The sequence below is a fragment of the Peromyscus maniculatus genome, chromosome 3, assembly GCF_049852395.1.
Source record: "Peromyscus maniculatus bairdii isolate BWxNUB_F1_BW_parent chromosome 3, HU_Pman_BW_mat_3.1, whole genome shotgun sequence".
NCBI classification, from domain to species: domain Eukaryota; kingdom Metazoa; phylum Chordata; class Mammalia; order Rodentia; family Cricetidae; genus Peromyscus; species Peromyscus maniculatus.
The window spans coordinates 148,895,853-148,967,744 of record NC_134854.1 but is presented as its reverse complement, the minus strand read 5'-3'; the positions used below and the strand labels follow the sequence as shown (position 1 = coordinate 148,967,744).

Below are 71,892 nucleotides of genomic sequence, written 5' to 3'. Positions count from 1 at the left end.
AGATGCATACATATACATATATATGTGTATATGTACATATACAAATCAGTATAAAACAGTGAGAACAATAATAGCAACAACAAATGACATCTGAGGAACCATACCCAAGATTGTTCTCTGGCCTCCACACATATGTATACCTGCATCCATAAGTAAGTGTGAATCTATACCAACACACACACATACATCACATACAATACTTAATAAACACCATGTGGTTTTGGTGGCAGCCTCCTCAGACATCTTGTTTCATAATGGCACCCATTTTCTCCTGGGTTTTATCTCATCACCAAGGCCCTATGAGCAGAGGGCTACATCATGTGTGCAATATGGACACACACTACATCGTGTGCCAGGATATCTGTTTGTGGGAGTACTCACACAGCAACGTCAGGCAATGACACATTTCTCAGAATTCACCTTTAAATGCCCCATCCTCAAGTCCTGAGTACGTTTCCTTAGAACGCTGGGTGACTGTGCACAAGGATGGGAAGAATGGGCTGGGCTAGAAAAACAAGTGTAAGGTCTGGAAGTGGCACGGTGCTTTGAGAAGGCAGGTGTGGCTGGCTGAGTGAATTGAGTGGTGATGGAGGTGGCTGGGGGGGCGGGGCGTGGGAGAAATGAAGGCCATAAGGATGAAACTGATGTGGGTAGGTGAATTCAGATGCTTTGCCTGGGGGGATGGGAAGCCCTGGGAGTCTGAAGCCAGCAAACAACACACACACACACACACACACACACACACACACACACACACACACACACACACACACACACGCACTTAGATGTGCTAGCATCCCTCTGGTTGTGGGTGGAGAAATGTCCACAGGGGCTTGCTGTAAGTACTGTGTTGTTTTTAACAGCTCCCTGGCTTGGAGAGGCTCTGGGCTGTAATGTCTGCTCATTTCTGGAGCCTAGACGGTCCCACCCTGGCCAATTTCAAACTACCAAGAGTTTGACAACCAGCTCTAAAAACTTGTGGAAATTGAAACGCTCTGCTCTGGGGAGCCACTGTGAGTCAGCACCAACAAGGCAGCAGTGGAAGACAGATTTTGAGTTTCTAGGACTGTCATAAAGGACAGAAAACAGCATCAGACTGCAGGGCAATTATTTTTTCTTTTTCCTTTTTAAAATCTCTTCTCTCTCTCTCTCTCTCTCTCTCTCTCTCTCTCTCTCTCTCTTTCTCTCTCTGTGTGTGTGGTGTGTACATACATGTGCACATGTCTGCATGCACGAGTCTGGCCACATGCACTCCATGGAGTGTGTATGGGTGTCAGAGGACAACTTTAGATGTCATTCCTCATCTTCTGCCTTGCCTGAGATGGGATCTCTTGTTTTGCTGCTGCATATGCCAGGCTAGCTGGCCTTTGAGATTCGGAGTCTCCACTTTGCATCCCACAGGAGGAGCACTGGTACTGCAGATGTGCGCTGCTGCATTTGGCTCTATGTGGATTCTGGGATCTGAGCTCAGGTCCTTACATTTGTGCAGCCAGCACTCTATCTGTTGAGCCATCTCTCCAACTGGGGGGGGGGAATGTAAAGCTTCCTCCTATTAATTATGAACAAGGGAACGTGATGTTTCCACTACCTGTCACTTAATCCCCTACTCAGCCCAACGCCACTTAGAGCACTTTTGCACCAAGCGGGGAGAGGTGCCTTTCTGCTGGGAGTCAATAGCCAGTACAGCAGTGCTGGAGCAGTTGGTGATGGGTTTGTGATGACTCCCTCTTCACAGGTGTGGAACAGGAAGCCGCAGTGGTGAAGTGATTTGTCTGAAGTGGAAGAGGTGGGATTTGAAACAGAATTGCTCCATCTTAAAGTCTTGAGTAGTTTTCCTTAAAACCCCATAGTGTTTTAAATACCACCCTCTCAAATGTTTAGCAGTTAGTCAGGTGTAACAGACTGCCAAGGTCTGAGGAGAGATAGACATAAAACAGCGAAAGTGATGTTGGGTGGCAGTTCTTCGATATATAAACATTCCATCCAGGAGCAAAGCTTCTTCAGAGTCAGGAAGTTCTAAAGTGAAATTTGTCAACATTTAGGAAACAAACAATTCACAAGTCTCAGGAAGTCCCTGAATCTTACCAGATTTGCAAGGCCTCTCTATTTCTATCTTCAACAGTAAGGACGGCTGAGGAGAGAGACTCCCAGAGCTGTTGAACTGCCAGCAAGTTGCTCAGAGTGCTCTGGGGTTTCAGATGGTCTGGGTCATCATTACTCATGTTGGGGAGGGTTTTTAGCAATGCAGCTACTTTTGAGACAGCCACACTCCTGCAAGGAACCTTTTACACACACTACTCATTAGTTTACCAAGTTGTACTTCAGTGTAGGATTGTTACTTTGGTCGCTCCTTATCTGGAGTGAGTAGACATTTGTTCATGACTCCCAAGGAGTATTGTCACCCAACACATGAGTTATAGATTTCTATGGCAACATTTTATCCCTCATGCTGTTGAAGATCCAGGCAAAGAAAAAGGGCTAATAGCAGTCAATAATCTTAATAATAAACATCCAACAATTCAGTTGATGAACATCTATTTTGCTGAAAATAATCCAAATACCTTTGTATTAATTCCAGAAAAAAATAGTTTTTTTTTTAAATTAAAAATGAGAACACTGAGTCTCAGAGAGAATAAGAATCAAGTCCACAGTCACACAGCTGGCGAGCGAGGGGCATCCAGGGCATTTCAACACAATCCCACTGCAGTGTGAGCTCAACCGATGGGCAAAACCATCCTGCTTGTGTACCTGTTCTCCCTCCAGAGATCATGGGTGTGATTTGGGATCAGAGGAAGCAGGTCACTTCCTGAAATATGTTGGAACATGACGTCTAGCCAGTTATGTGGAGACCATTTTCTCATCCATTTCACAAACACTGAGTGTTCCTGTTCACCAGACATCCCAGCTAGACAGTGGAACTCTAGTCATGAGTAAGGTGTTACCAGTGGCTTTATAACTTACTCAGCATTTCTCTCTCTGTCTCCCTTTGCTGACACCCAGTCTCTCCAGAAAACCGTGATGCTTACATGGCTTTCCCTGAGTAGCCATGGGAAACAGGATCTGGATACATGGAGGGAACTGGGTTGCTACTTCCCTTTTTGTGCCCAAAATACGCACCCCCCCTATGGTTCCCAGGGCCAACAGAGTTAGGAGTGCCCGCAGCAGAATTCCTGGATGGATGAGTTGACTCTCCACTTACACCCCTCTTCTTCATTTACAAAATTTTCCTATTTTTGACTTGGAGTAAGAATCTGTGGGGCACTTCCCAAGAGCAGGGCCCTCTCCTGGCTTTGGGAAGGGTCAGGGGATTAGACTGGAAGGCTTTCTTATTTTTTTTCCCAAGGAAGTGGAATTCAAATTGGAACCATATGTCTAGTTTCTCTGAGCTACAGAGCAAGGGTAGAACATGGTCTCCAGCAGCTGGCTCTGCACATGGAGCTTTGCTGATTTTCCATTAGCTTGGCTTTACTTTTTTCCTGAATGAGAAGCTGGAGGTACATCCTTTCCTGTGCAAGAACTGGTGGTGGTGGGATGGCATAGCAAGATGTCTAGGAGTGTGTGTGTGTGTGTGTGTGTGTGTGTGTGTGTGTGTGTGTGTGTTAGAAAATATGTGTGCATATATGTGTATATATGTATGTGTGTATGTATGTATGTATGTATGCATGTATGTATGTATGTACACATTTGTAATTTAGGCCATCTTGGTAGGCCGAGGCCATGCTATGATTTTGATATAAAGTGAGCCCTCCCTCCCCCTGCACCCAAGGTTCATATGTTGCAAACTTGGTACCCAGCTGGTGTATGCAGACACTGAGAGGGCCTTGGGTCATGGGGCTCTACCTTCATCAATGGATTCACCCTGCGGTGGAGTCATAATCTGATGGCATCTGAGGGAAGTAGTGGGAAGTGAGTCCTGATGGGAGGAGGTAGTAATTGGGGTGTGCTTTTGAAGGGTGTCTTGGCCCTGGTCCCATCTTGTTTTACTCTTTGCTTCTGGGTTACTATGCGGGCAAGCAGTTTTCTTCTGTCCCACACTCTCAGCAGGATGTGTCTCCCAGGACAGGTCTAAAGGCACTGAATCCAGGAGACCATGACTGTATTCTCTCAGGTATTTGTCACAGTGTCACAAAGTCTAACTGACATGGGCATGACTCTCTTGTTCTCCATTTAAAATTGATTTTAATTAACTTCTTTTTAAAATTTCGGTACACAGATGTGTTATATATTGAGCCTCGTCTTGTGCCCTCTCCCTTCCCTTTTCTTACCTGCTGTGGTGGTTTGAATAGGAGTGGCCCCATAGACCCATGAGTTTAAATGCTTGACCCGCAGGGAGTGGCACTATGAGGAGGTGCGGCCTTGTTGGAGGAAGTGTGTCACTGTGGGGGCGGGCTTTGAGGTCTCAGATGCTCAAGCTATGCCCAGTGTGGCACACAGTCTCTTTCTGCTGCCTGTGGCTCAAGATATAGAACTCTCAGCTCCTTCCCCAACACCATGTCTGCCTGCACACTGCCATGCTTCTCACCTTGAGAATAATGGACTAAACCTCTGAAACTGTAAGTTGTCACCTCATTAAATGTTTCCTTTATAAGAGTTGCTGAGGTCATGGTGTCTCTTCACAGCAATAGAAAACCTGACTAAGACGTCACCATTTGTCCATATGTAGTTTCACTTGTATGTCATGTATACATCCACGACTGTGCAGCTACATAAAATCTAGGAATCACAAATGAAAAAACATATATTAATCTTTCAGAGATTGGCTTAATTTGCTTCATATGGTTGTCTCTATTTGTATCCATTTTTTTTCTGCAAATGATGTAACTTTGTTTTTCTTGTGACTGCAAAATTTCCATTGTGTATATATGACCCATTTTCTTTCTTAAGATTTATTTATTTTTATTTTATGCATATGAGTGTTTTGTTTGTATGTATATATGGGCATCATATGTATGCCTGGAGCCATTGGAGGTCAGAAGAAGGCATTAGGTCTTCTGGAACTGGAGTTACAGATGTTTGTGAGATGCCATGTAGGTGCTGGGTATCAAACATGGGTCCTCTAGAAGAGCAGTCATTGATCTTAACCACTGAACCATCTGTCCAGCCCCTACTCAGTTTTCTTTACCCATTCTGCTGTTGAACACCTAGGTTCATTCTATGATTTATCTATTGTGATTGGTACTGAAATGAGTGTAAATGTGGAACTGTCCTTGAGATATGGGAAGCAGCACAGTGCTTCATACATATTTGGCACATAGAGGAATTAAACTGCCAAGGCTCCTGTGTACCAGGCTAATCCAGGAGGTGATAGACAGGTTTCTTCTCACAAGCCTTTTATTCTCTCCACATCCCTAAATACAGCTCAAGTTGGCCTTGAAATGGGTAGAGAATTCTATGTTTTGCAGTTGCTAAAGCTCAGATTCTTGCCTTAACTCGCATGATACAATGGCCACATTCATTGACTGGTGTTTTCTTTTCTGATGAACACATTCTGGAAATAGACAGGAAACTCAAAGTACTTTGAGATTTTTTTAATGATGAGTGAATTAAAAATGTCATTTCCTGTAGTTCTAGTGTAAGACACCTCAGCTGTTTCTTTTCTCAGGACCTCCAAAGCTAACACAGGATAGTACAGGAATACTTTGGGACAGAAGGGGGAGAGGAGGAGAGGTACTGGGGTGACCAAAGTGTCTGTGTCCTCTCCCTGCCTCTGTGCTGGTCACAGTGCAGCTGGAGGCTAATGTCACTCTGGAACCCCCTCTGAGAATCAGGCTTTAGTCTCTGTGGGCAGCAGGGTATGACGTCTCTTCTTTTCCTGGTTGGTGTTGGGGGTGAAGTTGCTTCTGCTTCTGCTTGTGAGAGACGGGTGTCTCTTTCTACCAGTCACTGAGCCCAGGCCCAGGGCCTCTCTGAGATGGTGTCAGCCTCAAGCCAGGAGTAAGAACCCAGAGTACTCACTCATAGAACCAGGGTTTTCACTTGCTCCGTTCCTCATCCTCTAACCCAAGATCATTCCAGTGTAGAAGAAACAGAGGCCTAGGGGAGGTGGCCACATACCCACCTTAGGCTTTCACTCCACCATTAGCATCTCTGTCTCAGGATGGACTATTCTCACGAACTGTGATGCGCTTCCAAAGCAAGGTCAGAATCCATGTGTCTCCTTTTGTCACTCAGGTCCTGGTAAATGGAAAAGGAAAGAGTCAGGACCATTAGTCTTGCTACATCCAGTTCACAAACCTGTCCTTCATCTCCCCATATACTGGCCATTTTGCTGTTGCCTTGGAAACAACACACATATATCAGAGAAGAGGATGCAGAAAACAAGGTGGGCCTGTGTGATGTGGGTGCTCGTGGGGAGGCTTTTGCCTGTAAAGAGAAGTGAATAAGAGGTAAGCACTCCCAGAGAAGTGCCACCCAGACCCCCTGCATTCTTCCGAGCCGCTACCCTGTTTTAAGCCCCTGACGTCCTGAGACATGTTTAGAGGAGAGCAGAGGGCCCAGGGGCCTTTCCCTCAGCCTGTTCTGGCATCGAGGCCCTCCCTTTCCTTTGTCAGGAGCCTGCTGCCTCTGTAAATTGTGTCTGGGAGGAAATGAGATCCTCCTTCTACCAAGCCATTTGCTGGCTTCCTGAACCGCTGAGAGTGCTGGGGGAGGAGGGCATGAATATTTTATAAAAGACCATAAAACATAATTTGTTCCTCTGAGTGAATTAGAAACTGTAGTTAAAAAAAGAGAGAAGTTACCATCCACCGGCCAGGAGTTTTGCATTATTTAACCCCGGCTATTTCATTATATCCCCAGTGCAGGAGGACCGGAACACCAAAATCACACCCCGTGCCTCTGAGGAAGGAGAACAGCTGTAGAGAGCCCCCCAGACAGACACCCCGACTCACTGAGCAAGGGACCCAGGGCTCTCTTCCTGGAGTGGCTTACACAGTGACATGACCCGACAGCAGAGGAGTCAGACGCAAGCGGAGGGTCCTCTCTGCGCAAGTCTGTTTGCACCTAAGAGGAGAAGGAGAGAGAGGTCCTGGTAGGGTCTCTTCTGTTGGATGCCACCCAAACTCACACTTCCTCCTCTGTGGAAACAGCGCTTTCGACCCCCAAGACTGGGGTGGGGGGAATCAAGCCGAGAATAGAACAGTCTGAAAGTGGCCTTCAGGCATCACTGTCGAAGCCCGCATCCCCGCTGAGATACTGCCTTACAGGTAATGTGTCTGAGACTCTGCCCTTCCCACTCTGTTTTGAGGACCCTCTGTCTTCTTCAGCTGACTCTTCCTCCGATTTCCTCTCTTGTACAATGCACAGGCCTCCCCACGTTCCTGATGGGGAGAAAATAATCTTTCTTTGTTTTGATGCAAAGCAATTTAACTTCTGCCTTAGGCTGCCCATCACAGCATATCCTAGGCCTTTCTGTTCCTAACCATAGGCCCTTTAATTTGCTGTCAGAACTAAAAGGACTGTCTTCCTCATCTAGCAAATTAAACAGTAGACACAATAGACAGAAACTGTGATTTCACCGCGTCAAAGTTCAGCATCCATCTCTTCTGGATCATACTCAACAAACTTAGACTTCAAGACAACAGTTTAAAAGAAGCAGGTATTAAATACATTCTTGATCCTGATAAGCCTTCCCTCCATGTCTGCTAATTAGTACAATATTTACAATCACATGTTTATGTCTTGTCCAACTTGTTTTCTCCTTACCACCTGCCCTTCTCTCTCTACACACACATACACACACACACACACACAGACACACATGCACACAGGCACACACACAGAGACACGCACATAGACACACAGCCACACACAAACAGCCACACACACAGACACACAAATAGCCATATACACAGACACACACAGACACACAGACACACAAACAGCCATACACACATACACATACACACAAATAGCCATACACACAGACATAAACACACATGCACACATGCATACACACACACACACACACACACACACACACACACACACACACACACACACAGAATTTGCTCTTCTTTCCCTAGGGCTTCTGGCAGGTTTTGTATCACCAGCTTAGCATTCCCTGCCCCCACTGTAGAGGCCACCTGACTCCTCCATCTCTTGGATACTACATTCATTTTCTGTCTCTCACAGCTACTCACAAGCTACAGTTCATTGACCACCTGCTAAGTGAAGGGTGCTTCTCTCCTTGCCCCGGAAGCACTATTTGCAGCCTGCTGGGTTTTTAGTCCTGATACAGAGGGAGTAAAGAAATCTGGATTCCAGTCACTATACCCCCAAACTGTGGGAATTTGTGTCCTTACTTCAAATCCCTACCTTGACATCACCAAACAGTACAGTTGTATAAGGAAATGATCATGACCTCTTCTAGAGCTCGGTGTCTGCCATCTCATTCTTAAATATTGTTCTCTGGAACACACATCTCTCACAATGTAAGGTGGTAGCAAACAGGTTTCCATGGTTCAATCCACTGGGAAACTATTATCTTAAGTAATGTTCAGGTACAGCAGGGCATGATGGTTCCTGCCTGTAATCCTTAGCATTCAGGAGACCGAGGGCAGGAGGATCACTGTGAGTTTCAGGCCAGCCTGGGCTGCTGTTTCAAGAACAAACAAACCAAAACAAAACAAAACGTTGAGGAATAATAGGAACCTTTACAACTTTAATGTTTATTGTGACCTCTATTTGGCAAACAGGAGTTCTAAAATCATTTAGTTGTTGTTGTTGTTGTAGGTGGTGGTGGTGGTGGTGGTGGTGGTGGTGTGTGTGTGTGTGTAAACATGTATCAACATGATGTATACTAGAATGGTATATAATACAGTTTGAGAGGTGATGAACAGAACTTTCTGACATGGGCTTTACATTGCTAGTTGTATTTGATGATGCCCTGTGCCCTGAGAAATTATCTTCTCTGTACTTCTGTTTTCTCATTTTTAAAAGGAGGCCAGGAAAAATTGCTACCCTTCCCCCAGCTTTCAACCAAGTGCATAGAACACAGTAAGAAGTCTTTAAATGTCTGCAAGTAGTGATGGCCACCTCTACTACATGCTTGTTGAAAGGTTAATGGAGAAAAGGACCCGACAACATGCAGGCTTAGCTGGGCCCATGACCCCATTGGAGATATCAGATGGGACATCAGAATGAGATGCCAGCCTGCTGCTACCTCAGTGATACCGTTAGGCCAGAGAGTGGACAAAGGAAAGAAAGAACTGCAGACCAGCCCCGTAAAAGCACACACGGGCTCTCTGCAGGATGGTGTGGTAGGAGAGAAAAGAAGCAGCAATGAGAATAAACATCACCCCAGTTAAGCTTCTGAAATGAAGTCCATGATCTCATGAAAAGAATTGCAGTTCTCTTCTTTAGTGATAGAAGATAGAACATTTATCACCCCTGTTGCCGCAACTTAGAAAGAGGAACTTGGCTAAGCAGGTTGGTCAGCAAAGACAAGGCTGTGCTGCATGCAGTCATACACAGCTAGGAAGTCTTGGTGGGGTATGCTAAAGGAGTTTCTCAGACTCTGTATCCATCCCTGGCGTTCTTGTGGCTTGGATGGTGGATGGTGAGAGCTCTGGCCACTAAGTGATGCCAATCAGATCTGATACATGATATCACTTGGCCTTTCCAAGATCAGAAAGAGCACAACATACAGTGTGCTCATGAGACAGAGAGATAGAGATCCTTCAAAAACAGCGGAAATGACCACTAAAGTCATGAAGTGTCTGACTCACACACAGGAAGTATGCTAATTCCAAAATCCCTAAGCAGCCCCAGCATCAACTTATGGGGCAACAGCAATTTTCCTCTTAGAGAGTAACACGTTCTGAACTCCAAATCTGTCACGGGCATGGAAGCCTCCCGAGTTAAAGTCTCAGGACCCCAAAATGTCTGCTATCAGTTTACTCACAATAGGGTGTCTGCAGTCAATATTCTTACTTGGAGGGCAAAGAAGGAGAATGAGAAGCAGTTATTGGTTCATCATGAGACATTACGTAGATGCCTAGTGGAGTCCCCAGTCTACTGTTCTCTGGCCCTTGACTGCTCGACCCCCCCCCCCCCAAGGCTCTCCTTTTTGCTGGCTGGCCATAGCTGATAGGCAATGCAGGTGGCATCTTCCTTGGGGACTGAACACCTTACCCAGTCTGCTTATTTAGGGTACTGGAGGTTCTGAATATTCCCGAAAAGTCCAGGTCATGGGTCCTCTGCTGGAATGACTGTGTTATGGTTTGGATCATAAATTTCTCCTAACATCCTCGGTTGCCCCAGGAGGGATGGTGGGACCTTTAAGAGGTGGAGCCTGATGGGAGGAAGTTAGGTCATTGGGGGTGTGATGGATAATCATGATTTTCAGTTTGATGAGATTTGGGATCACCAGAGGAAGAAACCCCTGGGTGTGTCTGTGAGGGCCTTTCCAGAGAGGTGTGACTGAGGCGGGACCAGCCACCCTGAATAAGAGCAGCATAATTTCATGGGCTGGGCTTCCAGATTGAACAGGAAGGAGAAAGCAAGAAGAGTGCCGGAATTCTTCTCTCCCTGCTCCTGTCTGTGAACACGGTGTAGCCAGCGCCTCACTCGTGCCCAGGATGTCCTCACCATGATGGACGGCGACTTTAACTGTGACCCACAGCAAACCCTCCCTTCCCAAGCTGCCTTTGCAGCAAAAAATAACAGAAGAGGATGCTGGCTTCTGAGTTCATCTCCTCTTTCTTGCGTTCTTGGTGTTTGGGGTGAAAAGTCTCTACTACACGCTCCCACCATGATGTCCTGTGCCATTCCAGGCCCCCAGAAGTGGGACCCTGTGACCATGGACTAAACCCTCTGAAGATGGAACCCCGAATAAACATTTCTCCCTGATACACTGATTATCACAGCTATTTTGTCAAAATGATGGGAAGCTGAGTAATGCCGACTGCCTGAAAGCCTTGTTAGGCTTCTCTCCCTGTTACAGACACCCCAGTGGCAATAACTACATGTATGACATGTGTGTGTCTTCTCACTGTAAACATAGCAGTGCATAATGTGATACTATCCGTTTGCTGTGGGAGGGTCTCTCTCTTCTCTTTCTTTCTCGTTTTCTTCCCTCTCTCCTCCCTATGTCCCTGTATCCAATTCAGGTGACGCGTTTGTACGCCTTGACTTTGTAACTGCTTGCTCTAGCCCACCCTGTTTTATTCAGAGCACTTGTTCCAGGAAGCAAGTCTGAGCCCGAACCAGCCTTTCTCGTACACAGGCCTTTAAGTATTTGCTCACTGAATTGGGAGTAGAACAAGAGGCAGTTATCTTTGCCAGCCCTGACCTCCCCTTACACCTTCCTGGACTCTCTCTTGTCCACTTCATTTCTTCTTGCCAGCTGGCCAGCTCTTTGCAGAGCTCATCAATGTGGCCCATTACATTCTCCCTCAGAGCCAGCAGTAGCCACCGAGTGCTATTCACTGTTTTTGAACGTCTTCCTAGAGATGCACATTTTATCTGCCTTCTAAATTACTACAGTTTTTTTTTCTTCAAATTGAGATGCATTTCCAGCAACACCATTTAATTAGTTTTTTTTTTCTTCCACTGACCATCATTCTGCTGGTGAAACATTGTGGCTAATTGTTAATGTTTGGCTATAGCATGTTTCTACTCCCAGGCACCAACTTTTGAATCAATTTGGATAGACTCAATTATATAAAGGTAACAGAGCCACCCTGAACATGGGAGACTTGGAACAGCTGGGGCTCTCTCTCCTTCAGACTACTGTTGCTTTGCTTGGGGCTATGAGGCGTGGTCTAGCTTCATGTCCCCTCATTGTGGAATGCATCTGGCAGAGCAGCCAACCATGGTGCTTTGCAGTGCTGGCCACTGTAGTTGGAGGGGAAAAGCTCTGAGCAGAGCTTCCCACTAACGATTAAATGTTTTGGTTCAGAAGCCCCACCTACCCCTTCTGCTTATAACTCACAGTCCAGACCCTTTTCCCATGTACCGCCCAGTCACAAGTAAGCTGGAGAGTACAAGATCCTGCATTCCTAAATCTAGAGGGATGCAGAGCAGCATCCCTGCCTGTCCCCGCAAGAAAATGAGAAGAAGCTGGTTGCCAACTTATGATGCTAGCAAGCTCCTTTGGGATCTTCTCTGAAAGATAGGAGTTTCTTGTGGATGGATTTCTTGGCATGGAGAGCCCTTCCCAAAGGCTGTTGATTTGCAGGGCGCAGATGTCTAATGCATTCCTTTCCCAATATATGTCTTCACTCCAGTGAGAACTGTTGAATTCTCGCTGGCAGATTCACCAGCCCTAAGATCAACATCACCATCTGGCTATCAACACCCTCCTCCTCCTCATTTAAAAACCTCAACCCCACAGTTCATTAGAAATAGTATTCACCTAGGGGGTAGGTATGTGCACTTGCTCTTCCTCAGTGCATGGGAAAGCTGAGGAGAAAGGAAGTAGTCACATGACTCCCAGCCTCTTAACTGAGTGGGGAAGGGACATTAGGCTAAGATTTATACCATCAAGCAGTCTTCAGATAGCTTGTGGGACCAGTGGGTGCTACTGGCAGGAAATTCACTCTCAAGTTTAAGATACCTTTAATGTCACTATTAGATGAGCAGTGTGTGCGTGCGTGCATGTGTGTGTGTGTTTTATGTATAAAGCTATAAAGATGGAAGGTAAACAAAATGAAACAACAAAAGTTATCTGTAAAGTATAGAATCATCCAATTGTTCATTCTTCCCCTCAAGGCTTTCTAGGATCTGGAGCTTTCTCCCTCACCACTCCAGCAGAGAAAGGATGGGAACATTGCAAGAAAGTAGAAATGGCCCAAGTCTTGGGGGAAATAGTGAAAAGGGAGGCTGGGGCCTGTTAGTCCTGACTGTCTCGGGTCAGAACAACTTCCGCACAATTCATGGCGCACAGCCGAAAACGCAGCGATGAGCCTTGCGTGGAGATGCATCAGCAGGATGGGGATACAGTGCCTGACTTTGACTCACTACCCCTGCTTCTAGCCAGCTCCAACCGGTCTGCACTCACAGTGCAAGCTCGGGCATGGGAGATATTTCTGAGGGAGGATGTGTCTTCACGCACAGGTAAGGCTCAGCAAAAATGGCCCTGATCACTAGGAGAGGGCAGGAGGGCAGGAGGGCAGGAGGGCAGGAGGGCAGGGAAAAGCAGCCCCCCCCCCACTCCGACCCCCCAGACGTTCCCTATGGAGAACTCCAGGGATCTTATGGCCAGGATAAAGTCAAACACTCAAGTTTACACGCACACACAGAAAGGTAAAAATGAAGTAAAAAATAGATCAGAACTGTCATTTGTATACTCAGATCAACATGTTTTATGATGTGTGGTCAAGCTAAGAAAATTATTAAGTTGTGATTCTAGTGCAAGGCTGAGAGTTCAAGACCAGTATGGGCTACCTATATATTGAGTTCAGAGCCAGCTTGGGATACATAGTGGGGTCCTGTCTCAAAACAACGAAGACAGAAGAAAAAAGGCCAGGGGTGCTCCTCATACTCATAATTCTAGCTCTTGGGAAGTGAATGTGGGGGGACCAGGAATTCAATGTCATCCTTGGTTGCACAGTGAGTTCAAGACAAGCCTGTGTTATTTATATCAAACCCTCTCTCAGTAAACAATAACAAAACCATAATAGGCAGAAATGATCATCAATTATGTGCCATCCTGTTTGGCACATATCTTCTGGTGTCTATGTTCTGTCTTTTCTTCTAAAAGAATTTAGTGCCATAGATTTAGATATTTCTAAATTTAAAAATTCATAAATCCTATATTTCTCATCTATGTTACAGACCCAAATCAGCCACTACAACCATGATGACTTCATTTGCATGCCTGCTTTGCCTCTCTAATTTAATATCTCTACAAACAAGATCTTGATTTACTCAACTGGCTTAATCCCTCATCTTCCCTGTCCTAAATGATCACACTGATGATCCACCCTGTTACTCCAACTAAGCCCTGACATGTTCCTTGCTTATTTCTCATAGGTAACCAGTTCCCAATGCTCCATTGGCCAAAGTCACCCATTTCCAGAATCTCTGCCCACTCTACTTACCCTAATTACTTACCTTCGTCCAATTTACCATCATCTTTTCTTCAGAATACCATTCATTTCCTAGTCTTTTTATTTCTTCTTTTGTCCCTGTGGTGGTTTTGAATGACAATGCCCCCCTTAGGCTCATATGATTGAATGCTTGGTCCCCAGTTGGTGGAACTGTTTAGGAAGGATTAGGAAGGTGGCCTTGTTGGAAAAGCTATGTCACTGGGGATGGGCTTTGAGATGTCAAAAGCCCATGTCAGCCCCACCCCCTCTCTCTGCCTCCTTCCTGAGGATCAGATGTAAGCTTTCAGCTACTGCTCCAGTACCATGCCTGCCTACCTGTCTCCACACTCTCAACCCATCCTCTGAGACTGTAAACAAGCCCCTAATTAAATGTGTTCTTTTAGAAGTTGCCTTGGTCATGGTGTTTCATCACCATGTAATAGAACAGTAACTAAGGCAGTCCCTTGAGTTCTTTCTTATTTTATCCTTTGTGTAAACCACATCTCCTCCACATGGGAACTGCTATTAGATTCACAAAACCTAAATACCTCACTTTGCCAGATCTTACCCCGTGTTCCTTTTTCAATGTCCTTTACTCTTCTCCTTGCATGGTCTGTGTGAGCCTTCAATGCTCACAACCTGTCTGGTCTTTCGCATTCATTTGTCTGTCCAGAATGTTCTCTCCTGGCTGATTAACTTGGTGGATCCCCTCTCTACTTTGAATTCTTACTAGAAACATTCCTTCTGCCAGGGGCACTGGACTAATTACCTTTGTTATCACTGGGACAAAGTACCTGACCAAAAAGCAACGTAAGACAGGAAGGGTGCGTTTTTGTCTCCCAGGTGTGTCTCACATGATGGCTGGGAGGGCCAGGCGGAAGGAACAGAGGCTAATTACTCTGTGTCTGCCATCAAGAAATGAAAGAGAGAGATATGAATGCAAGCACTCAGCTTGTCTTGTCTTTTTTATTTTGTCTGGGACTCCAACCAGTTGGATGGTGCTGCCCACATTCCAGACAGATCTTCTCTCCTCAGTTAAATTCTGGGAATACCCTCTCATAGACATGGCCAGAAGTCGGTCTCATTGGTGAGTCTAAGTTCAGTTAAATTGACAATTAAAATTAACCATTACAGAACCATGCTCTTTAAAGTTCTATCTTCTACATCCATCCATGACATAGCATCCCTTTATTCTCTTTATTATGTATAGTGTGTAAATATCTTCTTCGTTGTGTGGCACAGATTCCTGGGTTAGAAAGGAATGTATTCACTGTTCACTGTTTAGCGTCTGACACTACAGTGGCCACCCAGTAGCTGCTAAATTAGTGACTAATTGAATAAATGACTAACCTCAATGGTCACTGCAGATGTTTAATTTTTAGATACAGTAAACAAATAGTCTGTGCTGAAATGAATCAGAGCCCAGTGAATGGCAGAGGAATGGTCAGATCACAAGTACCTGTGATTGGAAGCAGCAACACAGTGTCTATATAGAGAGGTGAGCGGCATATCCTCCTTCTTCAGGAAGCTGGCACCTCTGAAGGTGTGATTCTTTAAAATTCATCCTTAATATCTACTTAAGAGGAACTATCTAGGCACAGAGAATGAGTCTGTTTCACAAAAGAACTAAAAACAGAAGTCTGATTCATGAATTTGCTAATGGCTTCTGCCTCCCAAGGGAACCTCCCAGTGTACAATGAAGCCTTTCTAGGGGCTCAGCCCTCTGTCTGATGTGAAGGTAACCACAAACCCAAGTTCTGCCTGTAGGATGGGAGGCAGTGCCAGCCAGTTGACCAGGAGCATTCAAATGGCTATCTGATGCATCTTCTAGAAGAATCAACTTCTTCTCATACCCCTGTTTGGTTGTGACTGATCTCACGGACAACTGCTTGGCGGAAAGTGGCCATGGGGACAACAAGCATGCAAATGAATAATTCGTGATGAAATTAGAAAACAAAGCCCAAAGAATCCCAGGCAAGTGAATTCACAACACAGAAAGTAATTGCAGAATGCAGGACAAGAGAGTGTATTTCCTACATCGTATTTATTGTTGCTTTATTTAATTTTTTTCTTTGAATGGAGTAACTTTTGTGTGAAGTCTAAATTGCTTAATTACACAGCCTGTAAATGGGAAAACTATCGACTGGGTGAATGCACTGCACTTGCTCTCTCACCCTTCCCTGAACTGCACAAGGGAGGGAAGGAGGAGACCAAGCTGAGCAGAAGGGGAGAAGAGGCTATGGTCCGGTCCGGTAGACCGCGGAGGGACGGACACAGGAGAGCACAGTGGGTGTTGAAGCCAGCTTCCCTCTTACTTTCTCTCCCCTTGACTTCCTCCTTACAGGTCCAGGAGCTCTGGTTTTCTCCTCTGCCTCATCCCTCTGGGAGCAGCTGCTGTGATTTTAAAACAGTCTGTGTATAAGGGATGGCTAAGAACCCACACTTGCATTCCGGGGCTTGAGACAATCTTTATGTGCCATTCCCATCCTTAGCCCTTTTGAAGCTCTTTCTTATGAAGAAGCAGCCACACAGAGAGGCTGGCCATTGCCAGCCAATCCACTCTGGCCACGGGAAAGTCAAGGCCAAGCTGCCTGGATGTGGCAGTCTGAAAGAATAAGATGCACTCTCCAGCATCTTCATCCATGAGAGCTAGGGAGGAAACAGTCTAAAGCCTTTAGCAGAATGGATGGGAAACCTTGCTGGCATTCAAAGAGAGGCAGAGTAAGAGGCATGGGTTCCCTCACAACCCATTTTGCCCCATCCAAATCCTGCCAAATGAGACTCCATTGTAACATGGCCTAGGGGTAGAGGCCATTATTCTGGAGAAGCACCTAAAATGTGTCCATTAGACGCTCATTGAACATAGCTGTAATTTATTGACATTTTGATGTACCCCATTTCCAGTTATCCTTCCCCCTTTCTTGACACAAATAAATATAAATTACACAATCTTTTTTCTTTTCCCCTCCAGGGAGGCTTGGAACAAAGATTCTGGGTTGCAGTTCCCTGTATATTGTGTATCTTTAATACTATGATCTTCCGGTTCTTTTCATAGGAGCTAATGGCGGGTGTTCCCAGGACTCCATGAGAGGGTTTCCCACTCACTGGGCATGGGTAGACTTTCCCTCCCCTGTTACTATCACTAATGCCATGAAGAGAGCTGCAGCCCCACCCTTCCAGGTTGCAAATGTGAGTCTATGGGGGAATTAACATTGGGATACAGCCTAAACGCAAAGCTCTCAAGACATTTAAAAATACTTCATTTCCCCCACTCTCGGTAGAGGTTGAAATCGGCAAATGTGTCTTCATGGATAGAGAAAACATGGCATTCTTTCCCCCATTAAGTAGCTGTTGAGGGGAGTCAGATGCTGTGTACAGGGGAGGGGTGTGTTGGGCCAGGGTGTGATTTCTTTTTGGTGAAATACACTGCGCAGGTCAGCCCGGTGAACAGAAATGAGAAGAGATGTGAAGGATGGAGGGGGTGCGTTAATACTGCGGCGGCTGGGTTGGGGTGGGGGTGGGGGCGTGTGTGTGTGAATGTGAGAAAGCAAGAGGCGTGCCAGGCGAGCGCGGGAAAGATTACTGGGGAGGCAAGTGTACATATCTCTCCCCAGCATCTAGGCTTGCTGCAGCCCCTGGCTGGGTAAGGGGTGTGATGGGAGAGTGGGGTGGGAGGGGGCAGCAGGCGGGGCCTGCCACGTCACTTGGAGAGTGTTGGGGAGGAAGGGCAGAGCGGAGAGCAGTGCCTGCTGCTGCTGCTTCTGCTGCTGCTGCTGTTGCTGCTGTTGTTGCTGCTGCTGCTGCTGTCGCTGCTGCCGGCGTAGCCAAGGCTTGAAGCTGTGGGAGGTGGGTCCCTGCGCTCCGGCGCCTGGGCAGCCCCAGGGCGGTCCCAAGGCCTGTGGAACAGCTCCTGGGAAGAAGGTGGCGGTTGGAACCGCGACCTTGGCCAGACCTAGTTCGGTGGTGGACGCAGGGCGGAGGCGGAGGCCGAGCCCCGGCAAGAGTCTTTGGCGAGCCGGAGGGAGGCGCATCTGGCGCTTCTGTACCAGCGGCAACCCAGGGTCTTGTAAGGCTGGGAGAAGAACAGCAGGACCCGGAGAGAGCCAGCAGGTCTGGAAGGCGGACTCGTGGGTCCCCGAGCCCAGTTTTAGTCACCACCGGGAGCTAAGCCACGCGTCTTTTCGGGCAGCCAGTTTCACGCGCGCGACAGTTTGCGGGTTCCAGGCATCCCAGTAATCTTGAGCACTGAGGCGTGGCTGCTGGGAGCCAGAGCCACATCCCAGAACTAGCCTGGCCGAGGAACCAGCTGCAGGTTTCACCGACCTAACCGCCAGGTCAGATCGCCGGCCCCACCCTAAAAGAGGGCGCAGCCGGAGCTGGTAAGCGTGTGCCGCGCTCCCGAGTTCCTGTCGTGGGCGCCGTCCTAGTGGTGGGGAGCGCACCGCCAAGGGGACATGAGATCGGAGAAATCCTTGACGCTGGCGGCGCCGGGGGAGGTCCGTGGGCCGGAGGGGGAGCAACAGGATGCCGGAGAGTTCCAGGAGGCCGAGGGCGGCGGTGGCTGCTGTAGTAGTGAGAGGCTGGTGATCAACATCTCCGGGTTGCGCTTCGAGACGCAGTTGCGCACCCTATCGCTGTTCCCCGACACGCTTCTGGGAGACCCTGGCCGCAGAGTCCGCTTCTTTGACCCCCTGAGGAACGAGTACTTCTTTGACCGCAACCGACCCAGCTTCGATGCCATCCTCTACTACTATCAATCTGGGGGCCGCCTGCGTAGGCCGGTCAACGTGCCCCTGGACATCTTTATGGAAGAGATCCGCTTCTATCAGTTGGGGGACGAAGCCCTGGCGGCCTTCCGGGAGGATGAGGGTTGTCTGCCCGAAGGTGGCGAAGATGAGAAACCACTCCCCTCCCAGCCCTTCCAGCGCCAGGTCTGGCTCCTCTTTGAGTACCCGGAGAGCTCTGGACCCGCTCGAGGCATCGCCATCGTTTCAGTGTTGGTCATTCTCATCTCCATCGTCATCTTTTGCCTGGAGACCTTGCCCCAGTTCCGTGCAGATGGGCGTGGCGGAAGCAATGAGGGTAGTGGGACCCGCATGTCCCCGGCCTCCAGGGGGAGCCACGAGGAAGAAGAGGAGGATGAGGATTCCTATGCATTTCCCGGTGGCATTCCCCCTGCGGGGGTGGGGACCGGGGGAGCGTCCTCATTCAGTACTCTCGGGGGTTCCTTCTTCACGGACCCTTTTTTTCTGGTGGAAACTTTGTGTATCGTCTGGTTCACTTTTGAGCTCCTGGTGCGCTTCTCTGCTTGTCCCAGCAAGGCGGCCTTCTTTCGCAATATCATGAACATCATTGACTTGGTGGCCATCTTTCCCTACTTTATCACCCTGGGCACTGAGCTAGTGCAACGTCACGAGCAGTCCGTGAGTGGTGGCAGTGGCCAAAATGGGCAGCAGGCCATGTCCTTAGCCATCCTCAGGGTGATTCGCCTGGTCCGGGTGTTCCGCATCTTCAAGCTTTCCCGCCATTCCAAGGGGCTGCAGATCCTGGGTAAGACTTTGCAGGCATCCATGCGGGAGCTGGGGCTACTCATCTTCTTCCTCTTCATCGGAGTCATCCTCTTCTCCAGCGCCGTCTACTTCGCAGAGGCAGATGATGACGACTCGCTCTTCCCTAGCATCCCAGATGCCTTCTGGTGGGCTGTGGTTACAATGACCACGGTAGGTTATGGGGATATGTACCCCATGACTGTGGGGGGCAAGATTGTGGGTTCATTGTGTGCCATTGCTGGAGTTCTCACCATTGCTCTACCAGTACCGGTCATTGTCTCCAATTTCAACTACTTCTACCACCGAGAAACAGAACAGGAAGAGCAAGGCCAATATACCCACGTCACCTGTGGGCAGCCTACACCGGACCTGAAGGCAACAGACAATGGGCTTGGCAAAGCTGACTTTTCCGAGGCTTCACGAGAACGGCGGCCTAGCTACCTTCCAACTCCACATCGAGCTTATGCAGAGAAAAGGATGCTCACTGAGGTTTGATGGATGCAGGCAGGGCCTGCAGGAAAATGGGAGCTCTGAGCAAGCCATCTCTCAGGCTTCCTTCTCATGCTCACTACTCCCGCCCTAGCTCCAGAGGACCTCGAACCCCCTCCCCCGTACCCAGTACACGGCATCCTGGACCAAATACCTGGACTGTAGACTGTTGCTCAATCCTCACAGCATTCGAGGTTTCTCCATCTTAGTGACATTTTGGAAATTTCAACGGTGCCGCCCAGTCATACCCATCTATCAAGTGGATGAGATACACATTTCTGCCTGATCTTCCCTCAAGACTTCATGCCTGGGTCTTGTAATATCACTAGGAATGGTGACATCAATAGAATAGGAAGCAGCTCTACTCAGGTCTCTTCTTCAGCGTCCTTTGCTTTGGGTCATGCACCTTCCTTAGCTTCTGGCCACTTGGTCACTGACAGAATCTGGAGACTGGAAAAGAATTCAACTTGCTGTTTTAGCTCAGTGCCCCATCCACCTTCTGGCAGGGAGCGCTGTCAGCTGCACAGTTATTCATGCCTAAATTTGGATGGGATTAGAGCAAACACTACCCAACTGGATTATCTGAAGGACCTAAGGGTCAGTTCTAGACCAAAGGGGCTGGTCGATTCCTCTAGGTGTGATCTGGCACAGGAGACCCTGGCTGGGGTCCACATAAATCCTCTCTACTCGAATTCTCTGACTCCCTTGAGCTTCCAGGAAGACTCCTTCTCAGAGCCAAATATTCTTTGTGCGAGCATCTTTGTGAGCCGAGGAACTGGAAAATGGAACTACAGAGCCAGGAGAGAAGGCTGACCCAGAGCCAAGTGACTGGCTGGGCCACATATCTGACCCTAGGTGCCACTTAGCAGAGACTGTCACCTTGGACAGGCAGAGGGACTCTGCTGCAGACAGCAGCCAATTCTCCCTAGTTAGCCCAGACTTCTCTAAGGTATCCTCCACCCTTCTTCCTGGGACCTAGGATTGCAGATGATTTTTTTTTTTTTTTTTTTTTTTTTTTTTTTTTTTTTTTTTTTTTTTTTTAACAAAGCAACCTCAGCTTTATCCTGCAGACAGGTGAGTTCACACATTGAATGCCAGCATAGCTCTCCTCCCCTGCCACGGGCAACAGCACTTGGTTTGGAGCCAGAAACAGGCATACGGTCATTTTGTTGACAGCCTCACTCTTAGGGGATTTTGCTGAGTCAAGCAAGCGTTTGTCTGTTCTGCTCTTCCTCTGGAGCTGCATTTGGCCTGCTCTAACTGCAAAGGTAACTCGGTAGTTCCCACTTGGACCAAGCCATCTTCTCCCATTGTGAAACCACCACCACCCCTTCCAGCTACCTACTGCCCCCCTCCCCAAGTAACATCGCCCTTCAGTTTTGCCTTTGACAAACTGTGATGTACTGTTCTCAGTTCTCATGGGTGCAGTTCTGAACCCCAAAGGACTGTTCCGGTGTTTTTTTAATTTTATATGGACACTTTAAGACTCTTTAAAGGGAATGCTTTTTAAAAAGGTTTTTCTCGAAGAGCAACTTACAAAGGGACTGACCTGGGGGTTGGCTTGAGAGCCACTGTGGCTCCAGTGAGTGACAGATCACGATCTCAGTTTTGCCACAGCTTTACAGGGTAACTTTGGTGTCACAGTCCCTCTTTGTGCCTCAGTTTCCCCATCCATTAAGTGAGAACATTAATGTCTTCCCCTCCCTACCTCATGGGGAATATCAATAAACTCACCCCCGGAAGGTGGGGAAGATGTTATGCAAGTGTGTGAATTATAGTAATGGATTTGAGTTTTAGTTCATTATCCTGCCTTCCTGTCTCCCAAAGGCAAGGCCTTTCCCCAGAAGTTTCCACCTTGCATCCAGAGCCCAAGACTAGGCCATTGTAGACCATTAGCTCTCTCAGTCTCTCACTGGCCTTTTGGGCTGGGCCTCCATCCTCTCCCTTATCCTTCAGAATGGAGTGTATTCTTGAAGTAGACTTGGTGGCCAGAGGTCACTTTACCTAGGCGACTGACTTCTCCAAGCCTGGAATATAGTAAAAGACAGGGATATTTAAGGTTCAGAGACCTAATTCCAATGCCAGAAAGAAAGTGCTTTTCGTGTCCAACCACTTTAGTCACCCTGAGCCCACCCCGGTGGCCAAAGGGATGCCCCTAGCTGAGGGTGAGTGTGGGGACATGTGTGCATGGATCTCTGTGTGTGTATATATCGTTACCCTCATCACTGTCCTTGTCCTTCCGCAAACATTGCCTTTTCAAGTCAGAGCATGCCTGAAAGTGAAAGGTTTGTGGAGAGCCAGGCTCTCCAGGGACTCTGGTTGCCGTAGCAACCTTCCAGACTGTTCTCCCTACTGATCTGGGTATCAAGGGAGAATAGACTACACATCCCAGCTTCTTAAGTGGGAGCACCTCCCTTCTATTGGTTTAGGCATTGGTAGAACTAAAGACAAGGACTCAGGACCTTTGAAAATGTGGAGGAAGTAAATTCTCAACACTTCCTGCCTGAATCTCTTTTTCCTGGTTCCATATCTGGTCCCCGAAGCTGCCACATCTTACTCCCGAGTCTTCAGAAACTTGAATGCTTAAAAGCTGCCCAATGAAGCCAACAGCAACGTTAAGGTTTTCGAAAGGAGACCTCAGAGAGGGTACAAAATGTCCCTTCCACAGCAGCCAGGCCAGGCCTTGAGGACATGGATGACACCAGTCTGAGGTGTCATGGCATTCTTGTCTTAGATGCAGGCTTTTCCCAGATCTAAGAGAGACCAAGAAGAGTGAAATCTCTCCCTCCCAGGGAGCAACGTTTCTCCTGGCAAGAAGCTCAGAGGTGGCTCTTAGGATGTCATACAGAAGCTGAGAGGCAGTGACCCAATCTAGTTTTTGTGGAGAATTTTGTCCAGTGACCCCTCCCTGTTTCTGAGCCTCCATGTGGACATTGTAACCTTGGCACCAGGAGTTATATGCACCGTGTGCTGCCTCAACAGCTGGAATAGGATCACAGCTGCCCAAGAAGGTGGGTCCAAGCCATCCTAATAACAGACTTAAGCCAGTGTGGGCTCCCAGAAGACTTCTTGGGACTGCCAATTTCTGCATGGGATGAGGACACTCCTCCCGCCTAGCATCCCAGAGGAGCAAGGGACAGCTGGCCTTCCTTGAACCCGAGGTAGGTCCTCCAGTGGAGGTCTTTCAGCCCTAACAGAGTGGTGAGGGGAAGTGGGCTCAGCAGCCGGTGGAGCAGGGGTTTACTGTCTATCTTCCTTGCTGTGTGGTTCTGTCTTCATCTGTTTCTGTCCCCTCCCTTCTTCCCCCTGCTTTTCCCTACTTTTTCTCTGCAGTCTTCCTCTCCTTCCAAAGATATATATACATTTCTTCTTCCCCAACTCTCTTCTTTCTACCCCTCCTACTCCATTTAAACAGGTCTTCCTTCCACGTATATTTCTATCTCTCTTTCCCCTCCCCTCCCCCCTTTTGACTTTTGGGAGCCCCTTTGGCATTACTGTGAGGGCCATACTTTGGACTACAGGACAGTTGTGACCCAGGATTTTGCTAAGAAGATTTCCTGTTTCCCTGGCATGTCAGGGTACCGTATTTCCCTTGCACGCTCTCTGTTCTCAGAGGAGCTGCACTTACGCAATGAGATGAGATTCCATGGGGTTAGTAAAACGTCCTCTAGAAATTTCTTGAGCATGAAAATGCTAGGATAAAAGAGGAAAGGTGGCAGGGAGGAAGGAATGTGGGGAGAGACAGAAATAGAGATGATAATATCTAGATAATGAATTTGAGTCTCAGATACGCGGCCATTTAGCACTGGAGTATGTCCATCTCAGCATCCTCCAACCTTAGGAGCTTTGCAGAGAGGTTGGAGTCAAAGAAACAGTAAAAATGGTGAAACAGAGAAAATTGGACTAGTCTGGAGGAAGCCTTAACAAAGGGCAGATCTGATAACAACTCAGCACTTGGAAGGCTTGCTCAGCCTCTGGCTGGCTCCTTGCGTCCTCAAGGCAGAGCAAGAGGAAAAGGCACCATTCCCAGTGATGTAAAGCACAGGGCACACATCTTGATGTGGAAGACCAAGATTCACTAGCCAACCCATAGTAGGGTGAGTGTAATGTCCCTGCCCTGGACATTACAGCAGGACATCCTGGTGGCCGTCAGGACACACACGGCTCACTCAGGCTGTTAAACTAGCACCAGAGAACTTTTGTGGGTGACAGAGCTGTCCTAAAACAGGTGTGTTGAAAGTTGTATGACTTAGGTGAGAGAGACATGAGTCTGATGGCCCAGGTCTTCTCATGAGCTGGTACAAGTTCTGGTTTTATAAATTGAAAGGATGGACCATGCAGAGTACCTGCATTAGCATAACGGTTCATTTTCCTCTGCAGCTTTAGAGTTTTCCTGTAGCTCCTCCTTGTAGCTGCCACAAAATATAAAGAAGTGGGGCATGTGCGTGTGTGTGTGTGTGTGTGTGTGCGCGCGCGCGTGCGTGCACGCGCGTGTGTGCGCATGTGTGTATGTGTGTGTGTGTGTGTGTGTGTGAGAGAGAGAGAGAGAGAGAGAGAGAGAGAGAGAGAGAGAGGAGAGATCTCCCTTGGGTGTGTACATGGTGCATTTATGTGTGTGTTTATAGTGTTTGAGTGGTATATGTCATGTGTATATTGTGTGTGCATGTGTGGTCTGTGTTTGTGTGTGTGGTGTGTGTTGTATATGAGTGTGGTATGTGTATTGTGTGTGGTATATGAGTGTGGTATGTGTGTATGTGTGTGTGCATGGTGTCTGTGAAGGTGCTGTGGGGTATATGTGTGTCTCTGTGGTGTGGTGTGTGTGTGTGCGTGCATGTGGTGTGTGTGTGTTGGTGTGTGTATGTATGTGCTATGTATGTGGTGGTGTGTAGTATGTGTGTTATGTGGTGTGTGTGGTGCCTCTGGGATCTCTGTGGCGTGTATATGTAGTGTGTGTGTGCGTGTGTGTGTGGTATGTGTATGTTTATGGTGTGTATATGGTATGTGTAGGGTGCGTGGGAGTCTATGTTTTGTGTGTGTGTGTGTGTGTGTGGTGTGTATGTGTGTGGTATGTGTATGTTTATGGTGTGTATGTGGTATGTGTGTGGTGTGTGTATGTTTATGGTGTGTATGTGGCATGTGTGGGGTGTATGGGAATCTATGTTGTATGTGTTGGGGTGTTTTGTTTTGACTGTCAAGCTTCATGAGATTTATATGCTCAGCATTCCTCTGAAGACCCATCAGGCCGTTCTCTACATGAGCTGGCACTGCACACATCATAGCATACAAGAGCAGGGCAAGGGCTTGCTCAGGCGTTCATACTGCGTTCCAGAGCAAAGCAACCTCACAGAGCCCCTTCCCCCCAAAGCACCAAATCCTCACATCTGTAAGCATCAGGAACTAAGTTTAGTCATTTTTCACCCTCTTTCACTCTTTCCTGAGGTCATTGTTAACCCTTAATAGCCCTGTGTGATAGAGGCTGGCAGTCTTCTAGGCTTTGGTTTAAATCAAAGTGGTTGGAGTTTATCATACTTTTCATATGGCCTTCTGGTGTCCCTTTGTATTGCCTTGTGCCCACAGAGCCTTGTCCCTCTCCTCCTCTGGGGCTTTCCCTCCATGTGACACCTCCGACTCCTATTGCTTGTCTTCTGCACACTGCTTCTCCCTCCCCTGACCCAGGCTTGGCTTGCGGCACTCTTTCCTCTCACCTGCATCTCTGTGAATGCCAGGAAAGATTCCCAGGAGATGTCAGACTCCCTGGACCGTCTGCCGGGAACTACTGTCTAACTCGGATTGGCCTTGACTGTGAGCTATTGCCTGAGGAAGGGAAGCGTGTCCTCCTTCTGATGTGTCATGGTCACTTACGGGAGGAAGAGGAGTTCATGCGTTCAGCTGTAGGATTCACTGCCCACGCCCCCTTTCGACTCCTCTGCACAGACACCTCATAGCAGAGTGAGGCCTGGAGCACAGGGCTCTGGAGGGAGGACACAGATTGCCAGACGCAGGCCACTGGGACGCGGACAGATGGGAGCCTGCTTCTCATGCTGCCGCTTTCCTGCTCCGGGCTTGAAGGCCTCATGGGATGGAGCCTGTGATGTTTTCATGTTTCTTTGCTCTGAACCGGAGAGTGGTTCTTCTGCCCTCTCTGTCCCTTCTTTGTCCCCATGCCCTTGTTTACACAGTGTCCCTACAGAGGGTAGTGGAGCTGCCTGCTATTCACCAGATTTTTTGCTTGTTTGTTTGTTTTTTTGTTTTTTGAGACAGGGTTTCTCTGTGTAGCTTTGCGCCTTTCCTGGATCTCTGTAGACCAGGCTGACCTCGAACTCACAAAGATCCACCTGCCTCTGCCTCCCTAGTGCTGGGATTAAAGGCGTGAGCCACCACTGCCCATCTATCCACAAGTTTTCAAGTGTCATTCCTTCAGAATACAGACTCATTCACAGAATAAAAGGCAGGGGCGGAGGGAGAAGTCTGCTAGACAGAAACTCAGTGTTAATGCTGGTCTAAACTAGACCTCTTTGGTACCTAGCCCTGCTCAGGTTTATGACTCTTATTTTTTTAATACAACTGTAACCTCATCATGGATACTATGGAGGAGTCCACAGACCCACGCATTGAACTGTAAGATCTGCTGTCCACACCCCCTTTAGACTCCTCTGTGTAGACGCCTGCCCTTAGAAGACATCCCGGGACCCTAAGCAGTCTGCTGCTGGCTGCATAGAGTGCATTCAGTCCTGGGCCCTTTGGTGAAAGCAAAGCCAACATTTCAAAAGGAAATTGCAGCCACAAAGTCTGCTGGTGCTGCTATTTTTGACATGCCTGCTCTTCTCTGGGGATTTGACAACCCCTGTCTCCTGGAGACAGACAAACCTGCTCCTGGTAGCAGAGATGTGCTTGGAGAGAACTCACAACATAACTGTCCTGTGGCTGGCATGACAGAGGGTTGTACTCTCTTCTTCACTCTTAGAAAGCAAGCCCATGGCTAAGCATCCACAGAACCCAGGCTATGGCCTTACCCTTGCCAGGGAAGCTGATGTACTCTGCATGCAGAACTCTGGCTGTGGCCTTACCCTTGCCTGGGGAAACTCATGGTACTCTGCATGCAGAACTCTGGCTGTGGCCTTACCCTTGCCAGGGAAGCTGATGTACTCTGCATGCAGAACTCTGGCTGTGGCCTTGCCCTTGCCAGGGAAGCTGATGTACTCTGCATGCAGAACTCTGGCTGTGGCCTTACTCTTGCCTGGGGAAACTCATGGTACTCTGCATGCAGAACTCTGGCTGTGGCCTTACCCTTGCCTGGGGAAGCTGATGTACTCTGCAGCCTCCCAAGAGCAAGGAGCCCCAATAGTTCTTGTAATTTACAAGTCTTTGAAACCTAGTCAGGGCTCTTTGCAATTAGGCTTTAGAGCAAAGTAGTAAAGAGTCAGGGCACTGGTTCAAATCCTTCCCTGCTATGGAACACCAGGCAGGTATGAAGCTGTCCCATGACCCAGTTTACCTCTCTTTTACATGGGGGATGATAATAACATTGACCTGATAAGACTTCTCTAAGGATCAAATGAGTTAGCATATAGAAAATGTTTAAAAGAGTAATCTCTCTTTAAAGATTGACTATTTTGGGTCTGGAGAGATGGCTCAGTGGTTTAAGAGTACTGGTTGTTCTTCCAGAAGACCTGGTTCGAGTCTCAGAACCCACAGTGATTCACAATTGTACTTTCAGTTCCAGAGGATCCAACACCCTCCTCTGGTCTCTGCAGGCACACGATATGGACACAATACACATACATACATGCAAGCAAACCACCCATACCCATAAAGTAATGAAAATTAAAGATTGATTAATTTGACTCTTATATTTTTACATAGTGAACCTAGGTAGGTAGATAGGTAGGCAGGCAGGTAGTTATCCTCTTTGGTGAGTAGGAGAAGGAGAGGCAAGATGGGTTGTGACATGCTCAAGGGCTCATAGCTATGTATGGTTCATTGCCAATGTTACAGGACAGAATGCATGACAGGGTATTCTGGTACTGAGTGAGAAGAGCAAAGCTGTGTCTCCCGACTGTGTATAGGTTTTTATTTATCTGCCAGTTTATCTCTGATAGAAAAGCTGCAGGTATTTTGTGCTTTTATCTATGGGCTTGGAAAGTTCATGAGCTCAGCATCTGCATTTGCATCTGTGTCTGCACCTAAGTCTACATCTTTATGCAGCTGTGTCTCTGTCTGTATCTGTCTGCATCGATATCTACATCTGCATCTGTGTCTGTCTGCATCTGCTACTGCATCTCCATCTGTATCTGTCTACACTGGTATCTGCATCTGTGCCTGTCTGCATCTGCTATTGCATCTCCATCCACATCAGTCTGCATCAGTCTCTACATCTGCATCTGTGTCTGTCTGCATCTGCTATTGCATCTCCCTCTGTATCTGTCTGCACTGGTATCTGCACCTGCACCTGCATCTGTATCTATGTCCACATCTGTTTCTGTATCCAAGCATGCATTTGAATCTGAATCTGTGTCTTTATCTATATCTGTGTCTGCACCTGTTCTGTGTCTGCATTGTGTGTATATGCATCTGCACCTGCGCCTGCATTTACACCCACAGCTGCACCTGCATCTGTATCAGCATCTGCATTTACTTCATCCACACCTTCATCTCTCTATATTTCTACATCTCTCTGTGCATCCATCTTATATATGGAACTTTTTTCCTATTGAGCCCTTTGTTACTATGATCACTATTACCTCATCCCCACCAGTCATCTGTTCCCCAGCCACCCTCATGCTGCCCTGTGCATACTCAACTTTGCTGATGGACAGCCTTTAGTATCCATCTCTAAGACATGCTCCAGCATCTCTGCCCTCCTTTAAGATGGAGCATACAAGGAATTCTGCAGCTGGAATAAGCTGGCTTCCTTTTTCTTGTCTCTATTTAAGAACTTTAACTCTCCTTGCGGGGAGTGTGTTGATACACAGCCCAGAATGTCTGCCCATTCTCAACTCACTTCCATTCCTATGACTTCTCATGAGTGATCCAACCTAGAGCAAGGCAGTACAACTGCCTTTCTGCTTTTGGATTAAGACCTGCATTGTTTATTTGCCTTTGAAGTTGAGCTTGAGTCTGTACTTCATTTAACTGCACCAAGCTTTAGTTTTGACATCTGCAAAACAAGGAAGCACATACCACTCGCCTCTCAAGATAGGATGGTGAGGCCCAGATGAAGCTGCCATTTAAAGAGGGGCCCTCGGTGACACTGAGTGAGAGGCAGGCTTGGCGGCAGGCAGGCCACCTGCATCCTCAAAGGAAGGCAGTGTCCCTGCTGACTGCAACCATTTCAATGGCCTATTATAAAAAAATAGATTCTGGGTAGCTCTTGGTTGTACCAGAAGGCTGTTTGCCCAGAGGAGTCACAGCAGACTTTCCTTAAATAACTCCCCTTAGGATGTGATCTCATGTACAGAAATGTGCAGATGCATCTTGGAAGACTGGGGTGGATATAACAGGAATGTCTTTAAGAACGAAGTTTGTTTCTAACTAAACCCAGACTGAGCCCTTCCTGAGCTGCACAAGGAACAGTTCTGAAGGTTGCAGATGGATGGGGTGTGAAAGCTGCCGGGAGGGGGGGTGGGGGGGGCAATGAATGTCTCCCCTAAGAAAGGAAACTGAGGCAAAGAATCAAAATGATTAAATTTCAAGGTCGCAAGGACCTTGGGTAGAGCTGGTTCTGGGACCCGTTTGTTACCATCTTCCTACAGAAAATGGAACCCGAAGGAGTATATGAATTAAACAGAAGTGTTTAATTCATTTGTCGTTTCCTATCCAGCCATACTGTTTGGCAAAGTGGCCCAGAAGAATGTAATGAAGTGACTTTGAATTTTGTCTTTCCCTTTTCTCTTTCTAGCAGGCTTCACTGGGGAGCCCCCAATCTGACAGTCACCTTCTATGCTAAGAAAGGGTTAAATAGTATTGCCCTGGGGAGGACCAGTGGTATTTAACCCTCAGCAAAGAGGCTTGAGAGCGCTGGTCTCAGCAACCCAGTGCCAGGCTTCCACTGTTACCCCTTAAGAGTTTCTTTAACCTTTAAGGTTGGAGTTTTCTGCTAAATTAAGTGACTAGAGTAGGGAATTGGTCAGAGATTGGAAACGAGGAAAATAAGAGCTCACGAGAAACATCTGTGCTTGGGGGATGAAGGAGGGGATGCAGAGAGTTGGCATCTTATCCAGGAGTGCCATGGCCTGCTGAAGCCCTGGGAGCCAGAAACCAGCTAAGCAGCTTCAAGTCTCTTCCCTGGACTCTGTTGCTCTGGGGATGGGTAGAAGGAGGGGGGCGTTCTTGTTGAGTTACAGATCTCTTTTATAAATCACAGGACTGGGGGTCAGGAAAAACAAAGCTTCCAGAAGCTGTGGCGGCTGAACCATAAATCAGATAGGCTCTGAGCTTCTTTAAGGTAATTTAGCTTTGCTGAGAAGAAAAAAAAAGAAAGAAAGAAAGAAAGAAAGAAAGAAAGAAAGAAAGAAAGAAAGAAAGAAAGAAAAGAAAAGAAAAGGAAGGCCTGGGAAGAGGGAGGAGACTAGAGCTACGTACAGAAGGCTGCTGTCTGTGCTTCATGGCAGACAGCATGTTTACCATGGGCATACCTGTGTGTACCAGTAGGATCCCAGCACATTCCCCTGAATGTGGGTGTGTGTTAAATTTACCCACTCACTCATTCATTCCCTTTCCCCATGTGTACTTTCGGGTGCTTGGTGTCATGCATCTGCAGAAATTCCAAAGAGCCACGGCAGGGTGTCTACCCCACAGGCTACTCTTTATAAGTGGTCCTAAGTTCTCACTTTTGATTTGGGGGCTAAATGTGACATAATGTTAAGAAACAGTGCTCCACACATAGATCTGGAGCTCTGGTTTCTTTCTTTTGAAAGACAAGATGTCTGGCTTGGTAGGTCCCGTGGTCTGCTTTCTAACTACCTGGGAGGAGCTAAGAATCCTGATGACCTCTTAAAAGTTGTCACTACTTTTCAGTAGCACCAGAGTTGAGGCTATAGCACGCCGTCTTTGGAGAGCATTAAGATGCAGGCTAAAACAGCTGCATGTCATGGTAACATACCTTCAGTCCCAGCACCTGGAAAGTAGAGGCAGGAGGACCAGAGATACAAAGTTGTCCTCAGCTATGTTTGGATTTAAGCTCAGCAGCCTTCATGGCATAAGATCTTGCCTCAAAACCAAAGCAAAACAAGGCAGATGAACAAAGAAACAAAACCAGGGGCTGCCTGGGGAGATAACTCAGGAGGTGAAGTGCTTCTTCCTACTTACTTGTGAGAACCTGAATGCTGTCCCCAGCACTTACATTAGAACGGATCCAGTCCAGCAGTGGATCCTGGAATCGCAGCTCTGGGGGCAGAGAGAAGAGCGCCCTTGGGGCTTGCAGACTTGCTGTCCTGGGGGAATTGGCGGAGCTCCAGGGTTTGTATCAAAAAAAAAAAAATGAGGTGAATAGTGAGTGAGAAAAGCACCTGGCATTAACCTCTGGTACAAACACACACACACACACACACACACACACACACACACACACACACTCACACTCACACTCACACTCATAAACAACAACAAAGATACAAACGTCAAACTATAGTGCAGATGAAAACAAAACAAAACAAGAAGAACCAGTGCTTGTCCATTTCAGCTTGGAGGATTGCCTTCCACTTGCGGGAAGTCAGGGAATGAGACACCACTACTCCATTCCTGCTGGCCAGGATAGACAGGGATTAAGAACAGGGGTCCAGAAGTGAGAATGTGTGGATTTCCTTGGTACCCATCTGTCCTGGCCTCTGTGTGATGCCATGTTAATCCCTGGCTTCCCACTTGCCTCTCTGCCTAGGATGTTGGGCTTCCACCATGTTGTGGCTTGAATAGGAAATAGCCTATATGCTCTTGTATGGCATGCTTGGTCCTCAGCAGGTAGCATGAACTCGAGGAGGCGTGTCCCAGGCACAGAAAGTAGGTCACTCAGAGGATGTGTTTGACAGCATATCCGTCTATGATGGTAGAATGTTCAATGCTCTGTGTTACAAGGTATATCCCAACCCCAGTCCCGTTCTCTCAGGCTACTTCCTGTTTACCAAGAGGTAAAACAATTCCTGGGCTACACAATTCTTTCCGTACAAGTGCATGAGGTTGAGGAGCCATGGAGTGAGCCTTCTGAAACCATGAGTCAAACCATTCTTTCCTTCTTTGGACTCCTCTCAATGATGCAAATGCAACCAATCTGAGCTTTCATTAATCTCCCGATGGTAAGAAGTGAAATGGGTGCAGGGTTGTAACTGTCCCAGTGTCGGTGCCTCAGGAGGGAGGTAAGGTCTCACCTCACCTCCCAGCTTTACCTATCATTTCATTAAAACAGTTCAGGTCTGGAACTCAAAAGGACAGTGGAGGCTAGAGTCAGTCAGTGCTAAAGCCTTAGGGTTCTGAGACGAACAGACTTCTCATAAGTCATCTCTCCTCAGGGATGTCTTCCAGCCCTGAAAGCCAGAAGCTAAAGGCCTCTACTCTCCCTCTCTTCCAAATATTTGCCCCCTCCAGTAGTGCAGAAGATGTTAGATCAGGCTGGTACAAAAGAAAACCCACCACAGGCCTTCTTCACTCTGCATGTATGCCTAGTTTTCCCCAGGAGGTATGTGCTGGTTGATTTTTGTCAACTTGACAGAAGCTAAAGTCTGGGAAGGTGGAACCTCAATTGGGAAAATGTCTCCATCAGACTGGCTTGTAGGCAAGTCTTGATTGACAGTTGATGTGGGAGGGCCCAGCTTATTAGTAGCAGTACCATCCCTGGGCAAGTGGTCCTGGGTTGCATAAGAAAGCAGGCTGGGGGGCCGGGTGGGATGAGGAAAGAGGGGGGATCTGTGGTTGGTATGTAAAATGAATAGAAAATTTCTTAAAAAAAAAAAAAAAGAAAGAAAAGAAAGAAAGAAAGCAGGCTGAGTGAGCTCTGGGAGCAAGCCCGTAAGCAGCATGCCTTCACGCCTTGCGCTTCAGTTCCTCCCTTCAGCTCTACCTCAGGCTCCTGACCTGACTTCCCCTCACAATGGACTGTAAGGTGTAAGGTGAAATAAACCCTTTCCTCCCCAAGTTGATTTTGGTCATGGTGTTTATCACAGCAATAGGAAGCAGCTGTGTGTGGTGTGTGTGTGTGTGTGTGTGTGTGTGTGTGTGTGTGTGTGTGTGTGTGTGTGTGTGTGTGTAAAACTGTTAGTGTAGAATAGAATCATTTTCCTATTGGAACTAAGTTTTACTGAAAGTGAGTCCACAGAAAACTTAAAAATTTGCCCAGGGTAGGCAAACTTGCAAAACAGCATGCAGTCAATAGAACCGTGAGGCAGAGCTAGCCATTATATTTGCAATCTGAGCCCCGCCCCCACTGGAACCAAGGGAAATGCTGGCTACGGCCAAACAGATCCTAGGTTCTTTTCTCCCATTGGAGAAATAAGGGGGCATTTTTTTTTTTTGAAATTTATGTTTCAGAGTGGGAACTCTGAGAAAGAGTCCTAACTGCATTTAGTCTCCCAAGGTGACAATTTGTAGATATGCAGCATGACATTTCCCACCCGGGGCCATGCTGGGTGAGGATGTGTCCTGACACTAATGCCTTCTGACAATGCAGGAAGAGGATAAAGTCGGCATACTTTGGAGCAAGTTGTGGCACTGCCACCTACATCCTGTGAGCTGTGTGACTTTGGGAGAGTTAGGCACCTCTCTGAGTTTTTCTCTTCTGTGAAAATGAGTGATGAATAGAAGTCTCTTATAGAATTATGGGAGATATTGTTAACCCAGGTCCTGTCTGGCACACAGGAAGACAGTCATGCTGTAAGCACTCGGTAACATGTATTCTCTCTCTCTCTCTCTCTCTCTCTCTCTCTCTCTCACACACACACACACACACACACACACACACACACACACACATACACACACACACACAGTGAGAGAAAGGAGAGAGAGAGAGAGAGAAGTACTTTGTACATTTTCATGTTCTCATCTGACTGACCATGGGCTAGCTCTACAGTCATCAAACACTTGATTCTAACAAGGATGCCTTATGTAAAGAGGCTTTAACATCCCTTTAGAGAAAATGGCTTCTATGCTCAAAATGCCAAGGACTCAGATAAATTCCCAAAGGGAAGAGTGTGAATGACAGGACCTCAAGGTCAGAGAACACCTCCTCCGGAACTGGGAACTAGCTGAGTGTGGACAGCTCACATGAATCAGTGCGTCCCTTGTCTGACATCTGGGCTGCTCTTGTTGGGGAGAATGAATGGAAAAGGTTGTCTGAGGGTACAGGTAGAGGTACGGTGCTTCCTATAGTACCTTTGATGATGTGTGTGAGGTCAGCATTCTTCTTTGGGATTACAAGTCAGTGGAAACTATGACTTGGTTTGTAGATAAAGCATTTGCTCTTTGTACAGCCTTTCAGGACCATCTTCAATTTGCAAGTAAGTCAGCTGAACTCACTTAACAACCTAGAGAGACTAAGGCAAAAGGGCATGGAATTGTCAGGCAGGAAGAGACTACTAATCACACATGATGGCACAAGGCTACAATCACAGCTACTCAAGAGGCCAAGAGAGAAAGATTGAAAATTCAAGGCCTACCTGAGCTACAGAGTGAGTTTATGGCTAGCCTGGGCTCCTTAAATGTCCCTGCCTCAAAAGGTATCCAGAGGGCTGGGGTTGTGGCTCATTTGTACACCCCTCACCTCTCATGAAAGAGGCACCAGGTTCAATACAGGGGCTGTAGGAGGGCAAGAAGTAGGGGATGAAGGAGAAGAAAGAAGAGGACGAGGGAGAAAGGAAGGGATGGGAAGGGAGGGGGAAAGAAAGAAGACTAGGAATTTAAAAGTCTTGGGATCCACTGCTCTGCTCTATAAGTTTTCTAATGATGCCAGTTCATTTCTGAAAGCCCACAGAAAACATCACTTGAGTGTCAATTTCTTGTAGCAGTTTGTGTCTGAACTTCATGATCGATGCTGTTCACCTCATGTCTCTGTCCTGTGTCACTTCCTTGTTCCTTAAACTTCTTCCCTCCTGTTTGGCCCTTTCCTCAGATGGATGCTCAGCCAAACACCTGACCTAGAACAACCCGTCTTGGAGTAAGTCAACTGTGCAGAACATGCCATTTTACATGAAATTCCCTGTGAAAAGCACCTCCAGGCACTGGTTTCAGAAACACTACCTTGTAGGTACACGATACATATAAACACAGATGAAATGCTCTGAGAAGCCTTGTAGCAATTAAACCCATCTTAATTCTTTCATCTGGTGTTTTTCAAATTACTTTGTACTGCAGCATCTCCAACCTCTTATTATCTTTAAAGGTAATTTATTTGCAACTCACAAAAAAGCATAATCCAGGCAATCTATTGAAAAACTTCTGAGACTGGAAGCTCCTTCTAGTGTGTTTGAGTCCATGGGAACACTAGTCATTGGTTTTTCACATGGACCATTTTGTGGTTGTGTATCAACCCTCTTAAAGGTATCTGGTGTAGTTCCCCTTCCATATTGAAGCAAAAGGGGAGAGGAAGTAGCGGTTCTTGCCTGTTGGAGCTGTGGTAATTGCTCCTTTTCTGAACTCCCTGAACCTTAAGAAAATTTCTGATATTTACTTACTCTCATCCTTAAATCCAGAGACAGTCAGAGCAGATGGGAATCTAACGTCATCCTGGATTTTCTTGTGTGACCTTCAGGAAGTCCCTTGTTGTTTATCTAGAAAGTACGGGCCATGAACCTTACCCTCTGGCCCAGGTCTTGACCTGTGATGTGAAGCAGTTGGATTGGACAATTGAATTTCTGCTTGAAAATTCTGTGGCTGCTCAAGCACCTTCACTGAAGGCGCAGCTGCCTCCTTGTACACCAGGCAGGCGTGGTTGCTAAGCCGTTGTCACTGGATTGCTCTTAGAGGAAAAGAGATGAGCTTGCTGCAATTCCAGCTTCATAGAGTGTGATTGCCTTTCAGAGCTTATATGCATATTTCAGCTTCCTATTTTATACACAGAGAGCAGAGCACACCATGGGAAAATATACCGAGCAGGTTACATAGAACAGTTTGAAGAGAGCCGTAGTAATTTGATCTAGTATCTGGTTTGATAAACCTACTTTTCTACTTTTCTCCCTCCCCCCTCCTCCCTTCCCTCTCCTCTCCCCTCCACCCCCTCCCTTCTTCCCTCTTTTCTTTATTTCCTTTCTCTTTTTCTTAGATGAGGTCTGTCTTAGTTATTAAGTGTTTCCAGATCCTTCTTTCTATTTTGACATTGCAAAATAAACACTCGTTGCTTTTTGGCTGTGTCACACACCTTGGCATTGTGATTGGAAAAACGTTGGGCATGGAAAGGCTCTTCTATATTAAGGAGAAGCAGGGGATGCAAACCAGCCAGATGCTAAGCAGCATCTCAGGCTTTTGGAAAGGAGCCCACGGGTGGGGGGGGGGGGCGGGATGTAGGGGGTGGGTGTGAGTGGTCCATCACTCTGGTATCCTTAAACAAAGTCAGAGCTGGCTCTCTATTCCTACAAGAGCACCCCCCTCAGACGAGACAGGCATTGTGTTGTGTGCCATGCAGTGGCCCTAGGGTAGAAAGCAACTTTGCTCAGGAAGCTTCAGGTTGGACCCTGTTCTACTTTGTCATGCCACTCTTTGGTACTCACTCATCATCCTTGGTTCCTGTTGCCCATTCGGCTTACAGAGGTAGGACCCTATAGTGTAGAACACTTGGGTGGCTGTCCTCATTTCATTTCTGTTGCTATGATAAAATATCCCACCAAAAAACAACCTACGGGAGAAAAGTGTTATTTTAGCTCATGATTCCATGTTACAGTCCATTATTGGAGGGAAATCAAGGCAGCAGCTGCTTAAGACAACTGGTTACATCACATGCCCAGTCAAGAGCAGAGATAAAGGAATGCATGCATGCCTACTGCTCAGCTAGTCTTTTCCTCCCTCATGTGCTTCAGGATCCCTTGCCTAGGGAATAGAGCTGCCCACAATGGACTGAGTCTTTATACATCAATTAACAATCAAGACATTCTTTCCATAGACATGCCTACAGGCCAACCTGATCCAAATAATTCATCATTAAGACTCTCTTCCCAGGTGATTTTAGATTTTGTCAAGTTGACAGTTAAGACTAACTAGCACAGTGGGATTCTAAATCACTGTTTGACCTGGAATATATTGCCAGAAACAAACATTTTGAGTTTTGATTCTAAAAATAGCATCTCTACTCATGTAAATCAACAAAATTCAGAAGGTGTAAGGGAGGGCTGGAGAGATGGCTCATCCATTAAAGATTAGGCTCACACCCGGAAAAAGTGTGTCCTTTCCCCTTTGGGGTACCTAGTATCACATTTTGGCAGAGTTCTCCCTCTGTCCCTGGGGTGGGGGGTGGGCCCATAAGGAGTTTGTCAGGAAGGCTCTGGTCCTTGCCCAGTGGCTCCCTCAGACTCCTATCCATTCGAAGGATGGCCCTCTGGAGGCTTACCATGGTTGGGGGTGGGCCCCTTGGGAGCCTGTGGAAAAAGTATAAGGGAGAAAAAAATAGCTCCAGAGTCCTACAACCAACACAGTGAGGTGGAATTTCCTTGTGCTTTTCTTCTAGATCTGCTGGCCCTGCATCTGTTTTACTGCAGAAGTACTGCAGAATATAGCATATTATTTATAAGGCATCTTAATCCAGATATGGTGGGCACAACACCTATAATCACAGCACCTGGGAGGTAGAGGCAGGAAGATCAGGAGTTCAAGATCATCCTTGACTTCATAGTGAGTTCAGGACTAGCCTGGGCTAATTGAGACATATCATTAACAAATAGGCAAACAACAACAAAAAAAAGCAAGGGAAAAAATAAAATTAATCAATTTACTAAAAAAAAAATACAATAGAGGGGCTGGAGACATGGCTCAGCAGTTAAAAGCACTTGCTACTCTTCCAGAGGACTCAAGTCTGGTTTCTAGAACCACATCGGGCAGCTCACAAGCATTTGTAACTCCAGCTCCAGGGAGTCTTTAGTCTCTGCAGGCACCTGGGCTCATGTGCACATACCCACATGCAAAACCAGTACACTTGTGCATAATTTAAAAAATAGTTTTAAAAAGTCTTTAAAATACGGTTGGGGATTTAGCTCAGTGGTAGAGCACTTGGGTTCGGTCCTCAGCTCCGGGAAAAAAAAGTCTTTAAAATACAATATGAATAAAATAAAAATAAGTCATCCTACCCAAGCTCCCAGTGACAGTAGGAAAAAAATGCTGACCTGAACAACACAGTACAGGTATTTGCTCCCACATAAAACTCTTCCCATAGGCTCCCCAGGGTCAAGTAGTTAGAGTAGACATAGTCCTTTTCTAGGCTCCAGCTTTTCCCATCAGGAATAATGAGCAAATGCTGTATGTTGTGCACACCCCCACCTTATCTGCCCAGATGCCCACCGTTCACCTATTTCATGCTGGGAAGTAAGGGGGCGGCATTTTGACTTAGATAGTCAGCCACTGGGGTCCCTTCAATTGCTAAGCTCATATCACCCCATGAGATGGAAGAATTAAACTGAGCAGCCTCTGGGACACAATTGCCAATTGCCAATAGGAACTCATAGGCTTTTGTGTTCTCCATTTTCTCATTGCTGTGTTTAATGAGGTTGGTGTGTGTGTGCGTGTGTGTGTGTGTGTGTGTGTGTGTGTGTGTGTGTGTGTGTGTGTACTCCCATGAGTGGAGCAGAGCCCTCACAGAGAGTGTGATGTGAGCATCCCCAAACAAGCTGTTGATGGAATGCTGGGACTACTGGGGAAATGGAGGCAGACAGACACTGAATGAAGCTCATGGGTGCTGTTAGCTACCAAAATTCATTTGCATTCCCTGTCTTAAACTGCCCTCATTCTTTGCCTGGGCAGTTGTCAATCCGGTGGAGCAGAAAGAAAAGGATTGGCTGACCAGAGTAATCCCACCCCCAGAGCACAAAGCTGTAGGTGCCATTGAAGGTGTGAGTCTTCCCCCCAGCAGGAGGTTCTGCAGACCTTCCCTGACATGACATGTCCCTACAGCTTCTATTACTTGCTGAGTGCGTTCAGCTCTTGGAATCTAAGGGGGATTTGTTTTTAGTCCTTTACAAATATCAACAACATCCATGGCTACTCTGGTACTGTTTTTTGTAAATCATCTCTAGGTAATTTACAGTATGGCACCATGTCAACGTTCAGTTTTGTTTAGAGAACGATGATAAGAAAAAGTCTGTACAGAAGTATCTTACCCCCAGGTATTTGTGATGGGGATTTGGGTGACTCTGCAGATGGAAACTGTGAGGACACAGCAGCTCTGGAGAGATCCGAGATACTGCCGGCTCACAGGCAGTGCCAGCAGCAGCACCAAGACATCAGAGGAGTGGGAAGGCCCCAGAAAGTAGGTCTCCACCCTCACCGAGCATCAGGCTCCCATCCTGCCCTTTGGCTGTCTACCAACCTGGGTTTACATAACTGACCCAGACTGATGCCTGGGTACGGGATTTAAAAAACCATCTCAAGAGACTTGGATGAGAGTCTAAGCCTGAGAAATTTTGATGGTGACAGCGTCATTCCTTTACACTGAATGACACTTCTTGTATAATCCTTTTTTTTTAAACTATCAACTACCATAACAGCCTATGAGGACCATTAGAGCAGGCAGTATGATGATTGCCCTGGGCTAGGAGAGGTAGACCAAATGGCCCCAAATGACACAACACTTGTTCTTCATCTATGCTACAGTTGACCATGCCAACAATATTCATTCATCCATTTATCTGTGTATATATTTATTTGCAGTGATGAAGATTAAATCCAGGGCCCCATAGCATGCCGGGCAAGCACTCTATCATTGAGCTACAACCCCAGCCCTTATGAAAAGGGGGAGTTTCCTTCCCCTAAGACTAGTCCAGGGTGAAACAACCAGAGCTTCCACCCACTGCCTCTCCTGCCACGGCCGCCACCCCTGGTCCTCAGAGAGCCCCCCAGGGCTGTGCTGCCCCCATACCCTACCCCACATCACAGTTAAGGGTCTGCACTGGGGGGCTTCCCACAGCATGCCGCCCCCAGTGGTCTGACAACAGATCTTGGACTCAGGTTAAGCCCCTTCCCTTCTGATATTCTGTAGAAATCCTGGTACCTCAACAGTCCGGGGAGTCCTGTCTAAACTGTAGCAGCCTCACCACTGTGTCCTCTCTCCTCCACAGCCACCCATCACCAACTCATATCCACTGCAAGAGTGTTCCTCATTCCTGTGTCCACTATCCACCTCCTCAAAAGCCCCACAGTTCACCTGAGTCCTTCCTGTGAAGCTACTGCATCGGGTTGGAGACACAGTAACCGGGAGTCTCTTGGTTGATGGGAATTCCACCAGAGAGAGGAAAGCATACCCAGAAACCATGATTTCCCCCTACACTTCCACCCCCAGCTGGCCATCAGCCATGGGTTCAGCCTCTCTCCTTGACTCCAGCCAAGGACTATCTTCCTCTCCCTCTTCTCCTCCAAACCTTTTTCCCTCGCCCAGACTAGGCTGTGTCCTGGAGAAGCTCCCAGCTGCTGCAGGCTTCTGCATGGGGCTCCTGCAGCCTCTACGCTGGGATGCTCTGGAGGAGGCAGGAGATGGAGCTTCGCTGCTCTGGCAATGCAGATGGGCCTTGCAGTACCTCTGCTGGGCAGGGCAGAAGACCAAGACTACGTCTCCCCGTCCCCTGTACCTGTGATAGTGCAGCTTTGTCCCCAGGCAGAAGCCACTGTCAGCAGATTCCTGCACCCGGGCTTGCGCACTGTGGGTTGGCACAGAGGATGGTTTTGTCCTCAGTGACTTCTGATCCCCAGCTCCAGCTTTCAGGAAAGACTCACTCTCAGCTAGCGAAGCTGCCCTGACTCTGTCCCTCTCCTCTTACACAACAGTCCCTTGTGTAGCTGTGACTTCTGCTGGGTAGGAAGATTTGGAAGGATGGGAGAGGAGGAGGGAAAAGGCCAATGGAAGAAAGGGGTAGACAGACAGGCAGAGCTCGGCTCCTGTAGCTGAGTGAGGGCCTGAAAAGCTGGCTTGGTAAGTCTTTACCTGCCTGAGTGGCCTGGAGGCCCTCACAGTGAGCCCCTCCCTGCCCTTCACCCATAATGCTGAGCCTCTGGCAGTCAGGCTGGTACAGTCTGACCCATCCCCACAGTGGATTAGGTTGTCACTGAACCTGAGTCAATCTGTGCCTCTTTCTAAAAACATTAGTGGGTATGGAAGGTCTGTCTGTGGGAGAGAGAGAGAAATCTTCCAAGCCATAGATGATGGAAAGGATCTGATCCATTCCCTGGATGTACTTTAGTGTGTAAGTGAGAAAAAGGACTGAGGGGCAGGAAGACGGTTTGACTGGCCCAAGGCCTCATGGCGGTGATAGCTGGAACGTAACAGAGATGGAGTCCAAAGGGTTAATTCACACATTCTCTTGACCAAGAGGTCATGTACCAGCTTGGACTTTGAGGAGATGACCCTAGCCAGGTGCTGCATGAGGCACAGTAGAGACTGCATGAGTCCCAGCATCTGCTGACCTTGGTCTGTCTCTGGCTTCCCCTTGGTGACACTGGGACTGTGGGTCAGTTCCTACATCTTCAGTCTGTTTTGAACTAGAAAACGGGGTATTATAGGGCTGGGAAATGGCTCTGTGGTAGAGCGCGGCTCTGTGCTCCATTCCCAGCCCCACATCTAGAGAAATGAATAAAAAGAGAGACCTTATCTTGCCTTATCTCATATCATAGGCATTTCTGAGGTACACTAATGGAGACTAGGGGTCTTAGCATATAATCTGGGCTCAGCAGTTGAAAGGCTTCCCACTCAAGCCAACAGTAGTCTTCTCCTCCCCGTGGCTCTGTTTGGAAGCTGGTGTGGTTTTGAAAGCATTTAATGTGGCATGTTTGGAATTACCTGTGGTCACTCTGTCCTCTCCTTCATCCTCAGGACTGATATGTCAGGGAGCTGTTGACTGCTTATGACAATGTCTTTGTGTAGTCAGAAAGTTTCTCCAGTCCTGCCAAGCCCCCGCAGTCCTGTGGCCCGCTTATAAAATAATCACTCAGAAGCTTATATTAGTTATAACTGCTTGGTCATTAGCTCAGGCTTATTTCTGACTAGCTCTTACACTTAAATTAACCCATATTTCTTATCTATGTTTAGCCACATGGCTTGGTACCTTTTCTCAGTTCTGCCTTGTCATCTTGCTCCCTCTGTGTCTGCCTGGCAACTCCTGACTCAGTCCTTCCTCTTTCTAGAATTCTCCTCATCTGTTTACCCCACCTAAACTTTCTGCCTGGCTACTGGCCAATCAGCACTTTATTTATCAACCAATCAGAGCAACACATTCACAACATACAGAACGACATCCCACAGCATTTTTGTGTGTGTATTTGTGTGTGTTTGCATATCTGTCTCTCTCTCTCTCCTCTCTCTCTCTCTCTCTCTCTCTCTCTCTCTCTCTCTCTCTCTCTCTCCTCTCTCTCTCTCTCTCTCTCTGTGTGTGTGTGGAGGCCAGAAGACAATCCTGTGCCATTCCTTGGGAAAGTTGTTGATGTCAGTATTTGAGATAGGGTCCCTCACTGGTCTGGAATTTGCTCCATAGGCTAGACAACCAGGTCAGTGAGCCCAGGGATCTCCCATCTGACTCCTCAGTGCTGGGATTATGAGCACACACCACTATGCTTGGCCTTTAAAAAAAAATAAAAGTTCTGAGGATTGAATTCAGGTCTTTATGTTTGCAAGGCAATCACTTTACTGACAGAGCTCTCTCCTCAGCCTTGACAATGGCTTTTAAAAACAAACAAATAAATGAAGAAAAAAAACCCCTCATATATAATGATAATCCCAGACCAATAATGTGTCTGTTAGCTTATGCTGTGTAACTCACACTTCTAAGCAACTGTTGACTTTTAGCTTTGGTTCAGCAGGGCTTCCCTTTGGGAGCGGAGTCTCCAGCTGGAGTGAAGACAGGAATGAGAAAGACTTGCTGCCTGTGGAGGTGGTGGCTGTGTGTAGCCAGCATTACAGAGAGGTGATAGGGTGGTCCATAGGGCAGAGATGCATTTTACCACCGATGCTGGTGAAAATAAATAGGAATCTGACTTTGGGTTGGTTTTATAACTGTTCATGAATCCGCTTTGGGTGATGCGCTCCTGAGTTGGCTGAGCTGGAGCTCCCTTCCTCAGCACACTCCCCTGGGCACCAAATAGATGGTGACTGTTGCAGAAATTCAGGGGCTGTCACTCCATGCTGAGCACTTGTTAGGGCCTCATGGATGGATAAGCCTAGTATGGGCTCTGCAGCCTGGAATGGAAAAGAACCTTTGTATTTAGGGTACTGATATCCTGAGTTGGAGAGACTTTCTCTGAAAGCTCTCTAGAGTGGACAGCATCCATGATGCCCTAGAGAATAGGCACAGGAGATGTCGGGAATGGGATCTGCTCACCATCTGACAGATTCCATGGCTACATAGAGTCTTCATTTCATTTCCTTTGGTCAAGCTAATTCTTTTTGCTAGTCCCAAACACTCTCAGGTGGCTTGGAGTAGTGTATACCTGTGTGTGTGTGTGTGTGTGTGTGTGTGTGTGTGTGTGTGTGTGTGTGTAAAGCAATATCTCTTTCCTGGAACATCCTTCATAAAATATTCATGGTGGCCAGGAAGTCCTCAAGGGGAGAAGCTTGGCAAATAGGTTTATTCAGAAACAAAGGGAAAGGTTGGCCTGCCCATCTGTAACCCTCTTGGCTTGCCTCATGCCCTGGACACCTGGGAAATAGAACCCACATTGGAGGTCACCAGAGACTGCTCCTGAGGGGAGCAACGTTGACAGATAGGGCACAACAACAGAGAATCTTCCCTGAACTGCTCTTCAGGGGCAGCCTACATGAAACACACTGTCATGTGTCAGTATGTAAAATGTATACATACATGTGTACTATAAATTGTGCACATACACAATACATATAATTAATATTTGTAAGTAATTGTAGCTATTCTGGTAGGAATGTAGTGATGGCTCTTCTGGTCTTTCATTTGCATTTCTTTGACACAGTGAACACCCTCTTATGTTGACTGGCTATCTGTGTAATCTCTCTCAATTCTTAGTTAAATGTTTTTGTTTAAACCCCTGAGTTTTTATGGTCCTTCAGATATTCTAGAAATGAATATTTTATCAACTATGTGGTTTGCAAATATTTTCTTAGAGTCAGTGGCTTTTGTTTTCAACTCCTTGAGAGGATTAGTTGAATAATTTTAAATTTTGATGAAGTCAAATTTATCAACACATTTTAAGGATTGTGCTTCTTTTAAAAATCATTTCAAAAAGGATTCGTGCATGTATTTTATCTATTTATTTATTTTGAGGCAAGGTCTCACTACATAGCCCTGGTTGGACTGGAGCTCATTGTGTAGAGCAGGCTGGCCTCGAACATGCAGAGATCTGACTGCTTCTGCCTCCTGAGCACTGGGACTAAAGGCGTGTGCCACCATGCTCAGTCTTTACTTGATGTGATGTTCAGGAACTCTTCATGCAGCTATGGCTTCTCAAGCTGTTCTCTTGTAGAATTCGGTGGTTTTAAATGTGGTGATTGAAATCTATACTCTACTTGAACTCATCTTTATTTAAGATGAGAAGTTGAAATGGAAATTCATTTTTAATGTGGTGGTTACTCAGTTGGCCCACTCTGTTTCCCCCACCTGACATGTCCTCCCCCATTCATGTCTTTGAAACTCTTGAATATCAGTGTCCATACTTACATGGAGTTATTTTTCTCTGTGTCCTCCCCCCCACCAATTCTTACTGTGTACCCCTGTCTAGCTTAGAATTCACTATGTAGCCCAAGCTGATTGTCAACTCATAGTAATCCTCCTGTCTCAGCCTCTTGAGACCTGAGATGATAGGTGTGGGCCACCACTTCCAGCTTTATGGGGCTGTCTCTATGGACGCTGTTTGGTCCTGTTCACCTATGGGCTTACCCAGTGTGACAAAGCCTATATATACATAATATGATCCCCATAGTCTGTGTTCCACTGGGACAAAGGATTAGACTGAGGGAATGGCATGCTCAGGTGGCTGTATCCAGTTCATACACACACCTCAGAGGGAAGGTTACAGCTCATGTGGCCGAAGAACTCAGGCTGAGATAGAACATGGAGGTGACTTCTTTAGAGGAAATTCCTGCTCACTTATGGAAGGAAAGAACAAAGGGGCATTGGCTAACTGTAGTAATGATGCCCTTTCTTCAAACAGACAAATAAGCCAATCAGTATCTTCTGCAAACCAGCTTCCTCAAAGGCTGTTCTAGTGTGAGAAAGGTCATAGAAAGGTCATAGCCTAGATACAGCAATACCGACATAAGACGAGGAGCACATCCACAGTTGTAGGTAACTCACTGCAGGATCCTTCTGTGGACACCCCACCCTGATCTAGGTGAGAAGATTAAGATGGATCAGTGGGTAATTGTAGTCCTCAACAACCAAGCTTAGCGTTCAAGGACATTTTACAAACAGCTCCCATTCGGCCAGGAGACCTTCTGAATCCGGAGCACATTTGGTGAGAGTGATGGGAAATCCTCCATATACTTTTCCTTGTTTCTCTGTTCCTGCTTTAAGCTCTGAGCTATCTAAAATAAAAACTGCACAAAAGAGCCAGTAAGGACACCCTGGAACAGCATAGCCTGGAGTCCCCTGGTCTGTCACACATCAGAGTCTGATTCAGTTCCTTCACAGTGCTCACTGTTGGGTTGCAATAGGTAAAGGCACTTCCTGCCAAGCCTAAGGACCTGAGTTCAGTCCTCTCAACCCACATGGTGGGAGAAAAGAGCTGACTCCTGAAAGTTGTCCTCTGAATGCCACATGCATGCTCCCCTGCATAGATAACAAGAAAGATGCAAAAACAAAAAAAGAACTTTTAAAAAGAATCATCAAAGAATGTTTTTGCATGTGTGTGTAAGTGTTTGGCACACTTAGTAAAGAAAACTTGAAATTATTATTATTTTAAACTTGCTATAGTCTAGACATATTTTCATGTTAATAAATACAGGTGATTTTTATTTATCATTTTTATGATACAGTTTATAGAATTAAAATTAAAATAAATACAGATTGTAAGATTATAGTTTAAGGCTGCAAATATTTGGGCAGAAATACTATATTATTCAACCATTCTTCTCAAAATATGTTTTTTATAATTAGAATCAATATATTGACAAATATCACAATTTTTACATATTTATCTCTACGATTTCTTGTTAACTAATGTCTGAGGGTAGAATTGCTATACTAAAGATCTCTTATGCCTTAAAAACTTTGGTGTGTTTACTAAGTTGTCCCTAGAAGATTGCATTTATATTGAGTAGAAGACAGATAAAAGATTCGCAGCTTCTTTTCAATCTCACATGAATGATGAATATATCCTCAGCATAAGAATGCTTCAAATGGGAGGCTGGAGAGGTGGCTTAGTGGTGAAGAGCACTGGCTGTTCTTCCAGAGGTCCTGAGTTCAATTCCCAGCAATCACATGGTGGCTCCCAAGCATCTGTAATGGGATCAGATTCCTTTTTCTGGTGTACATGAAAACTGAGCGCTCATATACATAAAATACACTAATAAAAGGATGCTTTGAGCTTGGGAGATGCCTTAGGTCTCCAGTTCCCCACATCCACATAAAGATGGACACTGTATCATGTGCTTGGAATCCCTTATGGTGAGATGCAAGATGTAGTCTGGAGAATCCCTGGGAGCTCATGGACCAGGGCTCTTGGTATATGCAGTGGCAAGCAATATGGAAGGTGAGAACTGATACATGAGGTTGTCCATATACACCGTGGCACATGCATACCTGCAATACACACACACACACACACACACACACACACACACACACACACACACACACACACAAAACTATTGGTGAAATTATTAAGGCAACTCCACGTAGTTAAAGGGGAGGTTTATTTTGTGGGGTAACTTACAAGTGAAGGGATGGTTTACAGGGTCTGGGAAAGGTGTAGCATAGTCCGGCGGTGTTCTCTGGAGAACTTTGCTCAGTCTACCTCCAGTGTCTAGGGTCCAGGAACCAAGAGAGCCAGCGCATCAGGATCTCGGGTCTTCAGGGTCCTCTCTTGCCCCGCCTTGTAGACGTGACCGTTACCGAAGCCTCAATGGGGGTTGGAACTTCCAGGTCAAAACTGGAATGGCTACCCACTACACAAAACATCTTTTTAAGTTCCTAAATTTTGCAAAACTACCTGGAGATGAAGTGAAACTGGGAATCCTGTGTTTTATTTGATGTACCTGGTGACTCTGAGGCTGAATATCAGTCTTGGTTTGCCATTCCCAGTATTTCTGCATGTTCTGGGCTGCGAGCTCCAGGCCTCCTGGCTGGCAACATTGCATTCGGCAGCATGTCCATGTTGGGCCAGTTGGGTCTTTTCTCTTTTCCTTCCAGTGACCCGTGACCTTGGTATCTTTTTCTCAGATACGGGAAAGGCCTCACTTTTTCTCAAATCATGTGTTGCCAGGCTATATTGCCTATTCCCACAGATTGGTAGCTTCACCAACAGAGTTTTATGTTCTAACACTTGTAGAGTCTGGAAGTCTGGATTAACTCTGTCAGCATAACAAATACCTGAGATGACACAGTCATAGAGTGACAAGGTTCCTCTTGGTTCAGTTTCAGAAGTTCTGCCCCGAGGCGGCTTAGTGCCTGGGGTGAGCAGCACCTCATGGGGGCAGTGTATGGTGGAGCAAAACTGCTCACCTCATTGCCAGGAAGCAACAAAGAGGAAGGATGGTGGCAGTGTTCCCTTCAAGAGCAAGCCCCCAAAGACCTAAGGGCCTCCTGCTAGACCCCACTTCCCCAGATCCTACAGCCTCCCCCCGAGTCACCTTGTCATCAAATCCTTTAGGACATGGCCCTCATGGACATTCAGCTATAACAAAGTCCATGATTAAAATCATCAAACTGGTCCCGCTCCACTTCCTGTCTGTTCTCTGCTTCCTGGCTATGTATGAAATGTGCCCAGCTCCTGCCTACAGACTCCCAGGCCACATCAGTCTGCAACCTGCTGAACTGTAAACCAAAAGAAACTGTGGTCCCCTGAAATTGCTTCTTCTAGGTATTTGGTTCCAGTAGCAGGAAAAGTAGCTGATGCGTATTACTATGACATCTCATTATATAGTGGTGTTATGCTAAGTGCAAATGTCTATGAATAAGTAAATGCCAATCAGAGTGCTAGAGGGAGCGTCAGAGAAGAAGCAGTGTTACATAAGGAATTGGAGAGCTTATCTAGAAGACGATGTCTCAGCAAAGACCTGGTGGGTCCATGAGCCCTATGGATCTGTCGGGGAGGGTACTCCATGCAAAGGGCACACAGAGCAGTGCAAAAGCCCTTAGGCAGGAGGACATGGTGTAATTGAGAAGAGCTGCCAGGAGACTTCTCAGCAGAGCGAAGTGAATGAGGCGGGGGGACCTAAAGGGATAAAGTCAGGGTCATAAAGTGGGGTGAGAACACGGAGGGCCTTGTGGGCTAGCCTAGGGTCTTTGAGTCATAGGGCATCAGCTCTTGTCTTTGTGGATGCAGCCATGTGCCTGGAGAACGTTTTCTGCCCTTAATGTTTTGTTTAAATTGGTGTTTATGTCATTATCACCATCAAGTATTATTTTCCACATTGCTGAACAGTGCATTATGATAATGTTTGTTTAATCTCTTGTAAACACTTTGTTAATAATTGCCTCATTTTCTTCACCTGATTAATTTTCTGTGTTCGTATTTATAGTTCTTTCCGAGCTCTCTGACACAGTTGGAAAATCCCTCTCTATCATTTTCCATGCGGGCTCTCTATTGGTCCCCCACCACCGAGGTCTTCCATTCTGGAACCTTCCACACTCCCGCTCTAACTCTCCTGCTTTTACGCTGCCTCGGCAGAGCTGTTATCCTGAGAATTCATTTTCCTTTTCTCTGCAGAGGGCTTCTGTTTTCCTGGACTCCGTGCTTAGGTCTCGCTTTACCTTTGTTTGGGTGGGGCAGCTCCTGTTCCCACCTTCTAAGAAATGATGAGGGAACGCCCAGTTGTACACTTGGCCTGCTGAATGCCTTTATTCCATTCTCAAACTTTGTTTGGGACTTAACGGATCTGAAATTCCAGGACAGATGTCACTTTTCCTTAGAATTTTGAAGGCACCGTACTGCTGTTTCCTAATTCCTGATCTTGCCATGAGAAAAGTTGATGCTTCTTCTGATTTCCTTCCATGAGAACTTGCTGCTTTACGTAAGTGTTAGGATCTCCCTGTCCTGGCTCTGGGCTTTGGTGTGGATGTAATGGACATGGGATTGCTGGATAAAGTGGAGGATGCTCATTGAATCTGAACTTCAGATAAACTGTGAGTAACATCTGCAGTATTTAGGACACGATTATCCTAAAAGACATCGATCTGTTCTCTTGAAACTCACGTTTTGCTCAATGTTCTTTTGGTGTTTGTTTATTTTGCTAAATCTGGCAATCCTGTATGTTTTTTTTTTCAAACTTGAGACTGTGCCTTTTGGGTTGGAGAAATTTTTATGTATTTTTCTGTTCTCTCTAAAACAATGGTGCTCAACTTTCCTAATGCCACGGCCCTTTAATACAGTTCCTCGTGTTGTGGTGACCCCCAACCATAGAATTATTTTCTTTGCTACTCTTCATAACTGTAATTTTGCTACTATTATGAATCAGAATGTAAATATCTGATATGCAGATGGTCTTAGGCGACCCCTAGGAAAGGGTCATTTGACTTTCCCAATGGGATGGTGACCCACAGGTTGAGAACCACTACTCTAAAAGGGAATGAAAATATTAGTTGAAGTTTTAAAAGACCAACTAACCCCAAGCTTCATAACCATCAATAACCACTGCCAGCTCTCATCTTCCCAGCCAATCACACTCTTAGAAACACACTGCTCCTTTGCTCTAGCTGTTTTGTCTAGACCAGCCGCTCTACTCTCTGGAATGCACGTGTATTGCTTTCACATTTTTTGTCTCCTAAGTCTTAGAAAAATTCACTTCCTACTATGGAAGACACCGCCCACCATTGCTCTCCACAATACACACAAACACCCCCCCCCCACCCCCCCCCCCCCCCCCCCCCCCGTGTATACCTTCTCCACCCACTGTAGCATAAATGTCACACTTTGTATTCTCTCTGTACTCAGTTCTTTGTTGTGACTGTGTAAATAGTGTCCCTGTGGAGGCACCTCTAGAGGGCTGGGGTTGATTTATATTTCGTTTCTCACGTGATTTTTTTTCCTCTGGAGCTACTAAGCATCTCCTTCCCTATGTTCTTCATATTTTCTATATACTTGTCACTAGTTGGCTTTCAAGAGGAGAGTGGGATTCAGTAAACCTCATGCCAGCCTTGTGTGCAGACATACTAGGCTGAACTTCACCTTTGTCTTGACTTCCCTGGGTCATACCCTCCTGTTGAAGGTGGTCTCTGACTCTGGGAAGACTCCTGTTCTGAGGCCCTTTCAAAGCTTTCCCTCACCTCTCTGAGGCTGGGATAATCTCTGCTTGGATGAGTAGTGTTAAAAGTGGGAGATCATCTCCCTAATTTTCTAGTTTGTTTGTTTTTGAATGGTTCTTGTTTCAAAGCAACCTTTTCTTTTCTCACAGACAAAATATCTTCTGTTATTTATTGGAGGATTTTTTAAAGTAAAAAATATGTGTATAAGTGTGTGTGTGTGTGTGTGTGTGTGTGTGTGTGTGTGTGTGTGTGTGTGAGAGAGAGAGAGAGAGAGAGAGAGAGAGAGAGAGAGAGAGAGAGAGAGAGAGAGAGAGAGAGAGAGAGAAACAGATGTGTGCTATAAGGTCAGAGGATAACTTAAATATGTCAGTTCTTTGCTTGCTTCCACCACGGATTCAGGGATCAGACTCAGGTTTTCAGTCTTGTATAGTGTGTGCTTCTTTTTTTTTTATTTATTTATTATGTATATAGTGTTCTGTCTGCACGTATCCCTGCAGGCCAGAAGAAGGCACCAGATTTTTTTATTACAGATGGTTGTGAGCCACCATGTGGTTGCTGGGAACTGAACTCAGGACCTTTGGAAGAGCAAGCAGTGCTCTTAACCTCTGAGCCATCTCTCCAGCCCTAGTGTGTGCTTCTTAATCTGTCATTTTTTTTTTTAGCTCAAGGTCAAATGGTTTTATTTTTTATTTTTTTTAAATTAATTAATTTTTGTTTGTTTGTTTGTTTTTGTTTTCCAAGACAGGGTTTCTCTGTGTAGCTTTGCACCTTTCCTGGATCTTGCTCTGTAGACTAGGCTGGCCTCGAACTCACAGAGATCCTCCTGCCTCTGCCTCCCGAGTGCTGGGATTAAAGGTGTGCACCACCACCGCCTGGCTAAGCCAAATGGTTTTAAATCTTGGTTGGGGATTGATGTAGAAATTACACTGAATCTGCTGACATGTGAGGGGTGTGAGGGAAGCATGGGACTGAGTTTGTGAGGTGGGACTTAGTTTCCATCCAGGCACTTGAGGAGACGCCTGGCTAGGGAGTGCTTAGCTGCCTCACAGGCTTGCGTCAGGTATGAGGAAATGGCTTCAGCTGCCTGCCCTCACCTATAGTGGGGCAGTTCTGTAGCGGAAGGCATGATGGTGCAAGCTGCAGAGTAGAGGTCGGGTCATGGGTCCCTATGAGTACTGGAGGAGAGGAAGGAAGAAACCCGATTATAATTCGCATGATGGCATCTCCCGTGTTTATGACCTCGTGTCCTTCCCTGAACTTGCCTTCTTCTCCTTCCTCCCTTGCAGGGTCGTCCTGCATGTGGACCACTCGGGGGAAACCTATGCACACCTCACCGAGAGCGGCTGGACAAAGAACACCTGACCTTCAAGTTCTCTGGAGGATGAGACTCCCCTCCCCACTGCATGACTCAGCAGGACAGCCCTTGGTGCCTTCCAGGAGCAGTGACTGGGACAGAAAGGGCTGAGACAGGGGAGTTCCTTGTAGTTAAAGATGGGATTCTGAATGCTGGGGATGGGGCCATAGGAGGAGAGTGAGAGCTGATGGTATGATCAAAAGAGAAAGGGTGTTGGGATGATATGGGAGCATACGAATCCAGGACTGTGCTGCAGAGGCACCCAGGCACGGGCTGGCTGTGGAAGAGGAACTGATAAATAAATGGCAGTCTCAGAGGCCACGCTTTATTGTGTAACAATCCCAACAGCTCAGCTCGGCACTCATGTCACATGGCTTTGACAAAGGCAGGCAGATACGGAGATGCCAAAGCACTTGGCCAGCTTCCAGTGTCTATCACCCATGGTGGCCACCCCGGGCCACCACAGAAGGCACTCCATCAGCTTCTGCAGACTGCCTCAGGCAGGGGATGTTCCCCAAGGAGACAAGAGGCAGACCATTGTCTAGCATGATCTGCCTCGTGGGTCTAAACACAGGGCATGTGTCAAGGTCAGAACTGTCTTTCAAGTGGCTTCCCAGGGCTTCCTGATACCATGTGCAGGTCCCTCAGGATATCGAGAGTGGTCTCTATTTTTCTTATTTGAAACAGGTTTTCTCATGTAGCCCAGGCTGCCCTCCTACTCACCATATAGACAAAGATGATCTTGAATTTTTGATTTCCTGTCTCAGCCCCTTTAATGCTGCGATTACAGCGTGTGTGTACCACCATGCCCAGCTCATCTAGTAGTTCTCGATGCTCTCCTCGGAGCCCGTAGCTAACTGCTTGTCCTCGTGAGAACAACAGTAATGTTACTCTGGAAGTCCCCCAATAATCACCCCTATACTCTTCTCTGGGGTCTCTGGAGAGGGACATCCCCACCAGTAGACATGCACCCAAGTATCTGTTCCTTTTGGTCTACATTTACTTCCTAATCAAGTGGTGTAGGGTGAGGGGTGTGTGCGTGTGGCAGTCTGCCTTAATGCTAAGATCCTCCCAGATTAGTTCTCATGGCTGGGCCTACTCTACTACCTACTCTAGGGACCATATTCTCAAGTAGGCTGTACCTGATGTTCAGCAGAACACCCGATGTGGAAGGACCATTCGTGAATGTCAGTCAGCTGGATCAGTGACAGAGAGAATGAATGGATAAGCAGAGGCTCTGGCTCATAAATACAGTTAGAGCACTTACATTCAAATGGTCACGTGTTCATAAACTGTTGATTACAAGTGAAGATGGATGTCAAACATCTCCAACACATACACGCACACATACGCATGTACACACACACACACACACACACACACACACACACACACACACACACACACACTTTTCTCCACCAGGCTTTTCTTTCTACTAAATAATCCCAATGGCTGATATCTCCTATAAGGGTCTATTTCTCCAGTTGTGTCTAGCATCTGATTGTTGGTTCATTCACTAAGTGTTCCCTGCACATCTGCTATAGGTTGGGCATTTTTTCCTAATTGCCAGAGATTACTAATGAATAAAAGCATTAAGATTGGGTTCTGTCCAGGGAAGAGAGGCGTTTCATACAACAAACGAATAGATATTTGTACAGTAGGCGAGTTTAGCGGCAATATAGATATATTGAGAAACGGGAGGAGGGGAAGGCTGAGTGAGGAGGCGGTGCCTGAGCAAAGTCCAGGAGGTCACTGGGCGAGCCATGTAGATATCAGGAGAAAATGGTCCACTCAGAGCATATGCAAAGGTAGGGAAAAGGCCGCTGTGTTGTAGGCCGAGGGAGTAGCCATGTGGCTGGAGGTCAGACTCATCAGCAGAGTAGGAGATGATGCAGAGAAAGCCGCAGTTGGAGGGCAGGACAGGCAAGTCAGGGTCCTACAGGACTTCCTTTGTCCTCCGAGATAGTCGGAAGCCGTTCCTGCAGGATTTGAAGAAGTTTTATCAGAATCACCAGTAATGAGGCGCATAATCGTAGAGAGTGGATAGTTTGGATCGGGCTGCTGCAGGGGAGCCGGTGAGACATGGACAGATCTCACCCTAGGGAAAGCAGTGCCAACAAGAGAGGTCGGATATGGCGGGTGAGAGAATGGACAACTCTAAGGTTGTGAATGTAGGGAAGAAAGGCAGCCGGCCAAGCCAAGACATGGGCCACTGAAAGACAGACACTCAGTTACAGAAGAGGGGCTCTGACTGACCAGTGAGTGGCCCCCATTTCCTCCCCACTGTTCAGAGCAGGTTCCTTCGAGTTTGAGCATCTTCTCGCCCCACCTCTTTTTCTCCAGAAAGCCAGTGGGAGGGGGCAGCTGCTGTCACCATGCCCATCTGTCATCCTGACCCTGGGTCTGGGATGGGATACATCCCAGTTCCCATGATTCATTCCCTGTCTCTCACTCTCCTCCCCCACACAGCCTCCCTCTCACTTCTTCATACTTCTCCTCACGTTTCTTTCTTCCGCCAGACCTAGGGGTAAGCCTGCTTTTTAGCCAAGTGGCAGAACCCAAGAAATTAACCAGACAGCCCCAGAGCACTGTGGGTTCAGGAAACGTAACCCAAGTCCATGGCCACGGGACAGCATGGGTCATACACCATTCTAGGGTAATTTTGTATCTGTTTCCGGGATGAGTGAACAGATAAGTGATGTAATAAGACACTCTTGGGTGACCCGGGATCTCCCTGGGATGTGGTGAGAAGACCTCAGTTCTGTCCATCCATCCAAGCTCATGGTAGCTGTGTAGTCTGGCGGAGGGGAAAGAGCTTCAGGCTGAGAGTCTGAAGACTTGGCACCAACTCTGTGTGACACATACCAAGCCTCCTCTGTTCTCACTTCTTCATGAGCCCACCAGAAAAATGAGCAACATGACCTGTGACCCCCAGTGCCTTTTTATTGCTTCATAGCTTTGAAGTTTGGGACTCCATCTACGGGCCACCAGGATGAATTCATTTCCAGGTACAAGTGCATGATGGGAAAAGGGAGCTGTCTCCTCTTGCCTAGGGAGCCCCACACTGGTTCAGCTCTTGTTAAGTGTCTTCATTCAGCAGCAGGCAGTTATAACAACCAGATGACTTTGGTTAGTATTAAAACGAGTCTGGTACCTAGGTAAGAATGGCAGCTTTATAGATTACTGGTGACGTAAGGCTTTTGTGATGATGAAATGGATTAACATAAGTAGCGTGCTGACCCACGGGCTGTAAGTCTATATAAGTCAGCCATCATCTTCACTGTCCTTGCTGTGGAATGGGTCCTGTGGGTGCTCTCTTCCTGCTAGTCTGAGTTAGTTTCTCAGATCCATCTTCACAATCACCAGCAGTCCTGATGGCACCTTTAACCTGGAGCCCTTTCCTGTCCAATCACAGAAGAGGACTCTTCTCGTTCAGCTTGACCTCAGAGTACAAAACTCACCCGGTTAATTGGGGCAGTGTGGGTGAGATGAGGTAAAGGGACCTTGGCTGATCACTATGAGGGCAAGGTGTGGTAACGTGGGTGAACATGCTTGCAGTCAGACTCCCACACCTGTGGGGTTAGCTTGATTTTTGACAAGCAATCAATTGTGAGTTCACTGAGTCACTGTCGTGGACACGCAGCATTCCAGAGGACCACAGGGAGGGGCGTTTGCCTGGTTGACCGCCCCCCATACAACCTGGCAAATGGAAGGAAGCTCGCCTCAGAGAGCAAAGTCTCCGGCTTGTTCACAGCAGAGTGGCAATGGCTCGAGAGGCTGCTGAGTAGGGGATCAGCACCCCTGAACTCCAGTGTGCCTGCCATCTGACCCTGAGAACAGCCTCTCAGCCTCTGTCACCACGATCCTCTGTCCTGGGTGTGATGGGAAGAGCTTCCTCTGAAGACCAATTGCATTACTTGCACTGACATCCAGGAGCTCTAATGTCTGCCTGGATCAGGCCCCCTTTCCACTTCAGATTTCTGACAACAGTCCACTAGAGGGAGCTACAACCACTTTCCTGCCTAACCTTGTGAGAGCCACTGCGGTCCCTGAGTTAGCCATGGCCACTTCCGACTGGAAGGACCAGCCAAAGCCCTCCAGTGCAGATCTATGCAGGGGCTGCAGTCTGTACAGCCATTCAGCGGGGGCTATTCGGCAGAGACTTGTCACAGTTTCCCTGATGTGTTGCAGCTGTCCAGATGTTGCCGGTAACTGGGGTAAATGGGTGACAAGCTGCCCTGGTGTTGCTGAGTGCTCTGGTAAACATGGCTTCCCAGCCATCCTGTGCAGATATGGAAGCAACTCAGGCACCAAAGGCTCCTTGTTCCCTGCTCTGTGAAAGCAGATAGCCAGTTTCCAGAGCTCGTCTGTGGGTTGTCCTTAATCCCCGGGAAGGGCCAAGGGAACAGCAGGAATCAGCAGGACACTGTGGTGAAGATTCCACACAGAAGAAGCCTGGTGGCCAGGGAACTTGGGCCCAGTTTTTCCTCTGTGGAGAACTGTCCCCAGGAACTAGGAGATGACAAAGCAAAAAAAATCAAGTGTCTTTTGGAAAAACAACTCTCCAGCTCAAATACCAGTTGGTCACCAAGATTTTATGGGATCTAACCAAGCTAAGAAGCAAGTCAAATCATTTAGAACTCCCCCATAACTGTACCCGAGTTAAGCGGGGTCTGGGGAAAGATGAACTTGGGAACATGACCCCACACCAGGGCCAGTCTTGGAGTCATGGCCCCCCTTTCCTCCTTTGTCAAGCAGAGAACCGACTCAAGTGTCCTCAATAGATGTGCGTTTGATCCCCTGCAGCGTGGCTCACAGGTTGCCAGCCCATGGCTTTCTAAAGTTTGGAGAGGAGCGTATTAAAAGTAGCCTGCCCAAGGTGTGTTTTCACAGCCCCTCATCTCCTGCCCTGTCTGCCTCCCCCTCCAGGCATGCTCACTCTTTGCAAGCTGGTTCCCCTTAACGAGGTTGGGGAGGGAGGACTGACATGCCAGGGACCAGATCTTCACTCTTCTCAAATTCCAAGTGTTACGTCTCAAAGCTGCTTTGGTGGCCTAGCCTCCATTCTGAGCTGTTTTTCTATGTTTGTTTGTTGTTCAGGTATTTTTGAGACAAGGTCTTGCTATGTAGCACTGGCTGGCCTGGTACATGCTGTGTAGACCAGGCTGCCTCAGATTCACAGAGATTTGTCTGTCTCTGCTTCCTGAAGGCTGAGATCAAAGGTGTGAATCGCCATGTCTCCCTCCTCCTTTAAAACTTTGAAACAGAGTATAATGTACCCCATGTTGGCCTCAAACTCCCTATGTAGCCAGGATGATCATGAACTCCTGGTCTTCCTACCTCTATCTCCCAAGTGCTGGAATTTCACTCATGCACATCATGCCCAATTTATGCACCCAGTTTATGCAACGCTGGGTTTTTGTGCTGACTAGGCAACTTACCAGCTGAGCTACATCTCCAGTCTCCATGCTGGGTTCTGAAGAACTGGAGAACAGTGGGAGGACTGAAGGGCGGGGGATCTGGAAGAAAGGATTCTTATTCCAACTGATGCATTGCTGGTAATTATTAATGGAGATAAGTACCTTCCAGTTTCTTCTTGGTCAGCTCTTTAGTACTCACACAAAGGTTCTGAAAATGAATAGGAACAAAACATCAAGAACTCCTGATCTGGGCTACCCTGTCCCACCCTTCATTGTGGTCAGAGTCATCTCAAGAACGTATTAAAATGCAAATTCCTACCTGAGCACGGAGGCACATGCCTGTAATCTCAGCACACAGGAGGCTGACGCAGGAGAACTGTAAGTTAAAGGCCAGCCTGGACTACAAAGCCAGATGTCATGACAGACAGACAGAGTGGATTCCTGGGCTGCAACTCCAAGAACTGCTGAATCAGCAGGCAAGAGAAAGGTCTAATTATTATTGTTATTATTATTTAAATTTTAGACAAGGTCTCATGGAGCTCAGCTTGCCCTGGAGCTCACTGGGGTTACAGGCCTGCACCACTACTCCAGGGTTATGTGGTGCTTGGGATAGAATTCAGGGATTCAGGGAGCACTCTGACAACTGAGCTTCCACCCTAGCTAAGAAGGGTCCCAGGCAAAGGTCATCCTACAGGTCAGGGGACTGACACGGTGCTCCAACTTGGAGCCCAATGACGACCCTACGTCATCCGCATCCGGTTCAGTGACCTCTATAATCATAACTTGGGGGCTCCTAAGCTTATAGGCAACAGACAACCCCACAGATGGCGAGTAGTTGGTCTCCGAGGCAACGGAGTCTGAACCGCTGGTTTGTGAAAAGGCTCCCGGGTCGGCTCTGTGAGCTTTGGCCACTAGAGGGAGACAAGGCTACGGCTTCACAGGCCGGAGCGGCGGCGAAGAGGAAAAGTACTGAGGCACGCTGAGCAAGGCCTTTGAGAACACCGGCTGCACGGCTCACTGTTCCAGGGCCGCAGCGCGGCACTGCAATCTGGATGTGCACAGATGCCATCAAGAGCCACGTGCCTGGCGAAGAGGGGAGGGACAGTTTATTTCCCAAGTCACTTGCTTTTCCTTCCGTTCCTCAAAGTGCCCGACATCAATCCCGTTATGCAATACGTTCTGCCGGTAGGAGAAGAAATCAGGATGCTGTGTTGTCTTGGGCTGGAGAAGGTGTGTGTGTGTGTGTGTGTGTGTGTGTGTGTGTGTGTGTGTGTGTGTGTGTGTGTGTGTGTGTGTGTCGGGCTTGTGAGAGATGGTGGGCTGACTGGACCAGGACATTCCCTGCCCAAGCGTGTGTTGGAGGGGACACAAGACGGCAACGGGACTGGCTACTTGGAGGTCTGGGTAGGTGCCCTTGTGTGGTGATATTGTGTTCCCCAATATAGTGTGCACTTTAACAAACTTGGGGTCAGAGAGCAGAACAGCCGCTAGACAGACATAGAGGCCAGACAATATTACCACACCCTTGGGGTGAGGACCAGGGAACTAAGAACTAAGCCAGTCCTGAGTTAAGAAGACCAAATGAGCCCATGGTGGTTTACCTTCCTTGAATTTGCAAAGGTTCCTGTCCACACTGTACTCTCAGCTCAGCCCCAGAGAGGATGTCCACACCGCCAGGGAAAAGAACTGATCGAGACTCTGTGACCAGGAACAGGCCACTCCATGCCTGACACACGCCTCTCTCAGCGTTTTCTTCTCCATAGGAGCTGGTATCAAGTGCTCAGCCCTCCCCTTCCATGACTATAGTGTACTCAGTCCCCTCCCCTCCTCCGTCTTCCCCTCCCCTCCCCTCCCCTCCCTCCCTCCCTTTCTCTCCTCTTCCCTCCCCTTTCCTCCCCTCCCCTCCCCTCCTCTCTCCTCCTCTCTACTTCCATTCCTTCCCCTCCCCTCTCCTCCCCTCCTCTCCCTTCTTTCTTCCCCTCCTCTCCCCTCCTCTTCCCTCCCCTCCTATCCTCTTCCCTCCCCTCCTATCCTCTTCCCTCCCCTCCTATCCTCTTCCCTCCTCTCCCCTCCACCCAAGCATATGTGATCGTTACATATTATTATTTCTCAAGATATTTCCAAGCAGCTCCTGTGTCAGTCACTGAGAAGCCCCTGTCCTCTCTCAGGCAGGACAGCAGCCACCCTGTAACTTCAGAGAGAATCAGGAAATGAGTCCTGCGAACAACGGGATGCGTGGGGCTCTAGTTCATCTGCAGGACAAATTTCCCTCACATACACATGTTGTCCTGTACAAGCTCCATGAGAAACGATGGCAGCAGGAATTGGCTGTAAGAATCTAGTTTGGGGGCTTGGTGCACATTTCCCGGAAGCACCAATGGTCTTCCTAAGGGAATACCCCTAGTACTGTTGAGTTAGCTTATCAGCATACGCATGCCCTGGTGACCAACCTACAAAACACACGTGCTGTCAGGGTCTGGCAGCTAACGGAGACAGATTCCTCCCCTGCAGGCACAGTCAGGGCTCATGAAGGATGTCCACAGGAAGAAATGGGCAGAGACTTGAAATGGTCTGAAAGCAGACTGTGTGTGTGTTAGCAGACATGTGTGTATGCATATGAACGTGCTGTGTGTTGTATGTTAAGCATGAGTATGTGTGTATGAGTGTGTGGTACGTATGTGTGTGTATGTGTATATGAGTACCCATGTAGTATGTATGTGCATGTGTGTACTATGTGGATGTGGTTATGTACACCGGTTAATGTGTGCCTGGTATGTTTGTGCATATGAGTGTTTGTGTATGAAGTGGATGTGTGCATGGTACGTCTGCACACATGTGTGTGTATGTGTGTAGTGAGTGGATGTGAGCATGCCTTTGTATGTGTGCATGTGTATGCGTGGTCAGGTATAGAACCTATTTGCTTCCACCTCAAACACGCTCCATTTTGGCAAGTGAAACCACATCTCCATGTAGTTCTCTCAACTCCCCAGGGTCTCCCCTCACCCGAGCTACAGAAGGAATCCTGCACAAAAGTGTGGTTGCCCATCCCCATGTATCCAAGTCCTGGGTAGGAACTTGGCTTTCCTGGGGGGCCATTTCCTGTGTTTGCAGCTGGACAGCATGAGACCCGCTATGGTCCATGGTTCCCCAAGACGTGCATTTTGGGAATCCCTCGGGGGTGCCTGGTCCCTGAGCTCTCATCCCCACTGGGGCATCTGCTGCTCCTCTGAGCCTTGTCTAGACCTCTGCTGGGCTGTGTGGATCAGGAGGGAATCAGTGACCAGAACCCAGAGACTAGCGAGAGGCTTCTGCGGTGGATCGCTTGCCTTCCCCCTCTCCCTGTCCCTGTCCTTGAAGGAACCCTGTCCCTGCTCTGCCTTGCAGCCTTCTCCAGGCTGCAACTGGCCCGGAACATCAGAGGCAGGAAAGTCACTGCTCCAGTGGAATTTTGCTGCAGTTTCTTTCTTTTTTTTCCCTCCCCTAGATGCTGAGAGCTATTTTTAACCAGGGACTTAAAAAAAAATAGGGGATCCACAGTCTATTTTTAAAGCCCTTACGGAGGCCAAATCACCAAGTGTTCCTCATGCAGATTTGGGAGAGCAGGGTAGGAAAGGCCGGGGCAGTGGGTAGGGTCACCTGCCTGCAGATGAGGGACACCCAGGAAAGGCTTAGGAGGGTGGGAGAAGATGGGTCTTAGATGGAGCCGGAGCAGGATGCTTTCACACAGGACACAAGAATAAGAACTACACATGCCCCTGCCTCAAGATCCTACCCCAGCAGTAGAAATGACACCGTCCTTAGTGGAGTTCGTCACATTGTCTTTTCCCTGAGTATCTTTACTCTGGCTCTTCATATGATATGAGTATGTGTATTGGCCATAAAACCAACCCTGAGGAGCAGGCAGAGACAAAGCCCTGGGTGAGGAGAGGGTCCTATGAGCGTTGACACGCTGGCCGAGGTGCATGGGGACTGAACATAGCAGGAAGAAGGCCTCCGACTTTGGAGAGGAAAATGAGGACCGAGTGCCCTGCAGAATGGCTGCATGGGGCTCCTTAGAGCTGTCTTCTGTGTCTCCCGGAGCCTGGCACTCCAACGGCCATGACATTTGGAGGCAGGTTTCACAGGCCCTGAATGGAGGAGGGCCATAGGACCTGGACAGAAAATTCTAGATGTGAAAATGCTTTAGACTGAATCCAAAGACTTTTTGTCTCTACTTCCACATGAATGGACAGAGGGGATGTCCCAGCTGGCAGCCTGGCAGCTGCCCAACTGTCGGCCTCACGTGACCGTCCTTCCTCTCTCCTCATAAAATTCAGTCCCTGGAGCGATGTCTTCCCTGGAACTGAGCAGGGTTCCTGATGCCAGCCTGCTCCTCCAGTTCCTCTACCAATCGCTAGCAGAGGCAAGGAGTGAGGAGACAGTGAGATAGAAATGGGGACCCTCAGGGGACGAAAGATAAGCACTTCTCACCCCCTTAACACGTAGATCAGTTACCCACAAAATCTCTCTTTTCCTGTCAATGGTGTGCGCAATGCCCACCTTTCATCCCCTCTCCATAAGAGAGAAAGCCCAGCGAGTGTGTGGATGCCTCTGAGGACAAGGTGGCTACTGAGCTGTATCTACATGCGGGGAGTTCCAGGAACCATGAGTAAGAGTTCTTAAAATAATACCATCCTCAGGGCTGGAGGGATGACTCAGCAGTTAGGAGTGCTGGCTCATCATGAGGACTGGAGTTCGGATCTCGGTATAATAAGCTGGCCATCCTTACAAATGCCTGCAACTCCAGCCCCAGGTAGGACCATCACTGGGGCTTGTTGTCTTCTAGTCTTGAGCCTTGGCTTCAGGACGAGGCCCTGCCTCAGAAGATTAGGTAGAAAGTGATGGAAAAGGACACCCAATGTCCTCTTCTGGCTTCTGTGTGAGCACACACACACACACACACACACACACACACACTCACACAGAGCAAATCTCTAAAAATACCATCCTTAAGACTAACAATAATCATGCCCCATAACACTCCAAAAAGCTGGCTAAATGCTGGTTCTGTCCTAGTGGAAAGCCTGGGTCTACCCTTTCCTCCAGCCTTTTCTTCCTCCCAGCGAAACCCTTTCCTGGGAGTTCACTCTGCGTATCTCCATTTTTATTTCCCCCATCACTGGATTGGAAGTCCCTTTATATCTTACGTAGAAAGAGGCAGGGGGACAGGGAGGCTTGCATTCTGACCCATCAACAGACGATCACACTGCCCCTCCGACCGGCACAGCCTGGGGTGCTGCTGTGGCCCTGCGTGTTGGCAGACCTCTGGGTGAGGTGGTTCTCCTGCGGTGAAGCTGGCCTGGAGGCCAGCATTGTCAGTACTGTGCACAGCTGGAGCAGCCGGGCTTCCCAGCCTCCATCAGCAGATGAGGGTGATGCCAGAACCCTGTGTCTTCCTAAAGATACTCTTACCCTGTCCACTCACTGTGTCTGTCCAAACCCATGGCTACCCTAGCCACACCTGGTTTTTTTTTTTTTTTTTTTTTTGCTTGCTTCCATCAGTCTCTGAAGGACTCCTGGATGCCAGGACTCTAGGCTCACACTCTGGACTCTCACCTTACACTCTAAATTCTTTTTAAATTAAAAAAAAATTTAATACCTATTTATTTTATTTCTTTTAGTATATATATATATATATATATATATATATATATATATATATATATATATATATGCCTGCATGTCTGTATGCACACTGATCAGGCCAGAAGAGGGCATCAAAATCCCTGGAACTGGAGTTACAGGTGGTCATAAGCCACCACGTGAGTGCTGGGAACTGAACCAGCATCAGTTTGCAAGAGGAGCTCTTGGTGTAGGCCTTAAATTGGACCAGTCACTGGTTGGCTATTCCCACAAGTTCTGCACAACCATTACACCAGCACATCTTTCAGACCTACTCATTGTAGGTCGAAGGTTTTGTGGCTGAATTGATGTCTCAGTCCCAATGCTGGGAGCCTTGCTTGATTATAGAAGACGGCCAGTTGAGCTCCATATCCTCCATTACTAGGAGACCTCGTTTGGGTCACTTGGGGCTCTCTTATAGATTCCAGGGAGTTTCCACCGCACTAGGCTTCTACATTGCCCTCCAAATGCACATCCCAATTCTAGTTGTCTCTCCCAGTACTCTCTCCCTCCATCCCCCTACTCCCCCTTGGCCTGATCCCTCTTATTCCCATCCTCACCCGCCCTCAGTCCACCCATGAAACCTATTCTATTTCTCCTTCCCAGGGAGATCCATGCTTCTCCTTTGAGACCTCTCTGTTACTTAGCCTCTCTGGGTCTGTGGGTTGCATCATGATTATCCTTTACTTATCAGCTAATGTCCACTTATAAGTGAGCACAGGCCATGTTTGTCTTTCTGGGTCTGGGTTACCTCACTCAGGGTGATTTTTGTCTAGTTTCATCCATTTGCCTGCAAATTTCATGATGTCATTGTTTTTAACAGCTGAGCAATACTCCATTGTGTAAATATACCACATTTTCTTTATCTGTTCTTTGGTTGAGGACATCTAGGTTAATTCCAGATTCTGGATATTATGAATAAGGCTGCTAGGAACATAGTTTATCAAGCATCATTGTGGTAGGGTGGGGAGTCCTTTGGGTATACACCCAAGAATGGTATAGCTGGGTCTTGAGGTAGACTAATTCCCAATTTTCTGAGGAATCTCTATATTGATTTCCATAGTGGTTTTACAAGTTTGCACTCCAACCAGCAATGGAGGAGTGTTCCCCTTGCTCCACATTCTCACCAGAATGAGCTGTCACTTGTGTTTTGATCTTAGCCATTCTGACAGGTGTAAGATGGAAAGTCAAAGTACTTTTGATTTGCATTTCCCTGATGGCTAACGATGTTGAACATTTCTTTAAGTGTTTCTTGGCCATTTGAGATTCCTCTGTTGAGAATTCTCCATTCAGGTCTGTATCCCATTTTTAAATTAGATTATTTGGTTTGTTGATATCTAGTTTCTTGAGAGCTTTATATATTTTAGATATTAGCCCTCTGTCAGATGTGGAGTTGGTGAAAATCTTTTCCCATTCTGTAGGCTACCATTTTGTCCTATTGATGGTGTCCTTTGCTTTATACAAGGTTTTCAAGGTCCCATTTATTGAACGTTGTTCTTCATGCCTATGCTATCGATGTTCTGTTTAGGAAGTTAGCTCCTGTGCCAATGAGTTCAAAGATGTTTCCCATTTTCTCTTCTATTAGGTTCAGTGTATCTGGTTTTATGTTGAGGTCTTTGTGCATGGTGATAGATATGAATCTATTTGCATTTTTCTTCACACTGACATCCAGTTAGACCAACACCATTTGTTGAAGATGCTTCTTTTTTCTGTTGTGTATTTCTGGTTTCTTTATAAAAAACCAGTTGGTCATAGATATGTGGATTTACATCTGGGTCTTCAATTTGATTCCATTGAGCAACTTCTCTGTTTTTATGCCTATACCGTGTAGTTTTTATTGCTATAACTCTGTAGTATAGTTTGAAATTGGGCATGGTGATACCTAATGATTCTTTTATCATAGGGAATTGTTTTAGCTATCCTGGGTTTTTTGTTTTTCCATATGAAGCTGAGTATTGTCCTTTCAAGGGCTGTAAAGAATTGTGTTGGAAGTTTGATGGAAATATCATTGAATCTGTAAGGTTGCTTTTGGTAGGATAGCCATTTTTACTGTTAATCCTACTGATCCATGAACACGGGAGATCGTTTCATCTTCTGATAGCTTCTTCAATTAGTTTTTTTCAAAGACTTGAAGTTTTTGTTGTATAAGTCTTTCACTTGCTTGGTTAGAGTTACCCCAAGATATTATATATATTTTTGTGGCTATTGTAAAAGGCGTTGTTTCCCTGATTTCTTTCTCAGTTATTTGTGTATAGGAGGGCTACTGATTATTTAGTTACTCTTGTATCCAGCCACTTCACTAAAGGTGTTCATCATCTGCAGGAGTTCCCTGGTAGAATTTTTGAAGTTGCTTATGCTTATGTACATTATATCATCTGCAAATAAGGATAATTTGACCTCTTCCTTCCCAATTTGTGTTCTCTTGATCTCCTTTGGTTGTGTTATTGCTCCAGCTAGAACTTTGTGTACTATATTGAATAGATATGGAGAGAATTGACATCCTTGTCCTGTTCCTAATTCTAGTGGAATTGGTTTGAGTTTTTCCTCAATTCAATTTGATGTTGGCTATTAGCTTGCTATAACTTGCCTTTATTATGTTTAGATATGTCCCATGTGTTCCTAATTTATCTAAGAATTTTGTCATGAAAGGGGTGTTGGATTTTGTCAAAGGCTTTCTCAGCATCTAATGAGATGATCATGTGTATTTTTTTCTTTCAGTTTGTTTGTATGATGGATAACACTGACTGATTTTCACATGTGGAACCACTGTTGCATCTGTGGGATGAAGCCTACTGGATTGTGGAGGATGATCTTTTTAATGTGTTCTTGGATTCAGTTTGCAAATATCTTATTGAGTATTTTTGTTTCTATGTTCATGAGGGAAATTGGTCTACAAAACTCTTTCTTTGTTGAATCTTTGTGTGGTTTGGCTACCAGGGTGATCGTGGCCTCATAAAATGACTTTGGCAATGTTCTTTCGGTTTCTGTTTTGGGGAATAATTTGAGGAGTATTGATGTCAGCTCTTCTTTGAGAATCTGGTCAATTCTGCACTAAAGACACCTGTTTTTGTTTTTGTTTTTGGTTGGGAGATTTTAAGGACTGCTTCTATTTCCTTAGGGGTTATAGGATCTATTTAAGTTGTTTATCTGATCTTAATTTAACTTTGGTAAGTGGTATCTATCAAGAAAATTATCCATTTCTTTTACATTTTCCAATTTTGTAGAGTACAGGTTTTTAAAGTAAGACCTAATGATTCTTTGGATTTCCTCAGTGTCTGTTGTTATATCCCCATTTTCATTTCTGATTTTATTAATTTGGATATTCTCTCTGTGTCTTTTAGTTAGTTTGGATAAGGATTTGCCTATCTTGTTGAATTTCTCAAAAAACCAACTCTTGGTTTCATTGATTCTTTATATTGTATTGTTCTTTTTGGTTCTATTTTATTGATTTCAGCCCCATGTTCAATTATTTCCTGCTGTCTACTCCTCTTGAGTGTGTTTGCTTCTTTTTGTTCTAGAGCTTTCAGCTGTGCTGTTCAGTCACTAGTGTGAGATCACTCCAATTTCTTTATGAAGGTACTTGGTGCTGTGAACTTTCCTCTTAGCACTGCTTTCATCATTTCCTCTAAGCTTGGGTATGTTATGCATTCAGTTTCATTGAATTCTAGGAAGTCTTTAATTTCTTTCCTTATTTCTGCCTTGACTCAGTAGTCATTTAGTAGACAGTTGTTCAGTTTCCATGAGTTCGGAGGCTTTCTGTTGTTTCTGTTGTTGAAATCCAGCTTTAGCCTATGGTGGTCTGACAAGATACAGGGGGTTAATTCAGTTTTCTTGTGTCTGTTGAGACTTGCTTTGTGGCTGAATATGTGGTCAGTTTTGAAGAGAGTTCCATGAGATGTTGAGAAGAAGGTATATTCTTCTATGTTTGGGCAAAATGTTCTGTAAATATCTGTTAGGTCCATGTGGTACATAAGTTCTGTTAGCTCCAGTATTTCTCTATTTAGTTTCTATCTAGATGACCTGCCCATTGGTGAAAGTGGGAGCACTGAGGTCTCCCACTATCAATGTGTGAGGGTTGTTGATGTGTGATTTATGCCTTAGTAGTGGTTTTCTTTACAAATATAAGTGCCCTTGTATTTGGAGCATAGATGTTAAGAATTAAAAAGTCATCTTGGTGGATTTTTCCTTTAATGAATATAAAATGTCCTCCCCTGTCTTTTCTGATTAACTTTGGTTTGAAGTCTATTTTGTTAGATATTAGAGTGGCTACAGCAGTTTGTTTCTTGGGTCCATTTGCTTAAAAAAATGTTTCCTAACCCTTTACTCTGACATAATGTATATCTTTAATGTTAAGGTGCATTTCTTGTATGCAGCAGGAAGATGGATTCTGTTTTCACCTCCAATGATAGTCTGTGTCATGTTATTGGGGAATTGATTGAGTCCATTGATATTAAGAGATGTCAATGACCAATGTGTTGCTGGAGGGCTTCTCTCCAGCTTCCACCAAGTCCCACAGTCCCACAATCCACATATAAAATAATCACTCAGACGCTTATAATACTTATAAACTGTATGGCCGTGACAGGCTTCTTACTAACTGTTCTTTTATCTTAGATTAACCCATTTCTATAAATCTATACCTTGCCACGTGGCTGGTGGCTTACCGGCGTCTTTACATGCTGCTTGTCCTGGCAGTGGCTGCAGTGTCTCTCTCTCCTTCTTCCTGTTTCCCCAATTCTCCTCTCTCCCGCCTATACTTCCTGCCTGGTCACTGGCCATCATTGTTTTATTTATATAGAGTGATATCCACAGCACCAATGATTTTTAATTCCTGTTATTTTGTTGTTGTTGTTGTTAGTGTGTGTGTGTGTGTGTGTGTGTGTGTGTGTGTGTGTGTGTGTGTGTGTGTTTCCCTTCTTTTGGTTTTCTGGTGTGATATTATTTATTGCCTGTGTATTCGTGGGTGTAGCTAACCTCCTTGGGTTGGAGTTTTCCTTTTACTAACTTCTGTATGGCTGGATTTGTGGATACATATTGTTTAAATTTGGCTTTATCATGGAATGTCTTGTTTCTCCTTCTATAGTGAAAATTTTGCTGGGTATAGCAGTCTGGGCTGGAATCTGTGATCTCAGTCCCTCTGGCTTTTAGAGTCTCCATTAAGAAGTCATGTGTAATTGTAATAGATCTGCCTTTATATGTACTTGCTCTTTTTGCCTTGCAGCTTTTAATATTCTTTCTTTGTTCTGAATATTTAGTGTTTTGATTATTATGTGGCAAGGGAACTCTCTTTTCTGGTCTAATCTGTTTAGGGTTCTGAAAGCTTCTTGTACCTTTATAGACATCACCTTCTTTAGGTTAGGAAAATCTTCTGATCTGTTGAGAATATTTTCTGAGCCTTTGAGCTGGGAATCTTCTTCAATTTCTATTGAAGATTCAATTTCTACATTTGATCTTTTCATGATGTCCCAGATTTCCTGGACATTTGTGTCAGGAACATTTTAGATTTAACATTTTCTCTGACCAATGCATGTATTTATTTATTCTATCATATCTTTAATTCCTGAGATTCTCTCTTCCATCTCTTGTATTCTGTTGATGATGCTTGTATCTGTGGCCAGTTTGCTTACCTAGATTTTCTATTTCCAAAATTTCCTCAGTTTCCTCTATTGCTTTAATTTCCATTTTTTGGGTCTTGAAGTTTTGTTTAACTGTTTGTTTTTTCTTGGCTTTGTTTAAGGGATTTATGAATTTCCTTCAGTTGTTTGTGTTTTCCTGAGTTTCTTTAGGTGATTTATTCATTTCCTCTTTAAGGACTTCAATCATATTCATAAAGTTAGTTTTAAGGTCTTTTTCTTGTGCTTCTACTGTTTTGGAATACTCAGGGGTTGCTGGAGTAGGATAGATGGGTTCTGGTGGTGACATATTGCCTTGGCTATTGTTGGTTGTGTTTTTATGCTGGCATCCAGGCATCTGAGTTTTGGGTGATTATAGATCTAGTTGCAGATTTATGAGTTTGTCTTTGTTGGATGGGTGTTGTGTTCCTTGGTTTCTGTTTCCAGTCTGATCATCTGGTCAATGTAGCCTGGACTTCTCTCAGTCTGCATGATCTCTGTTAGAGTGGGGAGCCTCTGCCCAGCTGGAGGCTGGGGCAGGGCAACTAGGAGGGTGTAGGACAGGGGAGAGAGTCAGGGATGCTGACATAATGAGAGAGTGGGGGAGTTTGGTGGGTAGGCAGCCTACCTGGACTTCTCAAAAGTGTAGATTGTCTACACTCTAGATTCTTATTCCACACTCTGGATTTCTACCCTACTCTCTGGACTCTCAACTCACACTCTGGACTCCCACACACACTCTGCACTCCTAACCCACATTCTGGACTCCCAACAAACACTCTGGAATCCTTCCATAATCTCTGGACTCTCATCCCACACTAGGGACTCCATCCCATATGCTAGATTCCCATTTCTAGAACACTCTGACTTTACTGGCAGGCACTATAAGGTGAAACCTCCTCCCTTCCCTGCCCTTCCTAAGTTTATCCTCACATGTGATCTCCCCACTTACAGTTTATCACTGTCTTCTGACACTATGTCTCACATGGAAAGGGATTTTTGTTTATTTTGCTTGTAAGTCAATACTGCTGTGCCTAGACCATTGTTTCCTAAATAAGCAGGCACTTGCTGGATGAGTAGAGGACAGCAAAGTGCATGATGATGTGAATGACTCTAGGAAACCTTTCCCTGGCCCTTAAAGTAGACTGTGGCAAAGTGGAGATTCAGGGAGGAGATGGTGTAGTGAAATCTGTATTTGGTTTGGTCCCCTTTCTTGGTAAACAGCTCCTAGAAATTCTGGAATCTCTGGAGTGGGCATCCATTTTATATGCTAATGAGATTACTTTTGGATCATATTGGCTTCAGAGTGGGGGATGGCTACAGGAAAGACAAAGCAAGACAGAAAGGTAGAGGCTGTTGGCCCACTGGGACTCAAGATTTAGTTGGTCACCAACTTTCAATGAGGGCATCACTCATGCTAATGTTACAAAGCTTCCTTAAAACCCTGAAGGGAGGTGTGGTAGTCATCTTTCCTGGATAAGTGTAGCTACTGCCCCTTAGCAAAGACGCCTCTCCTTGCAGCATATACAGAAAACCACAACTGGACACAAGGCAGAGATCAATGGATCAGGGGCCCAGCCCAGTGAATACATTCATATCACAGCTCCTGCCAGAGCACCAGGCAGTCTGCTGTGAACCAGTCTCTCCTAGAAATGATTGCAGAAACAAGACTGAAAATGGCAATATCAATGGATGTGTTAATGTGGAAGAGGGGGAGCTTCACAGGACTCCTCCCCGCTAGACAAAGAACTGCTGCTGGGAGAGGACAATTAGCCTCTCTTGGGGTTGAGATTCCTTATTGGTTGTCTGATGCAAAGTCCAGCCTTGAAACCATGTAACACACAAACAACAGAAATGGACTCAGTGGGAGGGATATATATGTGGATATGGATATGGATATGGATATGGATACATACATACATATACTTGTGTGTGTGCATTCAGGTGCATGTATATGTGTAAAAAATAGAACAAAGGAAAAAAGGTTAGCAACTTGAGAGAGAGGCATAGGAGAGGGCTTGAGGGAGGGTAGTCAGGAGGGGATGGAGGGAGGAAAGAGACGGGGAAATAATGTAATTCTATTTCAATTAAAAACACTTAAAAAATCCAGCAACTTCCAAAGGGACAGGATTTTGAGGAGCATTGAGGTAACTTAACCCTGGGAGGTGCTTGGAGCTGGTGTTCCCAGAAGAGGGCACAGAATATCCACACACTTTTCTCTACCTGCCCCTCTTCCCTTGGCCCATGCAACTCTTTATCAGCATCCTTGGCCATGTTCTTTATACCAGCCAGTAGTTTCACTGGATTCTGGGAGCTGCTCAGGTAAATTCACCAAAGCCAAGGAGGACATGGGAGAGAGCTTAACTTACATCAGGTGGATCAGAGGCACAGGTAACGCAAACAGAATTTGTGACCTGTATCTCCTGTGGCAAGTCAACAGAGCACTCCCCTGCGTCTTGTGCTAGTTGCAGGTAGGTGGTGTCAGATCTGAAACGGATTGGAGCATCCAGCTGCCGTCTGTAGTGACATCACTGCCTCCTGGCAGGGAGGAATGTCCATTTCTTCCAGGGTTACAGAGTTGTGCTGTGTGCTGGTCTTCGAGGTTGGTGTGAAAGCAGAGGAAAGTAGATGGTTTTCCCACCAAGGTGATGAAGGAGTGATTGTAGTCGCTGTCCCTCTCACACTGTGTGTATCTGCTCTGGGCTCCAGGGCACAAGTAACACAGACCCCCTGCCTGTCAGAGCAGGAAAGTGATAAAGAAACTGTCAAATCTAAGCTCCACATCCCGGCAGAAGAGGAAATTAAAGTCCAAATAGTTAAGGAGGTTTGCGTAGTGTCACAACTTGTTAGTGACAGCAAATAGGACTCAGGTCCTCAGTTCCCTGTTTCTGATTGTTTCAGGGACTCAAGTGTCCACTGGTCTCTCTCAGCTAAAATCATAGAGAATGAATTTTATTTCCCGGGTTAGGAAGGCAAGAGCTTTCCTGGCGCATCAAGAGAACTCGTTTGCAGCATCCTTTCACAGCTCCAGGGACTGATTTGGCTGGGACCATGGGGGACTGAAGGGGGGACTGACACACAGCCACACATCCATAGAGAAGCTGGGGTTGGGGATCTGGGTTCTCGGATGGAGAAGCCGCAGCACCCAAAAGCTCAGCCTGGTTATCATATGTGGTAGAACAGGGCGGCAGATCTTATGGTGTACGGTACACAGCTAAACAAGGCGAGAGGTCTAGTG

At 46.7% G+C, this 71,892-nt stretch overlaps 1 protein-coding gene across 1 annotated transcript; it reads left to right on the top strand.

The window, feature by feature from the left end:
* Positions 1 to 16,113: 16,113 nt before the first annotated feature.
* On the top strand, positions 16,114 to 52,278 carry Kcna6 (potassium voltage-gated channel subfamily A member 6). Its single transcript, XM_042274146.2, has 2 exons — positions 16,114 to 23,232; positions 51,894 to 52,278. The coding sequence occupies exon 1, from the start codon at positions 18,488 to 18,490 to the stop codon at positions 20,075 to 20,077; it is 1,590 nt and encodes a 529-aa protein (XP_042130080.1). The 5' UTR covers positions 16,114 to 18,487; the 3' UTR covers positions 20,078 to 23,232; positions 51,894 to 52,278.
* The last annotated feature ends 19,614 nt before the right edge of the window (positions 52,279 to 71,892 follow it).

Coding starts and splice junctions, on each gene's coding strand:
- Kcna6 (XM_042274146.2), top strand. CDS start 18,488: ATGAGATCGGAGAAATCCTTGACGCTGGCGGCGCCGGGGGAGGTCCGT.